The following is a 72,089-nucleotide window of genomic DNA, read 5'->3' as shown; positions in this document are numbered from 1 at the left end:
TATATATATATTTTGTTGAATATAATAAAAAGATTTAAACTGAAAAGAAATAAAAGAGTCATCTAAAAGGACATTATTTTCCTAAACATATCCACACCAAACTCTAGCACACCTAATTTCATGAAAATGATACTACTGGAATTAAAGACAATATTGACAGCAATGGGTTAATGGGAGTTGAATCAATACCATACTTTCTCAAATAGACAGTTCATCTGAACAGAGACTCATAAGAATAGAATAATTTCACACATCAAACAGACTTAATATATCTACAGAATATTCTGCCAAACAATGAGAAATATACATTTTATTCAGCAGGCTATGGAAGCTTCTTTAAAATAGAGCATATTCTGGAACAAAACCCACATCTTAACCAATGCACCAAAACTGAAACAACTCCATTTATCCTATTTTAACATAATTCAATTAAACTTAAAATTGACAATAAAACCAATCTCTTGTGAATATACAAATCCATGAAAACTAAGTAAGTCATTACTGAATGATGAATGGGTCAAAGGAGAAATTAAAAAATTAGTAACTGGAATTAAATGAAAATGAAATCACTATGCAACAAAACTTCTGCAGTACATTAAAGACAGTCCTATGAGGAAAATTTTATCTCTAAAATCCTGTATTAAAAATAAGAAAGAACGCAAATAAGTGTCTTTATGATACAACTCAAGAATTTGGAAAAACTACCAATAGAGTATATATGAAAAATAATAGAACTAAGAACAGAAATTAATAAACAAAACAATACAACAAAAGTTGGTTCTTTGAAAAGATAATTAACAAACAAAAAGTAAACCATCACCACCAACAACAAAACCAAACTGACAGACCCTTGCCCAACTAACCAAAAGAAGGAAGGGAAGGGACTAAAATTAATAGAACATAAAATAAAAGGGGAAATATTACAATAGTCTACAAAGAAATTTGTAACTTTTAAATGCAATATTTTGGAAATCTGTACTCCATGAAGCTAGAAAATTTGAAAGAAATGGATTTCAGTATTTATCCAAGTTAGCAAAGATAAATGAAGAAGAGATTGACAACCTAAATGGACTCAGAAAAAACTGAACTTGAAGAAATAATAAAATGCCTCTTGCCAAAAAACAAAACAAAACAAAACAAAACAAACAAAAACCAGACAGGTTGGTCAATGGACTCTAGTTGAAGATTCATAAATTAACCCACACACTTATGGGCACTTGATTTTTGATGAAGAATCCAAAGCCATACAGTAGAAAAGGAAAGCATCTTCAACAAATGGTGCTGGACTAATTAGATGGATGCACTTAGAATGGTGCAAATTGATCCATATTAATCACTCTGCACAAAACTCAAGTCCAAGTAGATGAAGGACTTCAACATAAAACCTGACACACTAAATCTAATAATAAAGTTGGAAATAGCCTTGAATACTTTGATACAGGCTCTAAAATCAACAACTGATAAATGATCTCAGAAACTGAAAAGCTTCTGTAAGGGAAAGAACACAATTAGACAAAACTTCAGCCTACAGATTGGGAAAAGATCTTAAGTAACCCTATATCTGACAAAGGACTAATATCTAAAAAATATAATTGAAGAAGTTAGACTCTAACAAATCAAATAACCTAATTTAAAAATGGGGTACAGTACTAAGTAGAGAATTATCAACATAAGAATCTCAAATGCCCAAGAAGCACTTACATACTCAATATCCTTAGTCATCAGAAAAATGTAAATCAAAATGCCCCTGAGATCCCACCTTATACCAATCAGAAAGGCTAAGACAAAAGATTTCAAGTAGCAGTATATATTGATGAGGATGAAGACAAAGGAGAATAGTCCTCCATTGCTGGTGGAATCACAAATTTTACAACTACTCTGGAAATCAATCTGTCATTTCCTTAAAAAGTTGGAAACAGATTTAACAGAAGATCCAGCTTTACTGCTCCTGGGCATATACCTAAAACATGCTCCACCACAGCACAAGAACACATGCTCCATTATGTTCATAGCAGATTTATTGACTCCAGGGAGTCAATACAAGTAATCTTAACTGAAATACCTAACAATGGGGACATGAAACTAGAAGAGGCCACCTCCTGTAGCCAGGCAGGACTAGCAGTGGAGGAATATGGACACTGAGTCACCCACAAATCTTTTGACCCAAAACTTTTCTTGTCTAAATGCAATGCAGGTATAAAGATGGAATAGAGAATGAAGGAATGGCCAACCAATAACATGTCCAACTTGAGACCTATCTCATGAGCAAGTAGCAATCCCTGACACTATTAATGATACTCTGTTATGCTTGCAGACAGGAACCTAGCATAACTGTCCTCTGAGAAGCTACACGAAGCACCTGTCAAAAACCGACACAGCTAACCTTTGGTCAGAGGTCAGGAACTCTTATGGAAGAATAGGAGGAAGGCCCTAAAGGAGATGGGAACTCCACAGGAAGACCAAGAGTCAACTAACCTACACACTTGGCAGTTCTCAAATACTGAGCCACCAACCAAAGAGCATATAGGGGCTAGATTGAGGCTCCAAGCACACAGGGCTGCATTGGGTGAGAATGCACCTAATCCTGCAGAGCCTTGATTTGCCAATGTTTGAGGAGATACCCTGGGGGCACCCTCTCAGAGGAGAAAGAGAGGGGTATAGGGAGAGGGACATGGAAGTGGGGACTAGGAGTAGGGATTAATTAATTAGTTCTTAAAAAGCCTAGACCTAGAAGGAATCACAGCAGATTTTTATCAGACTTGGAAAGATTTAAAGCTATTCTTGAGTAAATTATTAAATCAAACACAGGAATAGAAAGACCACTCCTGGCAACTGGGCAGGCTGTTACATCCAGGAATGCAGAGAACACCCAAGTATAAGATCGCTTGGGACTCAGACTGCCAGGGCTCCACATGCACCTAGGAGCTGGGCAGAGCCACAGCAATCTGTGCACCTACACTGCTAGGGGACATCTACACTGCAGGGAGTCCTGCTGTTAGAGGGAGTCCCAAGTTTAGAGGTGAGGCCTCCATCTTTTTTTAAAAAATTTTTTATTTTCTGTATTTTTTGTTTACATTCCAAATGATTTCCCCCTTCCTGGATCCCTCTCCCCATATGTTCCATAAACCTTCTTCTCTCTACCCATTCTCCAATCACCTCCCTCCTTTTTCTCCATCCTTATATTCCCCTCCAACGCTAGATCAATCCTTTCCAGGATCAGGACCCTTTCCATACTTCTTCATGGGAGTCATTTGTTATGCGGTTTGTGCCTTCAGTATTCAGAGCTTCTGGGCTAATTAATATCCACTTATCAGAGATTGCATTCCATGTGTATTCTTTTGTGATTGGGTTACCTCACTTAGGGTGATATTTTCCAGATCAAACCATTTGCCTAAAGATTTTGTGAATTCATTGTTTCTAACTGCTGAGTAGTATTCCACTGTGTAAATATACCACATTTTCTGTATCCATTCCTCCTTTGAGGGACATCTGGGTTCTTTCCAGTTTCTGGCTATCATAAATAAGGCTGCTATGAAAATAATGGAGCATGTGTCTTTATTGCATGCCGGGGAATCCTTTGGGTATATGCCCAGGATAGCAGGGTTCTCCGGAAGTGTCATGTCCAGTTTTTTGAGGAACCACCAGACTGATTTCCAAAGTGGTTGTACCATCTTACAGCCCCACCAGCAGTGGAGGAGTGTTCCTCTTTCTCCACTTCCTCGCCAACACCTGCTGTCTCCTGAGTTTTTGACCTTAGCCATTCTGACTGGTGTAAGGTGAAATCTCAGGAGCTGAAAACATCCAGTGAAAAAAAGATAGCCTTTTCAACAAATGGTGCTGGTTCAATTGGAGGTCAGCATGCAGAAGAATGCGAATTGATCCATTCTTATCTCCATGTACTAAACTCCACTCCAAGTGGATCAAGGACCTCCACATAAAACCAGACACACTGAAACTAATAGAAAAGAAGAAACTGGGGAAGACCCTTGAGGACATGGGCACAGGGGAAAAGTTCCTGAACAGAACACCAATAGCTTATGCTCTAAGATCAAGAATTGAGAAATGGGACCTCATAAAATTACAACATTTCTGTAAGGCAAAAGACACTGTTAAAAGGACAAAATGACAACCAACAAATTGGGAAAGGATATTCACCAACCTTACATCTGATAGAGGGCTAATATCCAATATATACAAAGAACTCAAGAAGTTAGACCCCAGGGAGCCAAATAACCCTATTAAAAATGGGGTACAGATCTAAACAAAGAATTTTCACCTAAAGAAATGTGGATGGCTGAGAGGCACCTTAAGAAGTGTTCAACATCATTAGTCATTAGGGAAATGCAAATTAAAACAACCCTGAGGCCTCCATCTTTGCTCCTGTAACTGAGCAGACAGGTGCAGACAGGTAAGCAGGGAACACCCGAGTGTAAGATGGCTTGGGACACAACCAGCTAGGGCCCCACCTGCAACCAAAGCTAGCTAGCACCACCACAGCCATCTGTGCACCTAGTCTTCTAGACGGCATCTGCTCTGCAGGGAGTCCTGCGGTTAGAGGTGAGGTCACTATCTTATTTCCTGCAACTGAGCAGGCTGTTATATCCAGGAACACAGAGAACACCCGAGTGTAATATCACTTGGGACTCAGTCTTTCAGTAACCCACATGCACCCAGGAACTGAGCAGCCCCACAGCACAATGTGACAGGGAAAGCTGGTCACCCAGGAGTCCTGAGGTATGCTTTCAGGCACACAGGAGGGACAAACACCAGCCAGTGACAGCAGGAGCAACTAACACCAGAGATAACCAGATGGCAAAAGGCAAATGTAGAAATGTTACAAACAGAAATTAAGGGAATATGGCACCATCTGAACACAATTCTCCCACAAGAGCAAGTCTTGGATATCACAACACACCAGAAAAGCAAGATTTGGATTTAAAATCACAGCTCATGATGCTGTGAAGAACATAAAAAAAAAAAAAAAAAAACTCCCTTAAAGAAATATAGGAGACCACAAATAAACAGGGAGAAGCCCTTAAAGAATTACAGGATAACAAAACAAAACAGGTGAAGGAATTGAACAAAACCATCCAGGAAACAATAAAGAAATCACAAAGGGAAACAACTCTGGACATAGAAAACCTAGGAAAGAAGTTAGGAGTCATGGATCCAAGCACCAACAACAGAATACAAGAGGTATAAGAGAGAATCTCAGATGCAGAAGATACCATAAAAACATTGACACAACAATAAAAGAAAATGCAAAAAGCTTCTGACCCAAAACATCCAGGAAATCCAGGACAAATAGAGCAGACCAAACCTAAGGATTATAGGTACAGATGTAAAGATTTCCAACTTAAAGGACCAGTAAATGTCTTCAACAAAATTATAGAGGAAAACTTCCCTAAGTGAAAGAGATTCCTATGAACATACAAGAAGCCTACAGAACTCCAAATAGATTTGACCAAAAAAGAAATTCCTCCCATCACATAATAATTAAAACACCAAATATACTAAACAAAGAATATTAAAAGCAGTAAGGGAAAAAGAACAAGTAACATATAAAGGTAGACCTATCAGAATTACACCTGACCTCTCACCAGAGACTATGAAAGCTAGAAGATCCTGGGCAGGTGTCATACAGACCCTAAGAGAACATAAATGCCAATCCAGACTGCTATATCCAGCAAAACTCTCAATTACCATAGATAAAGAAACCAAGTTATTCCATGACAAAAACAAATTTACACAGTATGTTTTCACAAATCCAGCCCTTCAAAGGATAATGAATGGAAAACACCAACAAAAGTAGGGTAACTACACACTAGAAAAAGCAAGAAATTAATCTTCTTTTAACAAACCCAAAGGAAGATAACCACACAAACATAAAAATTACATCAAATATAGCAGAGAAAAACAATCACTATTACTTAATATCTCTTATCATCAATGGACTCAATTCCCCAATAAAAAGTCATAGAATAAAAGACTGGATATGGGAGCTATGGAAGGAGAGAAGCCCCACGGCCATACTTGCTGCCTGCAGGGACATAAAAGTATCACTAGGTACTGTAACACCCTGAGCTTTAGATTTCTGGTGGTGCAAACCGCCAGAGGTCTGCCTGCACTCAGGAACTGAGCACATAGGCAGCTTTCGTCTGCCAGCCTGCCAGGCTAGGGGGCCACGTCCTGCCCAGGGAGCTGTGGAAGGAGAGAAGCCCGGCGGCCATATTTGCTGTCTTCAGGGACACAAAAGGATCACTAGGTACTGTATCACCCTGAGCTTTAGATTTCTGGTGGTGCAAACCATAAGGGGTCTGCCTGCACCCAGGAACTGAGCACATAGGCGGTTCATCTGCAAGCCAGTCCATCACAGGACCTGTGTCCTATGGGAGAATCAACAGAGGGAGTGACCCCCACCACAACTTCTTCCCTCCATAATAGAGCAGACAGAGAACACCTGGTTGACCTTGACAACCTAAGTATAGCATTGCTTGAGACAAGACTGAGAAGGGCTCCAAAGGCACAAAAGAGGAAGCCAGCATATCAGTAATCTGTGCCAGAGGAAACCCAGTCATCCAGCGTTGCAGAAATAACCTTAAAGATCCACAGTAGGTTGAAGCACCAGCCAGTGACAATAAGACCATCTAACACCTGGGAGAACTAGATGGCTAAAGGCAAACGTAGGAACATTACTAACAGAAACCAAGGCATTATGGCAGCATCTGAACCCAACTCTCCAACATTAGCAAGTCCTGGATACCCCAACACACCAGAAAAACAAGATTTGGATTTAAAATCACTGGTCATGATGCTGGTACAGGAACAGATGAGAGACATAGTTAAAGAAATTCAGGAGAAAATGGATCAAAAACTAGAAGCCCTTACAAGGGAAACACAAAAATCATTGAAAGAAATTCAGGAGAATACAAAAGCCAATAAGGAGGAAACACAAAAATCACTTAAAGAAATACAGGAGAACCTTGATCAACAGGCAGAAGTCATGAAAGAGGAAACACAAAAATCACTTAAAGAATTAGAGGAAAACACAAATAAGCAAATAACAGAAGTGAGCAAAACTTTCCAGGATCTAAAAGCAGAAGTAGAAACAACTAAGAAAGCACGAAGGGAGACAACATTGTAGATAGAAAACCTTGGGAAGAAATCAGGGACCATAGATGCAAATATCAACAACAGAATACAAGAGATAGAAGAAAGAATCTCAGATGCTGAAGATAACATAGAAACCATGGACTCAACAGTTAAAGAAAATGCAAAATGCAAAAAGCTTGTAACCCCAAATATCCAGGAAATCCAGAACACAATGAGAAAGCCAAATCTAAGGATTATAGGTATTGATGAGAGTGAAGATTTACAACTTAAAGGGCCAGCAAATATCTTCAACAAAATTATGGAAGAAAACTTCCCTAACCTAAAGAGAGAGATGCCCATGAATATACAAGAAGCCTACAGAACTCCAAACAGACTGGACCAGAACAGAAATACCTCCTGTCACATAATAATCAAAACCCCAAATGTACTAAACAAAGAAAGAATACTTAGGGCAGTAAGAGAAAAAGGGCAAGTAACATATAAAGGGAGACCTATCAGAATTACCCCAGATTTCTCACCAGAGACCATGAAAGCTAGAAGATCCTGGGCAGAGCTCATGCAGACTCTAAGAGAACACAAATGCCAGCCGAGACTGCTATACCCAGCGAAACTCTCAATTACTATAGATGGAGAAACCAAGATATTCCACGACAAAACCAAATTTACACAATATCTTTCTACAAACCCAGCCCTACAAAGGATAATAGGGGGAAAGCACCATTACAACGAGGGAAACTATACCCTGGAAAGAGCAGGATATTAAGCTTCTTTCATCAAACCCAAAGAAGATAACCACACACGTATAAAATTAAAATAAAAAATGATAGGAAGCAATAACCATTACTCCTTGATATCTCTTAACATCAATGGACTCAATTCCCCAATAAAAAGACATAGACTAACAGACTGGTTACGTAAACAGGGCCCTACATTTTGCTGCATACAGGAAACACACCTCAATGTCAAAGACAAAAACTACCTTAGAATAAAGGGCTGGAAGACAATTCTACAAGCAAATGGTCCCAGGAAACAAGCCGGAGTTGCCATTCTAATTTCAGATAAAATTGACTTTCAACCTAATGTTATCAAAAGAGACATGGAAGGTCACTACTTGCTGGTCAAAGGAAAAATCCAACAAGAAGAACTCTCAATCCTGAACATCTATGCCCCAAATACAAAGGCGCCCTCATTCATAAAAAAACTTTACTAAAGCTCAAAGTACACATTGCACCTAACACAATAATTGTGGATGACTTCAACACTCCACTTTCACCAAGGGACCGATCAGGAAAACAGAAACTAAACAGGGAGACAATGAAACTAATTGAAGCTTTGAACCAATTGGAGTTAGCATATATATATATATATAACTTTTTATCCCAAAGCAAAAGAATATACCTTTTTCTCAGCACCTCATGGTACCTTCTCCAAAATAGATCATATAGTTGGTCACAAGACAGACCTCAACAAATATAAGAAGATTTAAATAATCCCATGCCTTCTGTCAGATCACTATGGAGTAAAAGTTGTCTTTAGTAACAGTAAAAACAACAGAAAGCCCACATACACATGGAAACTGAACAATACTCTACTCAATGATACCTTGGCCAAGGAAGAAATAAAGAAAGAAATCAAATATTTCTTAGAATTTAATGAAAATGAAGGCACAACATACACAAATCTATGGGACACAATGAAAGCAGTGCTAAGAGGAAAACTCATAGCTTTGAGTGCCTCCAAAAAGAAATTCGAGAGAGCTTACATTAGAAGATTAACGGAACAACTGAAAGCCCTGGAACAAGAAGAAGCTAATTCACCCAGGAGGAGAAGAAGACAGGAAATCATCAAAATCAGGGCTGAAATCAATCAAGTAGAAACCAAGAAAACCATACAAAGAATCAACAAGAGCAAAAGCTGGTTCTTTGAAAAAATCAACAAGATAGATAAACCCTTGGCCAGACTAACCAAAGGGCACAGAGAAAGTATCCAAATTAACAAAATTAGAAATGAAAACGGAGATATTACAACAGAAACCGAGGAAATTCAAAAAATCATCAGATCCTACTACAAGAACCTGTACTCAACACAACTGGAGAATCTGGAGGAAATGGACATTTTCTTAGACAGATACCAATTACCAAAATTAAACCAGGATCAAATAGACCATTTAAACAGACCCATAACCCCTAAAGAAATAGAAGGAGTTATAGATAGGCTTCCAACCAAAAAAAAGCACAGGACCAGATGGTTTCAGTGCAGAATTATATCAGACCTTCAAAGAAGAGTTAACACCAATACTCTTCAAACTCTTCCACCAAATAGAAACAGAAGGAACACTACCCAACTCCTTCTTTGAAGCCACTATTATGCTGATACCAAAACCACACAAAGATCCAACTAAGAAAGAGAATTTCAGGCCAATTTCCCTTATGAACATCGATGCAAAAATATTAAATAAAATTCTTGCCCACCGAATCCAAGAACACATCAAAACGATCATCCACTCTGATCAAGTAGGCTTTATCCCAGGGATGCAGGGTTGGTTCAATATAAGGAAATCCATAAATGCTATCCACTACATAAACAAACTCAAAGAAAAAAACCACACGATCATCTCATTAGATGCAGAAAATCATTTGACAAAATTCAGCATCCTTTCATGCTTAAAGTCTTGGAAAGGACAGGAATTCAAGTCCCATACCTAAACATAGTAAAAGCAACATACAGCAAACCGGTAGCCAACATCAAACTAAATGGAGAGAAACTTGAAGCAATCCCACTAAAATCAGGGACTAGACAAGGCTGTACTCTCTCTCCATATCTTTTCAATATAGTTCTTGAAGTCCTAGCTAGAGCAATTAGACAACATAAGGAGGTCAAAGGGATACAAATTGGAAAGGAAGAAGTCAAACTATCACTATTTGCAGATGATATGATGTTCCTTTCTGTTCTATTCATAATAGCTAGGAAATGTAATCAACATAAATATTCTTTATATGGAAAATGGATAAGGAAAATATGGCACATATAAACTATGGAATAGTATTCAGAAGTAAAAAAAGAATAAAAATGAAATTTGCAGAAAATACATCGAATGAGGTAACCCAGATCCAGAAAGAAATGTCAAATGTATTCTCTCATCTGTGGACCTAGCTCCAAATCTTCACATGTGAACATATAGGTGGGGTCAACTTCAGAAACCAGGAAACCAAGTTAGAAAGGACCATAAGGGAGCTCTGGAGAGGACTTTCAAGCTTTAAGCCATAATTTTCTTAAACATTGACAACTTTATTTGTTTATTTTACTGAATAAATAGTATATTCAAAGAGATCAAGTTGAGTAACTCAGAAAACTTTTGTGTAACTTACTGAACTTTTATATAAATACATACATACATACATCACACACACACGCACACACACACGCACACGCACACACAGGTATGATTTGTTACTAAAAACTAGAGAAAATACATATACTCCTTTTTCTGTATTTTCTGATTAATCATGCCACAGTATTATTTATAATAGAAAACTGAGTTTGCTTAAGTATTTCCTTTTCTTTCTGTTGCCAATTATTCAGCTGTTTTAATTTGTTCCTTTTTATATTTTTTGTTATTAATTTGTTTACTTAACATACCAATTGCAGCTTATCTCCCCCCCCACCTGACTTCTTAGTCCCTCCCTCTCACCTCAGCTCCCTGTCATCCATTCTCCCTTTCTCTTCAGAAAAAGCTCAGAAAAAGGAAGGCCTCCTATGGAAGAAACAACTTGCTTTGTTTCTTCAAGTTGCAGCAGGACTAGGAATATCTCCTTATATTGTGGCGAAGCAAGGCAGTCCACTTAGAGAAAAGAGATCCAAAGGTGGGCAAGAGAGTCAAATATATCTCCTTCTCCTGGCATTAGGAGTTAAAAGTGCTATTATTATTATTATTATTATTATTATTATTAATTTTTTATTTTTATTTCTGTTCCTTATTTATTAGATATTTTCTATACTTACATTTCAATTGTTATCCCCTTTCTTGGTTTCCCCTCCGAAAACACCCTAACCCATTTTCCCTCCCCTGCTCACCAACCTACCCACTCCCACTTCCCTGTCCTGGCATTCCTCTACACTGGGGCATCAAGCCTTCTCAGGACCAAGGGCCTCCTCTCCCCTTGATATCAAACAAGGCCATCCTCTACTACATATGCATCTGGAGCCATGGGTCCCAACATGTGTACTCTTTGGTTGGTGGTTTAGTCTCTGGAAGCTCTGGGGGTACTGGTTGGTTCACATTGTTGTTCCGCCTATGGGGCTGAAAACACCTTCAGCTCCTTTAGCCCTTTTCTAGCTTCTCCATTGGGGACCAGCGTATTTTAATATTTCAAGCATACTTTTTTTCCATTTTTATTGCACATTGCCTTATATCAAGACCATCTGAGTTAGAATATAGAATAATGCAGGAAGATATATAATAGTTTCCTAGTACCCTTCACTCTCAGGTTCCTCTCAAATCCATCCTCCACACCAATAAACTGTTCAATTGGTAGCCCAGTCAGAACATATTGTTACCATGCTTTAAGTTTTTAGTGGTTATCTGTTTTCTGTGAGAGGTCTTACTTTTCTATTATGGTAAACAAGGTTCTTGTATCTATTTTCAATGTGTGTTACTATCACTTCCTCATCTACACCATGAACTCTATACATATTCAACTACTGGTGATTCCTCAAATGTACTAACATCTAATTTGGATGACCTGGCTCAATAGAGTCATTCAATATTGCTTATATGAGACTTAGGAAGAACTAAGTTTTATGTTGAGGGAAGTTTTATGAAAAAGAACATGGTGTGTATATATACACATAGACACATACTCTCTCTCTCTCACACACACGTACACATATGCATACATACAAAGCAAGAATCAGAAAAATTTGGGACACTCAGCTAGTTGAAAAAGAAACTTAAATTTAAGAAAGGAATAGAGCACAAGTTTCTGAAGTGTATCTTATGTAAAGGTTTGTCCAATTAGCATGGCTTGATTTCCAGTGCACCTGGAAATCCAAAGTCAAAGTGAAGTGTTTATTTAAGTATGTCTAGAAAACTAGCTCTACCTTCTAACCACAAAATAAATAAAATTTCATGTATTTCAATTTATATTTTTCAGCTCTCTTGTGAAGTTCTACACAATCTGTTTTTTTTTTTCTTTCAGGAAGATACATAGAAACCTTCACTTGAATGAGATAAAGTTAAACACTGCACAATACTGATGATCTTAACTATTTTAATTTTGAGCTCCACACTCACAAAACAGTAACAACAACAATTAAAATTAACAATAAATTATAGACTTATCATGGGTTCTTTTAAAACTAGAATTGTCACCACAATACTATAAAAACATATCTGTCTTAATTTTTTTTTAAAAAGTTAAAGCCCCGTCTTCAGAATACAGAGAATACAAGGAAGAATGAATTTGTTTGAAAAGCTCATCTACATTATGAATACATAGTAGCAAAATTTATTTTTGGGTGCTGTCTAGAAAAGGACAACAGTGTGTCCTTTTCCTAATTCCATACTTTGCCACATTTAAATCATATGGAAGGGGCAATTGTCACATGGGATTTTGAAGTATTTGTGGCCACAATAGAAAATAAAAGCATGGACATATAATGGGGTGAACATCTAAGAATAAACATAAAATAAACATTGTTTATGGAGCACTGTAGTTCTTTTGAAGTTATTTGCTCATATCCTCAGAAACTTCTTGGGTGTGCTTTTGTCTTTTCCATCTCAAGGTATTCTTTTCATTAATCAAAGGTGAACATTTGTCTGCTACCTGTTTGGAGTCTGAGCTGAAACAATAGGATAAAAAGAAACTAGGGATTTATAAGTGATAATAAAATAAAATATATTTCCTTACAATACTTTAGTTTATTTAACAGAAAATTTTGGATATCACAAACCTTGAAAGGTTCAAATAACTACACAAGAAACTGCTATGGTTACCTCACAATAATAGGGATAATATTTCTTAAAATACTAAGATGGACCACAGTGATGTTTACTTCATATGTAGTAACCTATGTATACACTATAGTAGATTAATTTTATGCTTACCACACTTGATTGTTAAGCAATATCATGTTACATCTAATATATAAATTAACTCTATATGCTTAATTATAGGATCTTTCATTTAAAACATGGGATATTAATTTACTACATTTCTAATTTCTCATTTAGAAAATGGGTATAATAGTAATATAAATATTCACAATTTTAAGTAGTTAGAAGTGCTTGAATAATCCAAAATTTTACTTATTTTCTCATTTCATCATTGATTTCTCAACCTTTTGTTATATAATGTCATAAACTACTAGTAATTTGTACTGGGGGATATTATGAATGAGGTATATAATGAATTTTTCTGAAACTTTGCATAAAACTCTCACAATTAGCAATATTAGACATTTTTTAGTTGAGAACCTTATATAATTATGTAGAAATTGTTATTTCAAGGACTATAACTTGATTTTTTTCTTTCTATGGGTATACATTTTAGTTAGCTTTTAAGTTTCTAATGGTAGTATATTATTAGATGAAAAATGTAGCTCTGGTGTTAACATAAAGATAGAGGTGGATGAGAGACCCTGAATAATCTGGGAAACTATGATTCTGAGTTTCCTATAGAAAGGTCATGGGCATTGATTTGTCTATACACTGGAGCAGTAACAGGTATTCCTTACTTGGAACTTGAAACAATTTGTTCAGTTTGGATTCCTCACCTATGTCTGTGTAGGTTTGTATTTCACTAAGAAAACTACAAATCATGAAAATATAGAGTGAAGTGTAAAACAAAATTTAACTATTTTTATTTTCTGACAGAGTTTTATTCTGTAACCTTAGCTAGACTATCTGGAATTTGCTATACAGACAAGGCTATGTTGAATTCACAGAGATCTGCTTGCCTCTGTCTCTAGAATACTAGAATTAAAGGGAACTTCTTTGTCATTTATAAGATTAATGATTTTTCTCCCAAATTATCCAAGAACAATTAAAAGATTTAGATTTTTGAAGGGGCACTTTTTTAAATCATTTTTTCTCTCAGAATTCTTGTATATGTCTTATATGTGTGTAATATACATATATATGTATATATACATATATATACAAATATATAAAACAGTTATATATACATATGTATACATATATGTAAGACATATATACAGGATGTATGGATATATATATATATATATATATATATATATATATATATACTATATATCTTAGAAATGTATTATTATAACATATTATGTTATATATTACATGTATCTTTAGTTACATTCAACAAGACCTGTAACTATATCAAAAGGAGAAATCAATTCAGTTTACTATATTTCAAATGAATATTTTCAAGTCCCCATCTTATAGTTAAATGGTAGATCACTTGCTAATACAACAGTGGCCCTGGTTCAATAGCTCAGCGCTATAAAAATTATAGAAGATTAAAATACTTATCTGATAAGTAATACAACATTAAGACACCTTCAAAGTACTTTAGTATTGAGAAATATATTAAATTGATATATAAAATAACTATTTTATAGGAATGTCTGCTACATTGATGGTGCTCTTAGCAAAGAAGTTGAACAATTAACAGACCTTGAGCAAGTTGCCTTTATCTCTGAACAGAATATCTGTGGTGGTATCTGAGACTGAAAATTTCTAAGAAATATATCTTCCACTGTAAGAAAATATAGCATACTTATAAAAGGCCAGGAGCAGACAAACTGATTTTTTCTACATAAATATAATAAGGAGTCTTTTAAAGGACATTGCATTCTCTGGACTATGTGTAAAATTAGCATTTATTTTAAGATTGATTAATCACATTAATTAAGCTTATAAATATCCCTCCACGGTTTTAAGTTTAGGAAGGACTTGTTATACTAGGGATAGCACTTAAAGTACAAGTCTTGCAACATTTGTCCACTGCAGACTATCTTCCTTTTACACACACACACACACACACACACACACACACACACACACACACACACACAGTCTTCCCAAAATAGAGGCTTATCTGTTGCATATCTCAAATAATAAAAAAACTTATAAATTTAAGAATATATTTACTGATTAATTTTGAAGAGTCTTTTAAAGGTATTTAGTAAACTTCAGTACAAAAAGACTCATTTGTTATGTGCAAACATTTATTAATGGAAGTGCCTAATCCATATTTATGTTTTAATGTACTATATAAGAGTATTGAATTGTTCCATGTTATCATTTTGTACTTTAACCATTATGCTGTAAATACAAAATGACTTGCTCTGAATGGTTCTAGTACGTTCTTGCAAGCCATTCAAATCTCAACACATATGGAATTATATGACTTCTGCTCTTACAATTTAACTTTTAGATAACTTATTAAGTGACATTTGTCATTTAATAATATACTTCGAGTTCTACTTCAGACAAAATTAACCATTACCATAGAAGAAATGTCTTTGGCTATTGGAATCTCATTAATTATTTTTAAAACTTGTAGCACAAAATGAAAACCTACCCATATACTTCAAACTAGCTTAAATTCATTGGCAGCATTTCCAGCCACTCTAAAAAACTTAGATGCTTTTAAATTTGTTTTTATTTACCTGCTGCTATTTCAAATGTCTACTTGTTTTTTATGAAGATTAATATACTATGAGTTCTTCAGGGGTCAGCAGCTATGTTTTTAACCTAGTCTCCGTTTTTTTAAGTTTACAGTATTGCTCAGATATTAAATGTCTATTAAATAACTGAATAAAAAAGATGCAAGTGGCTTAACCCAGGATGGAGCTGAGTTGGTTGTTTTGATTCACTTATAATTGGTAGAAAAATGTGAGTTCTTTAAGGTGAGATTCTCTCGTTTTGTTAATTGTATGAATAAAAAATCCATGTGCTCTAAATAATTGTTGTTTTCAATGGGCAAATATGAATGTGGATATATAAATCAGGTAAATATGAGACATCAAATGTCTAAAAGAAGGCAATCATTCACTCTTATGGAAAATACTTTGTTTTGGAAGGCACATAAAATGCATTGTTTTCTAAAGATATTCACAATTTATTGTGAAATCTGTTCATCTTCAATGAAACTACTATAATTGGTTGCAAGTATTTCAATAGTTTAGTTGTGGCATAATTATTAGAAAAATATTACCAGGTATAGTGTTTATTTGGATATATAGCTAATTAAAATGTCATTTTTAATTTAATTTTATTTGAGAAAAAAATCAAGGCCTTATACTTGAAATATTTATTTTCTATGTTAATGTGGTCTATTTTGTAGGTATATTTGTTCTTGTTTCCCTTAGATAGGAAACAGTCTTTAAATACCATAATTTTAATCATAAAATCCAATATGATAACTTCATTCCTCAAAACTTGTAAATGTTTTGATTTGGCTATAAATACCATAAGAATAAAACAGATTTAATTTGTTCACACTAATGAAAAGAAAGATTCACATGACAGAAATAACTGAAAAAGGAAAAACAACTTTTAATTTTAAAGATTTCATCTCAGCAACACTTTTTTATTACTTAAAACTAGTCATTATTCCCTTTAATTTTATATAAGAAAAACATAGAGACCATACTTGCTGTTTCTAGGAAGATGGTATCTCTGGGAAAAAAAAACATAAAACTGTTCTCTATTATAGGAAAAGTATGAAGGAGGTAAGTTTGTATTTCTATTTTGGCTATTTGAATCTGTACTACTCTAAATGTATAATTTTATTTACTTATTTTATGGAAAACAAATTAGAGGAAGTTAAACATTTATCCAGATACTAAAATAAAATTTAAGTTTATTTATTTACCTTGTCTAATGTGTAAAAGGGCCAAAATTCAATGTACATAAATTTAATGACAACTAATAACATTTTTGGTAGTTTTGTAAAAAATAACAGTACTTTATAATTGTTAAAAATAGGTTTCCAAATGCCATAACAATCTTAATTTGTGTAATTCAGACTACTAGAGGAACTAGTTGATAAAAAATATAGATTTACTTATTGTAAAGAAAAATAAGATTAAACAGGTTTTAAATTAAAAGTAGAAAAGCTACTGGTAGCTACTTTGCTTTCTGATATGTCATCAAAATAACTCAAATGCTATTTATTGCAAAATAATTCCGAGTTCAGAATGCCATAGCTTTTTTAGATACCCATTTTTAAAACATGTGTATTTTCAAAGTTGATTTTGGTTAAAGGGTTTCTCATTCACAATACTTAAGATGAATTTGGATCATTCTTTTCTATTATCCTCCTTCCTTCTGTCCCCTTTCCTCCATTCTTCCCTTCATATTTCCTCTATCACTGAGGAGGGATGTAACAAAACAGAGCTTACATGTGTAAAAATTTTACTAGCTTTCCTGTGACTATGTTACATTTATAAACTATTCAACAGCTGTTAAGAAAGCAGAGAAGTAGAAACATCTATTACAATTTAGTCAATGCTATTTTTTCTATTCACTAAACGTATAGAAGATGGATATTTCTATCGGAAATTATACTCCTGACATTCAGGTGTCAAATAATAATGGATAACTTATCTTCTCTATTCCATAGTTTATGTATCCAACTAAATAAAATAATTTCAAACTGTCCAATACACTAGCAGTAAAATTACAAGAAATGGAGAATGAATTTAAGATGTGTACTTAAGTAAACTTACCTCAAATAATTGATTCACAGCACCTGATGATACAGTAAACTTCACAATATCTGGCAGTTCAGCTTCCACTATAACATCGAAACTAGGGAGTGTAATATTTTGTTTGGAAAGAACCTTGAAAGGGGAAGAAGGATCCTTGATGCCAATTGTAGTCTGGATCCTAGAAATATCTTTTAAAAAGCCAGATTCTTTGGCATCAAGGGCATCTATGGACCCAGTGGCATATGTAGAATTATCAGAGTCCATGTATCCAGCAGAATCTTGGAATGGAGCACCAATATTTTGGGTATCAAAAATTTTATAAGCTCTACCAAGCTCAAGGGCTTCATAAAATTCTGAGGTTAACAAAAAATCAGGATAGTTTGTCCCAGCAATAAAATCTGGGATATTTCCATATGTGAATTTAAAAACAGGTAATATGGAATTTATTTCTAATTCAGTGGCAGGTAGATTGTTAATATTGCTGATACTGGTAGAATTATTAGCATTCTGAATATTTTTAGCATTATACTTTGGGCTGATGATAACATTGAAACTCTTAAAAAGAATGAATCTAGGAAAATGTTTAGTGTCTAGGGCAGAGGCTTTTTTAGCAGTAAACTCATAGTTAATAGCACTAGTACAGATGGTAACATTATGAGTATCAACAGCATCAATAGTGTGAAGTACAAAGCTGGGTCTAGCACCATATTTCTTTCTGTCAAAATAGTTTGAATTGACTACAAAACTTGACCTTATTTTATATGTAAACCCTGTGACATTATTAATGTCTGAGTAATAGTTTAGGGCAGTCATCTGTTTGTAAACAGCAGTGCTCATGGGTTTTGTGCCATAGTTACGGTTAACAATATTGTTAGTAGCATTACTGGGATTGATATTAGAATTAGAGTCAAGGTCTTTTGGAATCCTGTAACTGTTTGGGGGGCTTGGGTTGCTGCTTGGGTCACTCCCATTTTTAATGAAATTATTTTGATGATTGTTGGAAAGCAATCTAATATTCTCAGCATAAGCAATATTTCCTTTTATAACATTTCTAGGGCCAGTGTCCTGATTGTCAACACCAGAAATATAGTCCACTACAGTTCTGATTTTGTTTCCAGAGGCTGGGTTTGTGCTACCCTTGATGTCAGCATTATTTTGATATTTGAAATATTCTGCCAGATCTGAAGCATTGTTTAAATTGTTGGTACATTTCGCATCAGTGCTATATTTCAAGTTAACATCACTGTTGGTAGCATTATCAATGGTAGGGTCAGATTCACTCTTGTGATCAGTTACATTTTTAGAGTCACCATCATTGCTCGAATCAGGTCCACCCATAGGTCCAGAAGAACCACTAGGTTGAGACCCATTGTTGCTATCAGTATTATTTTCAGAGTTGCCATCTTTGGGATCACTGCCATCAGGGTCAGATTTGTCTTTAGGATCTTTCTTATCTTTGGTATCATCTTCATCTTCTGTATCTGTTTCATCTTCACCATCTGTTTCATCTTCAGTATTTGTCTCATCTTCATGGTCTGTCTCATCTTTGGAAAGAAGTTTATCTTCAACATTAGCCTCAGTTTTGATATTTCTAGCACTGATAAATATAGTATCACTGTCATCAGGAGTATCCTTATTTTGAGTTTGGGCAGTAAGGTTGAACTTGCTTTCACTCTGAGACAAACTCACAGGTGCTGACATTATGTCGCCATGGGTACTATGTTGGCCCATGATTTTCTTAGTGTTCTTAGAAATGGTGTGTGTAACTGAAGAGCCCTTAAGGTTTTGGAGAGCTGAACAACTTTCACAATGTAAATAAGAAGTGGAATCTATAGAATATTTAGAATCTTCCCTGTGCAGAGAGCAGCGGCTGACCACAGATTGCTGAGGATCCAGGGATTGAGATAAAGGGCGATTTCGAGAAGTCTTGACGTGTCTGATAGTTTTAGAGCGCAGAGAATATTTAGAATGTGAGGAAATCTGGCCATGCGATGGAGAGTCAGAGTCAGAATCATCAGAATTCTTGAGGCATTTATGAAAAGAAGTGTTACTGATTTCCATAAAACATCTAGTACATTTCTGAGGTCCCAATTCTGGGGAGTATGTAATACTTCTTCGGGTCTTCTTTCTTGTGACAGACTTAGGACTTTTAGAAGTTGGGCTGCCAACAAATGATGATACATTAGAGGTGCAAGTCTCAAAACTTAGAGGAATGGGACTGGTTTGATACTTCAAACTTTCACAACTATGGGAATATCTATATTCTTTGCAATGGCGCTTATAGACAGATGTTTTTCGGCTAGCTTTTCTGTGATGCTTTTCATCTGTGAATGTGTGAGAATCTGGAGAAAAGCTATAGCTGTGCTTTTCCTTTAACTTTTCTTGTGAGAGTTCCTTGTCACTGAGACTTGAAGATGGCTCTGTGAATCTCACATTTTTGTCTTCACTCTTGTATCTTGTTAGCTGAATTCTAGAAACTAAGAGAGAAGAATATAGTATGAACAAAAGTAGGCAAGTATGAGTCTAACATTAATGGTCACATTACAATAGAAATCTGTGCAAACAAAATACAATTTTCTTCAAAGTATTATAGCGAATTTTATTTGATTTTTCAAGTTGAATCAATGACCCTAAATTTTCTGCTTAATTAAATGTCATTTTAACTTTTCAAGATATAAATGAAGCATGGTCATTTACTTCAGATAGTCATTCTTTTAGGTTGATAGAGCTTATTCTCTATAAAAGATATCATTATATAAGAATTCGAAGAACAATGTGAGAAATATAAAACTATGACTTTACAAATGCTTAATACAACTAACAGACCATATGAAGCTTAACAAGAAGGAAGGCCAAAGTGTGGATGCATCAATCCCACTTAGAAGAGGGAACAAAATAATCAGAGGAGGTAGACAGAGGGAGAAATATAGGTGGTAGAGGGAAGGAGAGGGGAGGGGAAGGGGAAAAAAGGAGAGGCAGGATCAGGTATGGGGAGACATAGGAAAGAAGTCCAAAGGGTCAGAAGAATGAATATTAATATGTAGCAATGGGGGGACAAGAAAGAGGGAACCACTAGAAATTTCTAGACACCAGGAGAGGCTCTCAGTACCCAATGGAGATGACCAAAATGCCCAACAGTGGGGAGAGAGAACCTGGAGAAACTACCTACAGTAGATAGACATGGCCCCTAGTTGAGGGATGGGGTCACCCACCCATCTCAAAACTTTTAACCCAGAATTGTTCCTGTCTAAAGAAAACACAGGAACAAAAGCAGAGACTGACTGAAAGGCCATACAGAGACAGCCTCACCTTGGGATCCTACCATCCACAGACACCAAACCCTGGCACTATTGCAGATGCCAAGATGTACTTGAAGACAAGAACCTGGTATGGCTGTCCTGAGAGGCTCCACAAGCATCTAAGACATAGAAGCAGATACTCACAACCAACCATTAGACTAAGCCCAGGGAATCAAATGGAGAAGTTAGGGGAAGGACAGAAGGAGCTGAAGGGGATGGCAACCCCAAAGATAAAACAATAGTATCAAATAACCACACCCCAAAGAGCTCCCAGGGACTAAACCACCAATCAAAGAATATACATGGGGCGGTTCATGGCTCCTGCTACTTATATAGCAGAGGACTACCTTATCTGGCATCTATGGGAGGGGAGGCATTTGGTCCTATAGATGCTTGTTGACCCAGAGAAGGGAGATTATAGAGGGCTACGGTTGGAGTGTGTGGGAGGGTAGGGAAGCACCCTCTTAGAGGCAAAGGGGAAGGGGATGGTGTAAGAATTTATGAAGGGGAAACCTGACAGGGGGACAACATTTGAAATGTAAACAAATACAATAATTAATAAAAAATAAAATCTTATTTTGTGTGTAAATGAAGCACACATGCATGTGTACACATATCCATACATTTATTTATTTGTATGAGGGCGCATGCTACGTCTTGTTTGAAACAGTGGTTCTCTCTATTTGCTACTATATATGACAGCCAAACTTGCCTTCCAGTCTCTTGTAACTTTACTCTTTCTACCTGCCTTCTTTTGGGAGTAGTAGGATTAGAAATAAGTATCCCCATTTGTGGCTTTCACTGGGTTCTTGGGATAGGAACTTACGTTTGCTAGGCTTTTATGGCAAATGATATACTACTCCACAAAAATGTATCTTAATGTATGAGAAGTTAATCTCTTAGTGAGGACTAGTATATTATAGGTGTGTGTGGGTTACTGGGAGTTAAAGCAAGCTACTAAGTGTGGATACTCTCTTGAATATAGTCATTTGTATCAAGTTTTGGAGAGATGACTATTTTTTTAATGTGCTGGTGATAGTGCAAAATGTCAAGGAAAATGTTCAATAAAAGAAAAAAGAAAAGTCAAACAGAACAATAAAATATAGAAATGTGTTCATAATAAATAAAAGAACTAGATACACACTTAGAAATTGATTCTAATGAAATTGAGATATATGATTTACTTAAAACACAAATAAAAATAATAGTTGTAAATATGATCAGAAGTATAAGAAAAAAGCCATCAACAAAGTGAGTTTCAAAGATAACATGTTAAAATGTATCAAATAGAAAACAATGAGTTAATAATACAATAATTAAATGAAAAACTTCACTAAAGTAGATCAGTAGCAAACCAATCATGAAGAAGAAAAATCAAATAATTTGAAGACAGTTAATTGAAAATTATCTACTTGGGAGCCAAAAAAGATAAAAGGATTGATGAAATTATAAGGAAGGTGTAAGACAACAACAAGAATACACATTTTAGAAAACTCAAGAAGGACAAAGTGAGGACAAGGAAAAATAATTATTTGAACACATATGGATAAAAATATCCCCAAATCTAAGGAAGAAAGTGTTCCATGAAGTCATACAAACCTAATATAAACTATAAAATAAAATGAAACAAAGTTGTGTTAACCATAAATAAGCTTACAAAGTCTAATTCTGAATTGCCCTATAGAAAATAAAAACCATTTTCAAATTCAATAAAAATGTTAAATATGAAAGGATGAAATTATAAACATACTAACAAGCATAAATGTATGAACTAATACAGGCAATTGTAATAGTATATCTGCATTCAGTAAGACTTTTAATCCTAGTATAAAAATTCAAACCTTTTAGCCAACATCAAACTAAATGGAGAGAAACTTGAAGCAATCCCACTAAAATCAGGGACTAGACAAGGCTGTCCCCTCTCTCCATATCTTTTCGATATTGTTCTTGAAGTCCTAGCTAGAGCAATTAGACAGCATAAGGAGGTCAAAGGGATACAAATTGGAAAGGAAGAAGTCAAAGTATCACTATTTGCAGATGATATGATAGTATACTTAAGTGACCCCAAAAACTCTACTAGAGAACTCTTACAGCTGATAAACAACTTCAGCAAAATGGCTGGCTACAAAATCAACGCAAGCTAATCAGTAGCCTTTATATATTCAAAGGATAAGCAGACTGAGAAAGAAATTAGGGAAATGACACCCTTCACAATAGCCACAAACAGCATAAAGTATCTTGGGGTGACTCTAACCACACAAGTGAAAGACCTATATGACAAGAACTTCAGATCTCTGAAGAAGGAAATCTAAGAAGATCTCAAAAAATGGAAAAATCTTCCATGCTCGTGGATTGGCAGGATTAATATAGTTAAAATGGCCATCTTGCCAAAGGCAATCTACAGATTCAATGCTATTCCCATAAAAATCCCAACCCAGTTCTTCATAGAGCTAGAAAGCGCAATTCTCAAATTTATCTGGAATAAAAACAAACAAACAAACAAACAAAAAACCTAGGATAGCTAAAACTATTCTCAACAGTAAAAGAACTTCTGGGGGAATCAGTATCCCAGACCTCAAGCTTTACTACAGAGCAATAGTGATAAAAACTGCATGGTATTGGTACAATGTCAGGCTAGCGGATCAATGGAATAGGATTGAAGACCCAGAAATGAACCAACACACCTATGGTCACTTGATCTTCGACAAAGGATCTGAAAGCATCCAGTGGATAGTCTTTTCAACAAATGGTGCTGGTTCAATTGGAGGTCAGCATGCAGAAGAATGTGAATCGATCCATTCTTATCTCCTTGTACCAAGCTCAACTCCAAATGGATCAAGGACCTCCACATAAAACCTGACACACCGAAACTAATAGAAAAGAAACTGGGGAAGACCCTTGAGGACATGGGCACAGGGGAAAAGTTCCTGAATAGAACACCAATAGCTTATGCTCTAAGATCAAGAATTGGCAAGTGGGACCTCATAAAACTACAAAGTTTCTGTAAGGCAAAGGACACTGTCAAAAGGACAAAACGTCAACCAACAGATTGGGAAAGGATCTTCACCAACCCTAAATCTGACAGAGGGCTAATATCTAATATATAAAAGAACTCAAGAAGGTGGAACCCAGAGAACCAAATAACCCCATTAAAAAGTGGGGTACAGAACTAAACAAAGATTTTTCACATGAGGAACTTTGGAGGGCTGGGAAGCACCTTAAGAAATGTTCAACATCATTAATCATTAGGTAAATGCAAATCAAAACAACCCTGAGATTTCACCTCACACCACTTAGAATGGCTAAGGTCAAAAACTCAGGAGACATCAGGTGTTGGCGAGGATGTGGAGAAAGAGGAACACTCCTCCACTGCTGGTGGGATTGCAAGATGGTGCAACCACTTTGGAAATCAATCTGGCGGTTCCTCAGAAAACTGGGCATGATACTTCCTGAGGAAGTGCTATACTACTCCCGGGCATATATCCAGAGGATTCTTCAGCATGCAATAAGGATACATGCTCCACTATGTTCATAGCAGCCCTATTTGTAGTAGCCAGAAGCTGGAAAGAACCCAGGTGTCCCTCAGTGGAGGAATGGATACAAAAAATGTGGTATATTTACACAGTGGAGTACTATTCAGTCATTAGAAACAATGAATTCATGAAATTCTTAGACAAATGGATGGAGCTGGAGAATATCATACTAAGTGAGGTAACACAGTCTCAAAAGATCAATCATGGTATGCACTCACTGATAAGTGGATATTAGCCTAGAAACTTGGAATATCCAAGACATAATCCACATATTAAATATGGTCCAAAAAGAATGGAGGAGTGGCCCCTGGTTCTGGAAAGACTCAGTGCAACAGTATAGGGGAATACCAGAACAGGGAAGTGGGAAGGGGTAGATGGAGGAACAGGGGAGGAAGAGGGCTTATGGGACTTGCAGGGAGTGGGGACCCAGAAAAGGGGAAATCATTTGAAATGTAAATAAAAAATATATCAATAAAGGAAAAAATTAAAAAAAGAAAAGAAAACAAGGGGCAACAAACAGATGAGGTGAGGAGCCCATCTACATTACCCAGTGAAATGCAAATGGATGTAGTCAACTTGCAAATCAGCATGGCAGCTCCTGAGAACCAGGGAAGACCCTGAGGACATTGGTACAGGGGGAAAGTTCCTGAACAGAACACCAATAGCTTATACTCTAAGATCAAGAATTGACAAATGGGACCAATTAAAATTACAAAGTTTCTGTAAGGCAAAGGACACATTCAAAAGGACAAATCAGCAACCAACAAATTGGAAAAGATCTTCACCAACCCTACATCCAACAGAGGGCTGATATCCAATATATACAAAGAACTGAAGAAGTTAGACCCCAGAAAACTAAATAACCCTATTAAAAATGGGGTACAGAGCTAAACAAAGAATTTTCACCTGAACAACTTCTGATGGCTGAGAAGCATCTTAAAAAATGCTCAACATCATTAGTCATTAGGGAAATGCAAATCAAAACAACCCTGAGATTTCACTTCACACCAGTCAGAATGGCTAAGATTAAAAACTCAGGAGACAGCAGGTGTTGGCAAGGATGTGGAGAAAGAGGAACACTCCTCCACTGCTGGTGGGGTTGCAAATTGGTACAACCACTCTGGAAATCAGTCTGGTGGTTCCTCAAAAAACTGGGCAAGTCACTTCCAGAGGACCCTGCTCCACCACTCCTGGGCATATACCCAGAGGATTTCCCAGCATGCAATAAGGATACATGCTCTACTATGTTCATAGCAGCCCTATTTATAACAGCCAGAAGCTGGAAAGAACACAGGTGTCCCTAAACGGAGGAATGGATGCAAAAAATGTGGTGTATGTACACAATGGAGTACTATTCAGCCATTAGAAAAAATGAATTCATGAAATTTTTAGACAAATGGATGGAGCTAGAAAACATCATACTAAGTAAGGTAACCCAGTCTCAAAAGATCAATCATGGGACTGCGGCAGTGGCGGCAGCAGCAGCAGCAGCAGCAGCAGCTGGTCCAGAGGAAGGGCCATCAGCAGTAGAACCAAGCGGACAGGGTCCAGGCAGACCCTGTGCCCATGACTACTGGCCATCGCTGGCCAGCCAGGCTGCAAGCAGCGGCGGATTTAAGATGCCTTTCACCACACAGAAGCCACATCAGAACTCTGCCTCCCGCCAGTCAGTTACGAGGCCTCCATATTGGTTCTCGGTCGCCAGAGAAATCAGACTGAGGTACGCAAATATAACCCGAGACCAACATCTCGGGGGTCTAAGCCCGATGGGCTTTGGCCTGCACCCAGGCCCTGGGCTGATCGGGGGACCACCGGGGTGCAAACCCGGCCAGGAGGTTTTTTTCCCCCCGGGCCTGCGCGCACACCACCGCCATTTTGCCTAAGGGAAGCCAGAGAGACCTAGCAGGCAAAACCAAACCAGCTAACAGGCATAGCCCGAAGCGGACATAGCAGGGGTCTCAGACGGTCAGGCCCTGGACTGCCCCCAGGTCCTGGACTGCTCGGTGGGCCATCTGTGTGCCGACCCAGCCAGGAGCTTGTTTGCCCTGGCTGGCGCACTCCGCCGCCATTTTGCCTACGGGAAGCTAAAGAGACTAGCAGACAAAACCAAACCAGCTAACAGGCATAGCCCGAGGCAGACATAGCAGGGGTCTCAGACGGTCAGGCCCTGGACTGCCCCCAGGCCCTGGGCTACTCGGTGGGCCATCTGTGTGCCGACCCGGCCAGGAGGTTGTTTATCCAGCCGGTTTGCACACCACCGCCATTTTGCCTACAGGAAGCCAGAGAGACCTAGCAAGCAAAACCAAACCAACTAACAGGCATAGCCCGAGGCGGACATAGCAGGGGTCTCAGACGGTCAGGCCCTGGACTGCCCCCAGGCCCTGGGCTGCTCAGTGGTCCATCTGTGTGCCGACCCGGCCAGGAGATTGTTAGCCCAGCAGACTCTCCTAGCACTCTCAGGGAGCGTGCACACGCCACCATCCTAGCCACCTGACAGACCCAATTAACACTCACAGCTGAGGGGAACTTTGCTCAGACATTGGCCTGCCAGGCTTTTGCCTAGACTCAGGGCCTGAGCAGCTAGGCTAGCCTTGTGTGCACCAACCCGGATGGGAGTTCTGCTGTCCAGCAGAGAGATCAGCACACAGAAAAGGTCCCTGCAGCATACAGCCTCAGCACTCCCTGAAGGAGCAAACGGGTACCTTCTGGCTCACAGACACAATCTGGGGCAAAGAACACTAGGGCTGCAAGGGCACCCAAGAGGAGGAAAGGACATCAGCAATCTGCAACAGGGGAAACCCAGCCATCCAGTGTTGCAGAAATAGCCCTAGAGCCTCTCAGGAGGCTGAAACACCAGCCGGAGACAAGACCAACTAGCTCCAGAGAACAAGATGGCAAAGGGCAAATGCAGGAACGCTACTAACAGAAATCTAGGCAATATGGCAGCATCTGAACCAAACTCTCCAACATCAGCAAGTCCTGGTTATGCCAACACACCAGAGAAACAAGATATGGATTTAAAATCACTGTTCATGATGCTGCTAGAAGAACACAAAAAGGACATAAATGAATCTCTTAAAGAAATACAAGGGAACATGAATAAGCTAGAAACCCGTATAATGGAAACACAAAAAACACTTAAAGAAATGCAGGAGAATAAGGCCCAAGAGATAGAAGCCAATAAAGAAGAAAGGCAAAAAAAAAAAAAAAACAAAAACAAAAACAAAAAAAAAAACAAAAAAAAACTTAAAGAAATGCAGGAGAACTTGAGTCAACAGGCAGAGTCATGAAAGAGGAAACACAAAAATCTCTTAAAGAATTACAGGAAAACACAGACAAACAAATGATGGAACTGAGCAAAACCATCCTGGACCTAAAAACAGAAGTAGAAACAACTAAGAAATCACAAAGGGAGACAACTTTGGAGATAGAAAACCTTGAGAAGAAATCAGGGGCCATAGATGCAAATATAAACAACAGAATACAAGAGATGGAAGAAAGAATCTCAGATGCTGAAGATACCATAGAAACCATTGACTTAACGGTCAAAGAAAATGCAAAATGCAAAAAGCTTGTATTCCAGAACATCCAGGAAATCCAGGATAAAATGAGAAGACCAAACCTAAGGATTATAGGTATAGATGAGAGTGAAGATTTACAACTGAAAGGGCCAGCAAATATCTTCAACAAAATTATGGAAGAAAACTTCCCTAACTTAAAGAGACAGATGCCTATGAATATACAAGAAGCCTACAGAACTCCAAACAGACTGGACCTGAGCAGAAATACCTCCTGTCACATAATAATCAATACCCCAAATGCACTAAACAAAGAAAGAATATTAAAGGCAGTAAGAGAAAAAGGCCAAGTAACATATAAAGGAAGACCTATCAGAATCACACCAGACTTCTCACCAGAGACCATGAAAGCTAGAAGATCCTGGGCAGATCTCATGCAGACTCTAAGAGAACACAAATGTCAGCCAAGACTACTATACCCAGCAAAACTCTCATTCACCATAGATGGAGAAACCAAGATATTCCATGACAAAACCAAATTCACACAATATCTTTCCACAAAACCAGCTCTGCAAAGAATAATAGGAGGAAAACTCCAATACAAGGAGGGAAACTACACCCTGGAAAAAGCAAAATAGTTACCTTCCTTCATCAAACCCAAAAGAAGATAACCACTCAAATATAAAAAGAACATCAAAAATGACAGGAAGTAATAATCAATATTCCCTAATATCTCTTAACATCAATGGTCTCAATTCCCCAATAAAAAGACATAGACTAACAGACTGGATAAGGAAACAGGACCCTACAATTTGCTGTATACAGGAGACACACCTCAGTGTCAAAGATAAAAACTACCTTAGAGTAAAAGGCTGGAAGACAATCTTACAAGCCAATGGTCACAGGAAACGAGCAGGAGTAGCCATTCTAATATCAGATAAAATTGACTTTCAACCTAAAGTCATCAAAAGAGACACAGAAGGACATTTCTTGCTGGTCAAAGGAAAAATCCACCAAGAAGAACTTTCAATTCTGAACATCTATGCGCCAAATGCAAGGGCACCCTCATTCGTAAAAGAAACCTTACTAAAGCTCAAAGCACACATTGCACCTAACACAATAATTGTGGGGGACTTCAACACTCCACTTTCCTCAATGGACCGATCGGGAAAACAGAAACTAAACAGGGACACAGTAAAACTAAGTGAAGCTTTGGACCAATTGGATTTGACTGATATTTATAGAACATTTCACCCTAAAGCAAAAGAATATACCTTTTTCTCAGCACCTCATGGTACCTTCTCCAAAATCGACCATATAATTGGACACAAGGCAGACTTCAACAAATATAAGAAGATCGAACTAATCCCATGCCTCCTATCAGATCACTATGGAGTAAAAGTGATCTTCAATAGCAACAAAAACAACAGAAAACCCACATACACGTGGAAACTGAACAATATTCTACTCAATGATACCTTGGTCAAGGAAGAAATAAAGAAAGAAATTAAAGACTTTTTAGAACACAATGAAAATGAAAATACAACATACCCAAATCTATGGGACACAATGAAAGCAGTGCTAAGAGGAAAACTCATAGCCCTGAGTGCCTCCAAAAAGAAAATGGAGAGAGCATACATTACCAGCTTAATGACACACCTGAAAGCCCTGGAACAAAAAGAAGCTATTTCACCCAGGAGGAGTAGAAGATAGGAAATCATCAAACTCAGGGCCGAAATCAATCAAGTACAAACAAAGAGAACCATACAAAAAATCAACAAAACCAGGAGCTGGTTCTTTGAGAAAATCAACAAGATAGATAAACCCTTAGCCTGACTGACCAAAGGGCACAGAGAAAGTATCCAAATTAACAAACTTAGAAATGAAAAGGGAGATATAACAACGGAAACTGAGGAAATCCAAAAAATCATCAGATCCTACTACAAGAGACTGTACTCAACACAACTGGAGAATCTGGAGGAAATGGACAATTTCCTTGACAGATACCAAATACCAAAATTAAATCAGGACCAACTAGACCATGTAAACCGTCCCATAAAGCCTAAAGAAATAGAAGGAGTCATAGAAAGTCTTCCAACCAAAAAAAGCACAGGACCAGATGGCTTCAGTGCAGAATTCTACCAGACCTTCAAAGAAGAGTTAACACCAATACTCTTCAAACTATTCCACAAAATAGAAACAGAAGGAACACTACCCAATTCCTTCTACGAAGCCACAATTACGCTGATACCAAAGCCACAAAAAGATCCAACAAAGAAAGAGAACTTCAGACCAATTTCCCTTATGAACATCGATGCAAAAATACTCAATAAAATTCTTGCTCAACTTCATTAGTCATTAGGGAAATACAAATCAAAACAACCCTGAGATTTCATCTTACACCAGTCAGAATGGCTAAGATTAAAAATTCAGGAGACAGCAGGTGTTGGAGAGGGTGTGGAGAAAGAGGAACACTCCTCCACTGCTGGTGGGGTTGCAAATTGGTACAACCATTCTGGAAATCAGTCTGGCAGTTCCTCCGAAAACTGGGCACCTCACTTCCAGAAGATCCTGCTATACCACTCCTGGGCATATACCCAGAGGATTCCCCACCATGTAATAAGGATACAAGCTCTACTATGTTCATAGCAGCCCTATTTATAATTGCCAGATGCTGGAAAGAACCCAGGTATCCCTCAACAGAAGAGTGGATGCAAAAAAATGTGGTATATCTACACAATGGAGTACTATTCAGCCATTAGAAACAATGAATTCATGAAATTCTTAGGCAAATGGATGGAGCTAGAGAACATCATACTAAGTGAGGTAACCCAGACTGACAAGGTGAATCATTGTATGCACTCACTAATAAGTGAATATTAACCTAGAAAACTGGAATACCCAAAACATAATCCACACATCAAATGAGGTACAAGAAGAAAGGAGGAGTGGCCCCTGGTTCTGGAAAGGCTCAGTGAAGCAGTATTCGACAAAACCAGAACGGGGAAGTGGGAAGGGGTGGGTGGGAGGACAGGGGAAGAGAAGGGGGCTTACTGGACTTTCAGGGAGTGGGGGGTAGAAAAGGGGAAATCATTTGAAATGTAAATAAATTATATCGAATTAAAAAATTAAAAAAAATAAAAAAAATAAAAAGAAATTAATTGTTATGGTAAAAAAAAATCAATCATGGTATGCACTCACTGATAAATGGATATTAGCCTAGAAACTTTGAATACCCAAGACATAATCCACATATTAAATGATGTCCAAGAAGAACTGAGGAGTAGCCCCTGGTTCTGGAATGGCTCAGTGCAGCAGTATAGGGCAATACCAGAACAGGGAAGTGGGAATGGTTGGATGGGGGATCAGGGGGAATGAAGAGGGCTCATGGGACTTTCGAGGAGTGGGGAGCCAGAAAAGGGGAAATATTTGAAATGTAAATAAAAAATATATTGAATAAAAAAACTACTGTAAAAATCCAAACCTTTAAAAGTATTAAAATAATTATTAAAAATTCTAAAATATAGTATTAAATATGTAAACTGACCTCAATACCCAAGTGTATAAGAGGAAATGTGACTTATATGCAATGGATGTTAAGATTTTATTCACCTTAAGCTGGCCTTTTTATGTAAGAACTGTTTTACTTAAGCGCTTAACTGTATATTTAAGTACTTATCATTACTTTTACTAATAGTAACCTCAAATAAAGTGTATTATATATGTGATATATAGATGAAAGATTTTACAGCACATTCTCTCTCTCTCCCTCTCCCTCTCTCTCTCTCTCTCTCTCTCTCTCTCTCTCTCTCTCTCTCTCACACACACACACACACACACACACACACACACACACACACACACAAAGGTTGGGGAGGGTTAGGGAAGAAATAAAACATAAAGGAAGAAAGTAACATAGGAAAAGAACAAAAGAATGAATTGTAACACTATCACCACAAAAGAAAATGGCAATTTTGACTCCTTCTCTATTATCTATTGTTTTAAATTTAAAGATACTCAACAAATGATGTTAAGTAGCGTCTTAAACACATTTACAAGATTCCTATTTTAGTTTTTATGTACATTGTAGTTGAAGACATGATAAATGAAAATGCATTCAAATACTAATCAAAATAAATAAGAAATACTCAAAAGCAAAAATAAATAGTTTTAAAGATCATGGTCATAGAATCATAAAGGTATCAACTCACCAAGAAATATAGCTATGTACATTATATATATACACATATACATTATATATATACATATATATATATATATATATATATGTATATGTATAAAACATAGCACTTGAAAGCATAGAAAACTCAGGAAAGAAAATATTAATATTTAACAGTACATTTTTTGTACTGAATGGAACAAGACAGAGAGTCAGTATGAAAGAGTAAACTTGAACACAACAAATTCCATGTAACACAGGCCCACAAAGGCTCTACAGGGTACAATGCAGAGAACTCAATAAGGTCAACAGAGTGAAGTACCCAAGTGAGGACTCCTCAATCCCAATTTGGAGGGAGAAGAAAGCAATCACAGAGGGCAAAGGGAGGGAGGGAAATAGGAGAGAGCCCTAGAAATACCAACAGTCTCAACTAACCTGAATCCCTGAAATCTCTCAGACACTGAGCCACCAACCAGGCAGCATACACTAGCTGGTCCAAGGCCCCTACACATATAAAGCAGAGGACTGCCTGGTCTGGCCTCACTGAGAGAGGATGTGCCTAATCCTAGAGAGACTTGAGGCCCCAGGGACTGGGGAAGCCTGGTAGAGTGTATGTGTGTGTGGCCATTCTCTTGGAGATGGAGAGGGAGGAATGGGATGAAAAATAAATCAGGAAGGCAAAACAGGAGTGGGATAACAACTGGACTATAAGAAAAGATTAAAGATAATTCAAAATAAATAAATAATGAATAAATGCATGCTAGATGATCATAGATGACTGTTTAGAGAATATTTTGGGTGCTTTGCATAAATTTATATGTTAAAGATCTAGGAACAGTCCAAAACATTTTGAGCCCATGGATATCTGTCATTCAATATAGTTGAAATTTGAATTTATCATTGAATCAACCGTTTTGGATATTTCTGTATTTATTTGCAAATTTGGTCTATCTTTACCATATATGAAGACCAAGGCTGAGAAGACTATGAAAGAAAAAAGTGCTATTGAACACATATTTGTAAAAATCTATAGTTAGGGAGTTAATATTTATATGTTTAGTACACATACATATATAAAACATAATATATTATACATACACATACATATACAGATACTATGTAATACCAATTAACAAAAAAGGACACCCTTTTTTTTAATTTAAATTCTGAATTTAAAAGAGAACAAAATGGGGTATATGAGAGGGTTTCAGGGGAGGAAGTAAAGGGGAAATGATATAATCATAATTCTCCAATATAAAAGAATAATTTTTAAAAACTACATTTTCCTTTTCTAATCACCAATAAGAATGTCTAAGATCAAAAACTTAGGTGATAGCACATGTTGGAGAGAATGTGGAGAAAGAGGAGCATGCCTTCTCTGCTGGTGGGATTGCAAAATGGTATAAAAACTTTGGAAATCAATCTCGAGGTTCCTCAGAAAATTGGAAATAGATCTACCTGAAGACACAGACAGGAGTGGCTTTATTTTTGATAGCCAGAAGCTGGAAACAATCCAGATATCCCACAATGGAAGAATGGGTATAGAAAATGTGACATCATTTACACAATGGGAATGAGGACATCATGAGTTTTGCAGATAAATGGATGGAACCAGAAAATATCATCCTGAGTGAAGTAACTCAGACCCAATAGGACATGCATGATATGAATTCACTAATAAGTGGATTATTAGCCAAAAATTTACAGAATATCCAGGATACAATCCGCAGAACTCAGGGTTAACTAGCTGAAGGATCTTGACCAAGTATGCTTCAATAACACTGGGGAGGGATTACAAACCAATCACAGAGGGCGGGGAGGGGAGGTACATGGATGGGAAATGGGGGGAGTGGTAAAAGGGGGACATGATCAGGTATGGAGGAGGGGAGACTGGAGTAAAGCCCTAAGAATGAATGGAAACAGGCAACCTTGGGAGGTGGGAGGTGGGGAGACCCTCTAGAATGTACCAGAGACCTGGGAGGCAAGAGACTCTCAGCACTCAAATGGAGGGACCTTAGATTAAAAAGCCCAACAGTGGTGAGAGGAAATTTGTAGAGTCTTCTTCCAGTAGAAACACAGTGAGGGCATCAAGTGGATGGTGTTGCTATTCCACAGTAAAAAGCTCTGACCCAGAATTGTTCCTGTATAAATGAACTGCTGTGACAAAAATGGAAAAGAGACTGAGGGAAAGGAGAGCAGGATAAATTGGGATCCATCTCAAGGGGCCCCAAGATGTGACACTATTACTGATGCTATGATGTAATTACAGACAGGAGCTTAGAAAGACTGTCCTCTGAGAGGTCCAACAAGAAGATAAGACAGATGCAGATACGTATACACAACCATTGGACCAAAGTCAGGGACTCCTGTGGTTGAATTAGGGAAAGGAAGGAAGAAGTTGTGGAGGAAGGCAACCCCATGGGAAGACCAGCAGTCTCAACTAACCCAGACCCCTGAGATCTCTCAGACACTGAGCAACCAACCAGGCCCCTGACAAATATACAGCAGAAGACTGCCTGGTCTGGCCTCAGTGAGAGAAGATTCACTTGACCTTGGAGAAACTTGAGGCCCCAGGGGTGGGGGCCTGGGTGGGGTGGGGTAGGAGGTAGGTTGGTGTTGGGGAAAGAGGAATGAGATAAGGAACTGTCAGAGGGTAGACCACAAGGGAGATGAAGATTGGACAGTAAAAATGCTTAAAGATATTTAAAAAAATAAACAAGATATACAGAAAAATAAAATCAAACAGGTAGTAGACTTTAGAGAGGAAAAAAATCTCTCAAAAATATAGGAAAATACAATTATACAGGTTAAGGATTAAAACTTTTCAATACCTGAAAATGGGAATATAATCAATAAAGAAAACACAGAGGGAATTGTGGAGATATAAACCCTAGGGAAGAGAACAGAAACAAATACAAGCATCAGCAAGAGAATACAATATAAGGAAGGCAGAATCTTAGGCATAGAGGATACAATAAAAGAAATGGATACATCAGTGAAAGATAAATTTCCTAAAAATTTCCTGATACAAAACATCTAGGAAGTTTGGGATACCATGAAAAGACCTAACCTAAGAATAATGAGAATAGAAGAAGGTGAAAAGTCTCAGCTCCAAGGACCAGAAAATCTCAACAAAATCAAAGAAGAAAACTTTCCCAGTCTAAAGACAAAGATGCCTATAAACATACAAGAATCTTATAGAATACTAACCCACATTCATAAAAGAAACTACTAAATCTCAAAACACATCGCACCCCACACAATAATAGTGGGATACTTCTATACCCCACTCTCATCAATGGACAGATCATGGAAACAAAAAATAAACATATATATAGCTGATGGGTCCTCAACAACTGGAGCTAGCACTCTTCCTAAAGCTGTTGTTTGTCTGTGTAATATGTCCTCCCAACTTGCCTACCTTGTTTGGCCTCAGTGGAATAGAATGCGCCTAGCCTTACAGGGACGTGATATGACAGGGTAGGGGGATACCTGGGTGGCCTCTACCTTTTCATGAGAGAAGTGGATGCTATGGGGGAGCAATTCTATGAGGGGTGACCTGGAGTGGGGACAGTGATAATGATGTAAAACGAATTAATAAATGAATTATAATTGAAAAATACGAAAACCACCATCTATAAATATGCAGGTCAATGGATACAACCAGAAAATATTTTCCTGAGTGAGGTAACCCAGACTCAGAGAGACAAAGATATTATGTATACACTTACAATGGATGCTAGCCGTTAGTCATTGACAAGCAAGAGATAATCTATATTACTACAGAGGGCTTAGTACAAAATAATGGCCAGGGTGTTGAAATATGTTTACCTAGAAAGGAGAAACAGAATAGATAGTGATGGATTGTCAAGGTGAGGGTGTGGCTGGTACAGGAGGATCAAACAAGGATGGGAGGAAAGAGGGAAAAAAGAGAATACAGGAAGGAACTGCTAAACTAAAGGCCATTTGAGGGGTCATATTTATATTTAGTATAGTAAAAGCTTCATAAAATATATGCATAAATGAAGACAATCTACATGAAATTGCCAAATAGTGAGACAAAGACCCAATTGGACACCTCATAATCACATTAAGCTTCCAGTACCAGGAATTGGGTATATCTAATAGAGCTGTTAGCCAAAGAAGTCCCTTGGAAACCTCAAACAATCCAGACTATTGCCAAGGATTTAAGATTGTTTTCCACAAACTGATGGTAAGGTCCTATTGCTGAAGAGAATGCATAAATGGCTGAATTGAGTATGGAGAAGTTAAGCTGGTACTTAACTAGAGCCCTCACCCCTATGAACTAATGTCATGGTACTGGAAGGTACTCTGCTTGCCACTATAGGAGAACGGTAAACACCAATCCAGCTACAAACCCTTCAATCTATAATGGTGACCTGCTTGTAAGACACAATGTGTATAATAATGTCCTAAAGTTTGTGGAAACTACCAGTCAATATCTGATTTGATTTAAGGCCCACTCCATGAAATTCAAACCAAACCCAATGCTGCTAGGGTAGCTAAAAACCAAAGACAAGTGAACTAGGGACAAAACAAATATTAGTGTTCTGCTAAAGAATATAGCAATTATATTATTCCTAACAATATTCTGCTATAATCACAGACCAGTGCCTTTCTCAGCCATCATCAGAGAAGCTTCCTCCTATAGCACATGAGAGTTAAGTACAGAAACCAACAGCCAGAAAATATGCAGAAAGAGACAGACCTTGGAGCACTCAGTCCTAAATAAGATATCTCCATCAAGTCCCTCCCTTTGGAGCTCAGAGAACTCTGCAAAAAGAGGTGGTGGGTTGAAGTAAAGAGCTACATGTGATTAATTCTTTCTAAAGTACTATGGAACTGAGAAAAAATTCTCAAAACAAGAAATATAAATTTCTAGTTGATTATTTACAAAAGTGTGTCAGGCCATTTGCACTGGGGAGCCAGGAAACTCCACACCCTTCTGTGCATAGCCCACCAGGAGAGAGATCTCCCAGCAGCACTTTCACTTCCAAGCACAGAGGTGAAATCTCCAACTTCTCTCTGGAGGGGACCAGCTAGGAGCACACAGGGCATGAGATTAGTGGAGCAGCTAGGATGGAAGTCTTCCCTATGCCCTTGGCACCAGGGAGCCGGGGAAACTCTACAGCCTTCTGTGCACAGCCCACAAGGAGAGTGCGATTTCCCAGTAGTGCTTTCATTTCTGAGCTCAGAGGAGTAAGGACACAGGCTTACAGGCCTACAGGAGGAACAAACTCCAGCCAGAGACAACAAACCAACTAGCACCAGAGATAAACAGATGGTGGAAGGCAAGCACAAGAACCCTACCAACAGAAACCAAGGCCACATGGCAACGTCAGAACCCAGCTCTCCCACCACAGCAAGTACCGGATACTCTAACACACTGGAAAAGCAAGAGTTGGATTTAAAATCGTTATCTCATGGTGATTGATGATAGAGGGCTTAAAGAAAGACTTAAATAACTTCCTTAAAGAAATACAGGAGAACATCAGTCACCAGGTAAAAGCCCTTAAAGAGGAAACACAAAAATCCCTTAAAGAAATACAGATAATCTTGGGTCAACAGGCAGAAGCCCTTAAAGAAGAAACATAAAAATCCCTTAAAGGATTACAGGAAAACACAACCAAGTGAAGGAACTGAACAAAACTATCCAGGATCTAAAAGTAGAAGTAGAAACAAAGAAATCACAACGCGAGACATCTCTGGAGATAGAGAACCTTGTAAAGAATTCAGGAGTCGTAGATGCATCAACAACAGAATACGAGAGAAAGAACAAAGACCCTCAGGTGCTGAAGATACCATAGAAAACATTGACTCAACAGTCAAAGAAAATGCAAAGTGCATAAAGCTTGTAACGCAAAACATCCAGGAACTCCAGGACACAATGAGAAGACCAAACCTAAGGATTTTAGGTATAGACAAGAGCAAGGATTTACAACTTAAAGGCCCAGTAAATATCTTCAACAAGAAAACTTCCCTAACCTAGAGAAAGAGATGCCCATAAACATACAAGAAACCTTCAGAACTCCAAACAGACTGGACTAGAACAGAAAATCCTCCTGTCACATAATAATCAAAACACCAAATTCACTAAACAGAGAAAGGATATTAAAAGCAGTAAGGGAAAAAGCGCAAGTAACTTATAAAGGCAGACCTATCAGAATCACACCAGACTTCTCAACAGAGACCATGAAAGCTAGAAGATCCTGGGCAGATCTCATGTAGTCTCTAAGAGAACACAAATGTCAGCCCAGGCTACTATACCCAGCAAAACTCTCAATCATCACAGATGGAGAAACCAAGATATTCCATGATAAAATCAAATTTACACAATATCTGTCCACAAATCCAGCCGTACAAAGAATAATTGATGGAAAATGCCAGCACATGGAGGGAAACTACACTCTAGAAAAAGCAAGAAAGTAATCTTCTTCCAACAAACCTAAGATACCCATATAAACATAAAAATAACATCAAAAATAACAGGAAGCAACAATCACTATTCCTTAATATCTCTTAACAACAATGGACTCAACTCCTCAATAAAAAGACATAGACTGAGGAAATATTTCCTCATGTAAAACTTCAATTTTATCAGAAAATGTTTATAATTCCCCTTTTAATTAATTTAGTAGTGTTTTCATGTCTACCATTTTATCTGCATTATTTTTCATGATAATCTTCAATTTTAATGTCTTTCTATATATTTCCTCTATTTTATCAGAAATGTTTTCTATGTAAATCTTTGATTTTATCACAAATGTTTCTAATTCCACCTTCAATTAATTTAGAAAGAATTTTTATATCTACAACTTTGTATGTAAATTTTCTATGAAATAGTCAATTCAAATGTTTGTCTACATATTTCTTGAATTTTACCATAAATACATTCCATGTAAATCTTCAATTTTATCTGAAAATGTTTATAATTCCACCTTCAATTAACTTAGAATTATCTTTATGCCTATCATTTTATCTGTATAATTTCCATGATAATTCTTAATTTTAACATGGTTTTCTATGTATATCTCTTCAATTTTATCAGAAATATTTTCCATGTAAATCTTCAAGTTTATCAGAAAATCTTTATAATTCCACTTTCAATCAACTTAGAAATACTTTTGTGCTTACCATTATTATATCTATATAAAACTTTCCATGATAGTCTTCAATTATAACACGTTTTTCTACATTTTTCTACAATTGAAGACCCAGAAATAAACCCACACACTTATGGTCACTCGATCTTTGACAAAGGAGCTAAAATCATCCAGTGGAAAAAAGACAGTATTTTCAACAAATGATGCTGGTTTACCTGGTAGTTAGCATGTAGAAGAATGCATATAGATTCATTCTTATCTCCCAGTACAAAGCTAAAGTCCAAGTGGATCTAGGGCCTCCACATAAAACCAAATATACAGATTCTAATAGAAAAGAAAGTCAGGTAGACCCTCAAGCACATGGGCATATAGGGAAAGTTCCTGAGCAGAAAACCAATAGCTTATGCTCTAAGATCAAGAATTGACAAATGGGACCTCATAAAATTGCAAAGCTTATCTAAGGCAAAGGACACTATCAATAGGACAAAACATCAACCAACAGATTGAAAAAAGATCTTTACCAATCCTATATCCAATATAGGGCTAATATCCAACATATACAAAGAACACAAGAAGTTAGACTCCAGAGAAACAAATGATTCTATTAAAAATGGGGTACAGAGCTAAACAAAGAATTCTCAACTGAGGAATACTAAATGGATGAGAAGCATCTAAAGAAATGTTCAACATCCTTCGACACGGAAATGCAAATCAAAACAACCCTGATAATCCACTTCACACCAGTCAGAATGGCTAAGATGAAAAACTAAGTGGACAGCAGATGCTGGCAAGGATGTGGAGAAAGAAGAACACTTCTCCATTGCTGGTGGGATTGCAAGCTGGTGAAACCACTCTGGAAATCACTTTGAAGGTTCCTCAGAAAATTAGACATATTACTATCTGAAGACCCAGCTATACCACTCCTGGGCATATACTCAGAAGATGCTCCAACAGGTAATAAGGACACATGCTCCACTATGTACATAGCATCCTTATTTCTAATAGCCAGAAGCTGGAAAGAACCCAGATGTCCTTCAACAGAGGAATGGATACAGAAATTGTGGTATATATTCACAATGGTGGACTACTCAGCTATTGAATACAATGAATTCATTAAATTCTTAGGCAAATGGATGGAACTAGAAGGTGTTATCCAGAGCAAGGAAACCCAATCCCAAAAGAACACACATGGTATGCACTCACTGATAAGTGTATGGTAGCCCAAAAGCTCAAAATAAACAAGTTACAATTCACAGACCACAGGAAGCTCAAGAAGGAAGACCAAAGTGGGGGTGTTTTGGTTTTTCTGAGAAAGGGAACAAAATCCTCACCAGAGCAATTATGGAGACAAAGTATGGATCAGAGACTGAAGAAAAGGACACCCAGAGACTATCCTACCTGGGGATTCATCCTATAAACAGTTACCAAACTCTGAAACTACTGTGGATGGAAGAAGTGTGTACTGAAAGAAACCTGTTATGGTTGTCTCCTGAGGGACCCTGCCAGAGCCTTACGAGATACAGAGGCAGATGCTAGCAGCCAACCATTGTACTGAGTGCAGGGTTCCCAATGGAAGAGTTGGAGGGAGGACTGGAGGAGATGAAGGGGTTTACAGCCCCATGGGCAGAATGACTATGTAGGCCAACCAGATGCCACCATGGCTCCCAGGGACAAAGCCATCAACCAAGGAATACACATGGTTCAAGCCAATAATGCCTTGCTGGGCATCAGTGGGAGGAGAGGTCCTTGGTCCTATGAAGGCTCAATAGATGCCCCAAAGTGGGGAAATTGAGAGGGGGTAGGTAGGAGTGGGCTGGGCAGAGGGACATATTCTTGGAGGCAGGGGATGGGAGGATGGTTTGGAGGTTTTTGAGGAGGGGAAAAGTCGGAAAGGGTATAACAGCTGACATGTAAATGGATATATTCAATAAAAAAATAAAAGAAAGGACTTATAAGATTAAACAATGAATTAGTGACATATTGTACCAAAATTTTACAAGTAATATTTGTTAAACATATGCTTCTTATTAATAATTATTATATTTAATATTCATACATAGGTATAATTTATTTATAAACTTAAGTATTACTATGTATTATATCAAGTGAATACTCCTACAGCATCACTGTATTTGAGTATTATCTTGGAATACCACCACAGTTAAGATTCTGAATTAATTTTTCCAAATATTAACAAATAACATGGTTAAACATTTAGACAATTTCTGCTGAATATACTCACCTCTGTTATCTTTTTGCTTAACAGACTTTTGCTCTTCAGTTTTCTTTTCCTGCGCAAGCTTAGGAGGCAGGGTAATGGGCCTCCAAAACCCTAGAATCATATTAAATGGACTCAGTCAATTTTGAATTACTGCTAAAATAATATTGTGCAAAAGAATGCTTACTGTATAATTCTACAATAAAAATCTTGTTTGAGACTGTAACATTAATTTCATGATATACTTATCTATAGTGGTGCTCCTATTACCAAATTTCACAAAATGCACTAAAATCATATTAAAAATGAAGTTTAATTTGTTACGGCATTCATAACTCTAGGTATTAATTAAAACATAGTCATCTCTAAAAACTTTGCAGGAAGTTTATTTTTTTATTTTTTATTTACATTTCAAATGATTTCCCCCTTTTCTAGCCCCCCACTCCCCGAAAGTCGCATAAGCCCCCTTCTCTCCCCCTGTCCTCCCACCCACCCCTTCCCACTTCCCCATTCTGGTTTTGCCGAATACTGCTTCATTGAGTCTTTCCAGAACAAGGGGCCACTCCTCCTTTCTTCTTGTACCTCATTTGATGTGTGGATTATGTTTTGGGTATTCCAATTTTCTAGGTGAGTGCATACCATGATTCACCTTTTGAGTCTGGGTTACCTCACTTAGTATGATGTTCTCTAGCTCCATCCATTTGCCTAAGAATTTCATGAATTCATTGTTTCTAATGGCTGAATAGTACTCCATTGTGAGATATACCACATTTTTTTGCATCCACTCTTCTGTTGAGGGATACCTGGGTTCTTTCCAGCATCTGGCAATTATAAATAGGGCTGCTACGAACATAGTAGAGCATGTATCCTTATTACATGGTGGGGAATCCTCTGGGTATATGCCCAGGAGTTGCAGGAAGTTTATAATAATAGACTAATTAGCTAAAAAATAACAATCTAGTGCACACTGTCATAGAAGGTAAGTAACTTTAGTTTTAGCTGTTGGAGATAAGCAAACCCTTTTCATTATATCTCTTTGATGTTAAAAATGAGAATGGCTACATGTGGTGAAGGCCTCCTTTAAGAATTATTGCTCATTTTGAAATGAATTGATGTCTAGCACAAAGAACAGGTTTTTGTTGGTGATGTAAACATATTTTACCTATTAATAAAAAGGGAAATGTCAGATATATAAACAGAAAATTTATCAACAGATATTTTGTTAAAACATGCAAGTGAGTAAGAACACTTTCCTTATACTTAGAAATTTCTATTTTAATTGCAGGTTTAAAAACCCATGGTTCCAACCATATATGTAGCAGATGGCATTATGGGACATCAATGGGAGTAGAGGCCTTGGTCCTGTGAAGGCTCAATGCCCCAATGTAGGGTAATTCGAGGGCAGGGAGGCAGGAGTGGGTGGATAGGTAAAGGAACACCCTCATAGATGCAGGAGCAGGGGTACAGGATAGGGGTTTCCGGAAGGGAAACCAGAAAATGGGAGAACATTTGAAATGTAAATGAAGAAGATATCTAATAAGAATAATTTTAAAAAATCACATTTGCAACATCAATTTATATTTTAAATATATTATAGGTAAACATGAGTGAGGAATCCCAGATACTCCTCCCCCAAAATGTCTTTTGACTATTTTTTTAACTTTTGACTGCATGGTATCTTAAACAAGTAAACTGAAAAGCCTATTATTATCAAAATAAGTTGAGAAATAAGATATTGTGATTAAGCATTTTAGTGGCAACATATATGGTATTTGTAAAATCAAACAACATTTTTCTAAAATTCCAAAAATGACATAGATTACTATACCATAAGACTTGAATGTTTTTGAAAGTTTGTAAAGTGTTTATATATAAAGCAAAGCAGAAAAGAATATTGAGAAAGGATTATGTTAAAAGAAGAAAGGACTTTAAGATATCACATTTCCTAAATGTAAGTATATATTTTAGTTTTAAAAAACTGTTAATATATTGCTGTTAATATGATTATTTACACAAAACTGTTTTTGAAATAAAAATAATAAAGGTGATTAACAAGTGTTAGAAACATTTAATTTAGTATTTGAACGTTTCTATCTTCTGATAGGACATATACTGCCAACATGTGCTTCATGTTAATTATTAAGAAATTTGACAAGTATATTTTCTTTTAGTTTGATCCAAGCAAACTGAGAGAAGATGTACTTAAGTGATCAGTTTCAGAGCAAATAATATTTTCTCGGTGTGGTGCTTTGAATGAGAATGGCCTCTGTAGGCTCATATGTTTGAGTGCTTGGTTCCCAGTAAGAGGAACTGTTTGAGAAGGATTAAGAAATATGGTCTTGTTGGAGTAAATTTGAACTTTTTGGAGGATGTGTATCTCTGGGGATATACTTTGAGCTTTCAAAAACCCATGCCAGGCCAATTTCATTCTTCCTTTCACTCTACAAACTTTGGATCAGATGTGAGCTCTCAGCTAGTGATTGATCACCATGCTTGCCTGCCTGACTGTTGTCATGCTCCCCATCATAATAGACAATGTTAAGTAAGCTTAGATTAAATGATTCCTATTATAAGCTACCTTAGTAATGGTGTTTTGTCACAGCAATAGTAATAAGCCTAACTAAGACACTCAATTGTAAATAAGCTTCCTAAATTCACAGATGTACTTGAGAAATCACTAGACTAGGAATATCTGTACTCAACCTGGCTTGGTCACTAATTACCAATATGACAATTTAAGGAAGATGTCTGTCTATTTTGAGCTGCAATTCTCCCATGTTTGTAGAACACACATATGTACTATATTACTATTGCTCTTTATTTTGTGCACATTTATGTGTGCTTGCTCACAGCTATAAGTGCACATATATGTGCACATAGACATGCATTTGTGTATGCATGTTGGTAGAGGTCAGAGGTCAACATCAAGTGTCTTACCTCAGAAGGTTTTCATCTTTATGTTTTTTAAACAGAGCATCTCAATGAGAATTGGAGAATTCTGATTAACCTAGGCTAGCTGGCTGGCCATGGAGCCTTGGCAATTTTTCCATCTCTGTCCCTCCACCACTAGGATTAGAAGCATGTGGTAACATTCAGAATTTTTTTTAGGTGTCACGTTTCCTTTTTTCTTTTTGTAATTTATTCTTTAATCTTTTTTTATAGTCCGTTCAGATTTTTAAAATCTGTTTTTCAGGATCAGAGACCTCTCCTTCCTTCTTCTTGGGAGTCATTTGATACGTGAAGTATGTCTCGGGTATTCAGAGTTTCTGAGCTAAAGTCCACTTATCAGTGACTGTATTCCATGTGTGTTTTTTTATGATTGGGTGACCTTACATAGGACGATATTTTCCAGATCCAAATATTTGCCTAAGAATTTCATGAATTCATTGTTTTTAATTGCTGAGTAGAAGAATGGGTGGAGGGAAGAGGGCTTAGAGAACTTATGGGGAGGGGGGAACCGGGAAAGGAAAATCATTTGGAATGTAAACATAGAATATAGAAAAAAAAATAAAAAAGAACCAGAAGGGCAGCAGCAGCAACAGCAGCAGCAGCTGGTCCAGAGGAAGGGCCATCAGCAGTGGAACCAAGCTGACAGGGTCCAGGCAGATCCTGTGCCCACGACCACTGGCCATTGCTGGCCAGCCAGGCTGCAAGAAGCAGCGGATTTACAGCGCGTTTCACCATGCAGAAGCCACTACAGAACTCTGCCTCCTGCCAGTCAGTTACGAGAGACTGGCCTCCATCTTGGTTCTCGGACTCCAGAGAGATCAGACAAACTCAGGTACTGCAAATACAACCCAAGGCCAACATCGAGGGGGTCTAAGCCCGAAGGGCTTTGGCCTGCACCTAGGCCCTGGGCTGGTCGTGGGTGGGGGGGGCCACCGGTGTGCAAACCCAGCCAGGAAATTGTTTCCCCAGGCGGGCTCACGCATGTGCGGGCGCCGCCGCCATTTTTGCCTATGGGAAGCCAGAGAGTCCTAGCAGGCAAAACCCTCTAACAGGCTAGCCCGAGGTTTACATAGCTGGGGTCTAAGACTGTCAGGCCCTGGACTGCCCCCAGGCCCTGGGCTGCTCGGTGGGCCATCTGTGTGCCGACCTGGCCAGGAGGTTGTTAGCCCAGCAGACTCTCCCAGCACTCTCAGGGAGTGCGCACAAGCTGCCATCCTGGCCACCTGACAGACCCAATTAACACTCACAGCTGAGGGGAACTTTGCTCTGACATTGGCCTCCCAGGCCTTTGCCTAGACTCAGGGCCTGAGCAGCTAGGCTAGCCTTGTGTGCACCAACCCAGTTGGGAGTTCCGCTGGCCAGCAGAGTGATCAGCATGCAGAAAAGGTCCCCACAGCATACACCCCTCAGCACTCCCTGAAGGAGCAAACAGGCACCATCTGGTTCACAGACACAATCTGGGGCAAAGCACACTAGGGCTGCAAGGGCACCCAAGAGGAGGACAGCACATCAGCAATCTGCAACAGGGGAAACCCTGCCATCCAGTGTTGCAGAAATAGCCCTAGAGCCTCTCAGGAGGCTGAAACACCAGCAAGAGACAAGACCAACTAGCTCCAGAGAACAAGATGACAAAGGGCAAACACAGGAATGCTACTCGCAGAAATCTAGGCAATATGGCAGCAACGGAACCAAACTCTCCAACATCAGCACGTCCTGGTTATGCCAACACACCAGAGAAACAAGATATGGATTTAAAATCACTGTTCTTGATGCTGCTAGAAGAACACAAAAAGGACATAAATGAATCTCTTAAAGAAATACAGGGGAACATGAATAAGCTAGAAACCCGTATAATGGAAACACAAAAATCACTTAAAGAAATGCAGGAGAATAAGGCCCAAGAGATAGAAGCCAATAAAGAAGAAAGGCAAAAAAAAAAAAAAAAAAAAAAAAAAAAAACCTTAAAGAAATGCAGGAGAACTTGCATCAACAGGCAGAAGTCATGAAAGAGGAAACACAAAAATCTCTTAAAGAATTACAGGAAAACACAAACAAACAAATGATGGAACTGAGCAAAAATATCCTGGATCTAAAAACAGAAGTAGAAACAACTAAGAAATCACAAAGGGAGAAAACTTTGGAGATAGAAAACCTTGAGAAGAAATCAGGGGCCATAGATGCAAATATAAACAACAGAATACAAGAGATGAAAGAAAGAATCTCAGATGCTGAAGATACCATAGAAACCATTGACTCAACTGTCAAAGAAAATGCAAAATGCAAAAAGCTTGTGTCCCAGAACATCCAGGAAATCCAGGATACAATGAGAAGACCAAACCTAAGGATTATAGGTATAGATGAGAGTGAAGATTTACAACTGAAAGGGCCAGCAAATATCTTCAACAAAATTATGGAAGAAAACTTTCCCAAATTAAAGAGAGAGATGCCTATGAATATACAAGAAGCCTACAGAACTCCAAACAGACTGGACCTGAGCAGAAATACCTCCTGTCAAATAATAATCAAAACCCCAAATGCACTAAACAAAGAAAGAATATTAAAGGCAGTAAGAGAAAAAGGCCAAGTAACATATAAAGGAAGACCTATCAGAATCACACCAGACTTCTCACCAGAGACCATGAAAGCTAGAAGATCCTGGGCAGATCTCATGCAGACTCTAAGAGAACACAAATGTCAGCCAAGACTACTATACCCAGCAAAACTCTCATTCACCATAGATGGAGAAACCAAGATATTCCATGACAAAACCAAATTCACACAATATCTTTCCACAAAACCAGCTCTGCAAAGAATAATAGGAGGAAAACTCCAATACAAGGAGGAAAACTACACCCTGGAAAAAGCAAAATAGTTACCTTCCTTCATCAAACCCAAAAGAAGATAACCACTCAAATATAAAAAGAACATCAAAAATGACAGGAAGTAATAATCAATATTCCCTAATATCTCTTAACATCAATGGTCTCAATTCCCCAATAAAAAGACATAGACTAAGAGACTGGATAAGGAAATAGGACACTACAATTTGCTGCATACAGGAGACACACCTCAGTGTCAAAGATAAAAACTACCTTAGAGTAAAAGGCTGGAAGACAATCTTACAAGCCAATGGTCACAGGAAACGAGCAGGAGTAGCCATTCTAATATCAGATAAAATTGACTTTCAACCTAAAGTCATCAAAAGAGACACAGAAGGACACTTCTTGCTGGTCAAAGGAAAAATCCACCAAAAAGAACTTTCAATTCTGAACATCTATGCGCCAAATGCAAGGGCACCCTCATTCATAAAAGAAACTTTACTAAAGCACAAAGCACACATTGCACCTAACACAATAATTGTGGGGGACTTCATCACTCCACTCTCACCAATGAACCGATTGGGAAAACAGAAACTAAACAGGGACACAATAAAAGTAATTGAAGCTTTGGACTAATTGGATTTGACTGATATTTATAGAACATTTCACCCTAAAGCAAAAGAATATACCTTTTTCTCAGCACCTCATGGTACCTTCTCCAAAATCGACCATATAATTGGACACAAGGCAGACCTCAACAAATATAAGATGATGGAACTAATCGAATGCCTCCTATCAGATCACTATGGTGTAAGAGTGATTATACTATTCAGCCATTAGAAACAATGAATTCATGAAATTCTTGGGCAAATGGATGGAGCTAGAGAACATCATACTAAGTGAGGTAACCCAGACTCAAAAGATGAATCATGGTATGCACTCACTAATAAGTGGATATTAACCTAGAAAACTGGAATACCCAAAACATAATCCACACATCAAATGAGGTACAAGAAGAACGGAGGAGTGGCCCCTTGTTCTGGAAAGACTCATTGAAGCAGTATAGGGCAAAACCAGAACGGGGAATTGGGAAGGGGTGGGTGGGAGGACAGGGGGAGAGAGGGGGCCTTATGGGACTTTCGGGGATTAGGGGGCTAGAAAAGGGGAAACCATTGGAAATGAAAATAAAAAATATATCAAATAAAAAAATAAAAAATAGAATAAATCTGTATAATCTTATTTTTTTTAAAAAAATTTTATAAATTTGAAAATCCTAAGTATAAAAATGTGAAGATACATTTATAATGATGCTTATATACAAACCACTATATTCAGATAAGCCTAAGTACTGAATATAAGACAAATAACTTGTATTTAGTATTAGCATGGTTCTCAATTTGAAATACCTCTTAGAGTTGCCTGACAGTGTATCTTCATGGTCAATAACATAAAGACTGATTATGATTTCACACTCTATTATTTACTGTGTTACTTTAGCTACTTATATGTGCCTCAATTTCTCCAAAGTTAAATAAAAATGACAATAGTAACCTATTTTATAGTATTGAGAGGAGTTAATAAATTTGTATATATATAATCTGTGAGAATTAACTAGTAATGCTGAATCAATACTACTCAGTACATATATATAAAATGTTTAGAGTAGTTCATAGTATCTTTATGGAAAGCATATACATTTGTATTAAAGAGTTAATTAAATTGTCTAGGGTTGTGTTTCTCAGCCCTTCTAATGCTGTGAACCTTTAGTACATTCCTCTTGTTGTAGTGACTCATAATCATAAATTTACTTTCCTTGCTAATTCATAACTGTAACTTTGCTACTGTTATGAATATTAATGTAGGTATTTGATATGCAAAATATCTGATATGTGATCTTTGTGAAATGTCATTTGACCCCAAAAAGGGTCACAACCCATAAGATGAGGACCACTGGTCTAGAGAATTGAGAATTATAATAATATATTATGATAGAATAAAAATGAATAACAAATAAATGATAACTATCCATTAATGATTATGGAACTTGAGGAAAACCTTTACGAGAAATTAAAGATATTTTGAAAGCTGATGTACTTAGGCTTCTATATTTAAATCTTCTTACAATAAATAGAAAAACTCTTTTATTTGTTCCAAAATGATGTGAGCTAAATTTATTATTTCATAGACCACTATAAGTATTGTTTATATAAGCACTTTAACCTCACTCCTTTAAAATGAAAAGATAAAAAAAAAATCACCTAAAGCAAGATGATATTCCTAATTTTAAAAGTGAAATAAAAATCTGGGATTAAGATATTTAGTCTCTGAATCACTTAATGGTTTTCTTAAGTGGTTTCATTCCCAAATCTGTCAATGCTACTGCCATTTTTGGAAATGTTATAATATTATTAATAAAATGTATAACTTATTTTTGGAGGCTACATACATTTTACCTTACCTGGAGGACGATTCTCCTTTCTACGAGCACCAAGCCGGTGTGCTTCTAGAAGGTGTGCCTCATTTTCTGAATCACGACTGTCAGACTCCACGAGATATCCTTCTCTTTCCTCGTCCATTTGAAACCCCTCATTGTCTAATCCCTTCTCTGTCTTGATGAGTTGTCTTTTACTTTCAGGTTCATTTTGATCTCTTTCGTATCCAAATTGTGTCTGATGTTTATCAGAACTGGAGCCTACTTCATTTTTTTCAGTTATACGCTGAAACTTTTGAAGGTCACCCTGACACTTTCCAAAACTCTGTTGAGGCACTATAGACTTAAACTGATATTTTCCGGAGCTATCCCAGTATCCAGCATTATCAGATTCTAATTGTTTTCTTTTAGCATCTAACCAGTCCTGTAGAGACTCAGTCTTGTGAGCCACCTTGAGTCTTTCCAAATTACAGGTACTTTTGCATGTTTCAGCTTTCTTCATGTATTTCATAGAATCAGGAGACATCACAGGGCTTTCAGAGTCTGAGTTTATTGTTCTACTTTCAGACCATGAATCCTTTGGGAACTGGTTGCTAGTACTGCTCTCGTGAAATGTTTTTGTATCCATGAAATATTTCACAGCTGCTGAGGCTAACTCACATCTTTCTGAATCTGAGTCTGTCTCACTTGGTTCAGAATCAGAGTCCATCATATATCTCTTAATTCTTGGTTTTTCTCTTTCATCAACCTGTATCAGATGTACTTTAGATATCGATGTTCTACCTTTTTCTGTGTGTGAGTCCACTGAATAACTCTCAGAATCAGGGATCATCCACAAATTTTCATTCTCCATCTTTGTTTTTTCAGATTCCATCAGACATTGTATAGAAGCTGAAGTCATTTGGAATTCTTCTTCTTTTTGTCTTTCATTGTCAGAATCAGAGAATCTTTCAGAGTTGGAATCTTCCAGGGACTTTTCTGAGCCTGAGGGCATCCAACGTTTCAGAGATCCAGATTCCATCTGGCACTGTTCAATTCTCACCAGGTGTTTCCCAGTCTTGGTCAAGTCTTCAACAGAGACTGAATCCAGCTGATAAGTTTCTGCTTTAAACAAGGGTTTTCTAGAGTCTGAATCCCTTGGAGACTTTTCTGAGTCAGAGTCCAATCCCCATATTACTGATCCAGAGTCTTTAGATTGTTCTTCTAACTCAAAATCTGAGACAACACCTCTGTCAGAGTCAGAATCAATCATACACTTCTCAGAACCAGAGTCCATAAGAGGAGTATCACTTTCAATTATTGTTAGGTCTTGGAGAGTTTTATAATAAAAAGAACCTCCTAAAGTTTCAAATGCATCTGTATCCTGAATTTCTGTTTCAGATCTGTATCCTTTGTTACATTCCAGTGTAAATGCTCCTTCATCACTTAAATAAAAAAAAACATGAATATATGTTTAAATATTTACCAGTTGGTATTACTATAGCTCTATTTAATTCTTCTAAAATACCATACCATGGAGCACATGGTCTTTCTTTTCATGATACAAACCAAAAGAAGACACTACGCTTTACTTCAAAAATTATGAATACTAATGTGTTGATCATACAGTCACTATCATCTTTCCCTCAGATTAACTATTTTTCAATATGCCTGAAATTATTTCCCTGAATAGAAATAATACTTCCTTGTTAATATGTGATTTTTCTTCTATCTAGTCAATATATAAACATTTAGGGAGCAAGGATTATGTTTAAAGTATAGTTTAAAATGAAAGTAGATATATTTTTACTTTCAAATCTAGGTGAAAATGGTACATATGTAGACCTAATTATTATTACTGAAATTTACCTTGGAGATTCAACTCTCGGTGAAGATGAATAACTCTCCGATACTCTTTGATTTTGAACAGATGTATATTGCACAGGAGGTTCATATGATAAAGTAGTTGTGGTCATTGGCTGAAAAACAAATAAATCATAAAATAATAGTTTTAAAGAATCATGGTATGCACTCACTAATAAGTGGATATTGACCTAGAAAACTGGAAAACCCAAAACAAGATCCACACATCAAATGAGGTACAAGAAAAACGGAGGAGTGGCCCCTGGTTCTGGAAAGACTCAGTGAAGCAGTATAGGGCAAAACCGGAACAGGGAAGTGGGAAGGGTTTGGGTGGGAGAATGGGGGAGGGAAGGGGGCTGATGGGACTTTCGGGGAGTGGAGGTCTAGAAAAGGGGAAATCATTTGAAATGTAAATAAAAATATATCGAATAAAAAAGAAAGCAACACAAAATACAGCAAATTTAAGCACTTAGACTAGAGAGGATATTAACTTGGTTAACTACATACTTGTGCTTGGTAGGCTTTGTAGAATGTTTCTGGGTAAAACCACAGCATTAATATTTAAACATAAAGGTAGAGAAGGTAGACATATTATGAGATGTTTGTTCACCATCTATATTCCTATAAATTAGATTCCACTCCTAAATACAAGAAGAGTCATATGAAACTCTGTCTTGGGATTACATGTAAGTAGCATTTGATTCAAAAGAGAGTAACCAGATTCTGGGTATTAGATATTTAGCTAGTATTCAAACAAATTTCCCTGCTGGTTGTGTGTATGTGGACAGACAATCTCAGTCTCCATACAAAAGCTAATTCTGTCATGTGCTTAGAGAAATATATCACACAACATTTAGAGAAGAATAAAACAGCCATAAATAAAGGATGAGGCCATAAATAAAGGATCACTTGCATGTAAGTGATTATATGATTCTAGAAAAACAGAGAAGGAAATAATTTATATCAAGTTTTGACAATTTATCAGTTCCTAATTCAAGTTTCTTCTTTAATAACTCAAGTTTCTTCTCCTTAAATATTTTGAGGTGATAAGAGATTGCTGAATTAAGTCAATACAACCTATTTATTTCCTCTTCCTCAAGGTTAAGTACATTTTTGGTCAAAAACAATTACTTTGGTTAAGAATGTATATGTAAACAAGATCCATTATTTTGCTGCATACAAAAACCACACTTAACCAAAAATGACACCTACTGACTCATAATGGTCACATGAAACAAGCTGGAGTAGCAATTCTGGTATCCAATAAAATAGACTTTCAACCAAAATTTATCAAAAAATACAGGGAAGGACACTACATATACATCAAATGAAAAGTACACTGAGAGGAACTCTCAATTCTGAACATGTATGCCCCAAATGCAAGGGAACTCACATTTGTAAATGAAACATTACTGAAGCTCAAAGCTTACACTGAAATTCACAAAATAATAGTAGGAGACTTTAACACCCTAATATCAATAAAGGACAGATCATGGAACTAGAAACGAAATAGAGACACAGAAGTTATGGCCCAAATGGATTTACACAGATGTGCATACAATATTTCACCCTAAAACAAAAGAATATAATTGTAAGATGGTGCAACCATTTTGGAAATCAGTCTGGCTGTTCCTCAGAAAACTTGGCATGACACTTCTGGAGGACCCTGCTATACCACTCCTGAGCATATACCCAGAGGATTCCCCAGGATGTAATAAGGACACATGCTCCACTATGTTCATAGCAGACCTATTTGTAGTAGCCAGAAGCTGGAAACAACCCAGGTGCCCCTCAACAGAGGAATGGATGCAAAAAAATGTGGTATATATACACAATGGAGTACTACTATTCAGCCATTTAAAAAATGAATTCATGAAATTCTTAGGCAAATGGATAGAGCTGGAGAACATCATACTAAGTGAGGTAACCCTGACTCAAAAGGTGAATCATGGTATGCACTCACTAATAAGTGGATATTAGCCTGGAAAACTGGAATATCCAAAACATAATCCACACATCAAATGAGGTACAAGAAGAACGGAGGAGTGGCCCCTGGTTCTGGAAAGACTCAGTGTAACAGTATAAGGTAAAACCAGAACAGGGAAGTGAGAAGGAGTTAATGGAGGAACAGGGGTAGTGAAGAGGGCTTATGGGACTTTTGGGGAGTGGGGACCCAGAAAATGGGAAATCATTTGAAATGTAAATAAAGAATACATCTAATAAAAAAAGAATATGACTTATTCTTTTCTTTCTTTTTATTAGATATTCTTTATTTACATTTTAAATGTTGTCCCCTTTTCTGGTTCCCCCCTCCCCTGAAAATTCCATAAGACATCTCCCCTTCCCCAATCAATACTCTCCTGCTTCCCTGTCTTGGTATTCCTCTATACTAGCACTCCATAGAACCTTCTAAAAAATTGACCTTACCAAAACCACACCAAGATCCAAGAAAGAGAACTTCAGACCAATTTAGCTTATGAATATCAGTGCAGAAATACTCAATAAAATTCTTGTCACACAAATCCATGAATGTAATCCACTACATAAACAAACTCAAAGAAAAAAACACATGTTCATTTCATTAGATGCTGAAAACACGTTTGACATAATTCAGCATCCTTTCATGTTAAAACTCTTGGAAAGATCAGGAATTCAAGTCCCAAACCTAAACATTGTAATAGCAATATACCGCAAACCAGAAGCCAACATCAAACTAAATGGAGAGAAACTTGAAGCAATTCCACTAAAATCAGGGACTAAACAAGGCTGCCCTCTCTCTCCATATCTATTCAATATAGTACTTGAAGTTCTAGCTAGAGCAATTAGACAACAAAAGGAGGTCAAAGGGATACAAATTGGAAAGGAAGGAGTCAAATTATCACTATTTGCAGATGATATGATAGAATACTTAAGTGACCCAAAAACTCCTCCTCAGATCTTCTACAGCTGATAAAGATCTTCAGCAAAGGGGCTGGATGTAAAACTAACTCAAACCAGTAACCTTCATGCACTCAAAGGATAAAAAGTCTGAGAAAGAAATTAGGGAAACAACACCCTTCACAATATTCACAAATAGTATAAAGTATCTTGGTGTGACTCTAACCATACAAGTGAAAGATTTGTATGACAAGAACTTCAAGTCTCTGAAGAAAGAACTCAAGTCAAGAAGACCTCAAAAGATGGAAAAATCTCCAATTCTATTGGATTGGCAAGATTAGTACAGTAAAAATGGCCATCTTGACAAAAGCAATCTACACGTTCAGTGCAATCCCCATCAATATTCTAACTCAATTCTTCATAGAGTTAGAAAGAGCAATTCTCAAATTCATACGGAATAACAAAAAACCCAGGATAGCTAAAACTATTCTCAAGAGCAAAAGTACTTCTTGGGTAATCAGTATCCAGGACCTCAAGCAGTACTACAGAGCAATAAAACAGCATGGTATTGGTACAGTGACAGGCAGGTAGATGAATGGAATGGAACTGAAGAACCAGAAATGAACCCACACACCTATGATCACTTGATTTTTGACAAAGGAGGTAAAACCATCTATTTGAAAAATGAGAGCCTTTTCAACAAATGGTGCTGGTTCATCTGGCAGCTAGCATACAGAAGAATGCAAATTGATCCATTCTTATCTCCTTGTACTAAGCTCAACTCCAAGTGCATCAAGGACCTCCACATAAAACCAGACACACTGAAACTAATAGAAAAGAAACTGGGGAAGAGCCTTGAGCACATGGGCACAGGGGAAATTTTCCTGAATAGAACATCAATAGCTTATGCGCTAAGATCAACAATTGACAAATGGGACCTCATAAAATTACAAATTTTCTGGAGGCAAAGGACACTGTCAAAGGGACAAAATGGCAACTAACAAATTGGGAAAAAAATCTTTACGAACCGTACATCCAACAGAGAGCTAAAATCCAATATATACAAAGAACTCAAGAAGTTAGACTCCAGAGAGCCAAATAACCCTATTAAAAAATGGGGTACAGAGCTAAACAAAGAATTTTCAACTGAGGAATCTCAAATGGCTGAGAAGCACCTAAAAAAATGTTCAACATCCTTAGTCATCAGGGAAATCAAATCAAAACAACCCTGAGATTTCACCTCACACCAGTCAGAATGGCTAAGATGAAAAACTCAGGGAACAGCAGATGCTGGAGAGGATGTGGAGAAAGAGGAACACTCCTCCATTGCTGGTTGGACTGCAAGCTGGGACAACCACTCTGGAAACCAGTTTGGTGGTTCCTCAGAAAAGTAGACATAGCACTACCTTAGGACCCAGCTATACCACTCCTGAGCATAGACCCAGAAGATGTTCTAACATGAAATAAAAACATATGCTCCACTATGTTCATAGCAGCCATAGTTATAATAGCCAGAAGCTGGAAAGAACCCAGATGTCCTTCAACAGAGGAATGGATACAGAAATTGTGGTATATATACACAGTGGTGTACTACTCAGCTATTGAAAACAATGAATTCATGAAATTTTTAGGCAAAGGGATGGAACTAAAAAGGGTCATCCTGAGTGAGGTAACCCAAACATAAAAGAACACATATGGTATGCATTCACTGCTAAGTGTATATTAACCCCAATGCTCAAAATAAACAAGTTAAAATTCACAGACCACAGGAAGCTCAAGAAGAAGGAAGACCAAAGTAAGGGTGCTTTGGTTTTTCTGAAAAAAAGAACAAAATTCTCACCGGAGCAATTATGGAGACAAAGTGTGGATCAGAGACTGAAGAAAAAGCCACCCAAAGACTGTCCTACCTGGGAATTCATCCTATAAACAATCACCAAAGCCCAACACTATTATAGACGAAAAGAAGTCTGTATCAAAAGGAACCTGTTTCAGTTTTCTCCGGAGGGGCCCTGCCAGAGCTTTACAGATACAGAGGCAGATGATAGCAGCCAACCATTGGACTGAGTGTGGAATCCCCAATGGAGGAGTTTGAGGGAGGACTGGAGGAGCTGAAGGGGTTTGCATCCCCATAGGATGAATGACTATGTAGGCCAAACAGAGCCCCCAGGACTCCCAGGAACTAAGCCATCAAACAAGGGTACACATGGTTCCAGCCAAAAGTGTGGCAGAGGAATGCCTTGTAGGACATCAGTGTGAGAAGAGGTCCTTGGTTCTATGAAGGCTCGATAGATGCCCTAGCATGGGGTAATTGGGGGGGGGGGGGTGTGGGTGGGAGTGGTTTGTGTGGAGGGGTATCTTCTTGGAGGCAGGGGTGGGAAGATGGGATGGGGGTTATCTGGGAGGGGGAAAACTGGGAAAGGGTATAACATTTGAAAAGTATGTGAAGAATATATTCAATACATTTTTTTAAAAAAAAAAAGAAAAAATATCAAAGGAAGAAATTTCTGTAACAAAATGGAAATAAAAACACAACATCACAAAAATCTCTTGGACATAATGAAAGCAGTTCTGTGTGAGAAATTTATAGCTCTAAGTGCCTACAATAAAAAAAATTCAGAAAGAGTACAAATAAATGGCTCAATGCTGCATCATATTTAGTAGATGACAAGAAATGATAAAAAATCAGAGTAGAGGTTATTGAAACACACAAAACAATGCAAAGAATTAATAGATCAAAGAGCTAGTTCTTTGAGAAGACAAATGATACTGACAGACCCATGACCGAACTAACCAAATGAAGGAGGATACCCAGATTAAGTGAATATGAAATGATCATGAAACATTATAATGGACATCAAAGAAATTCAGAAAGCTATAAGGAAATATCAAAACCTGTACTGAATGACTGAAAAATACAAAATAAATGGATGATTTCCTAAATCAGTCCAAAGACCCAATATTAAATCAAGTCAACAATCCAGCAGACTATTTCCAAATAAGGCACCTGAAATATCATTAAAAAGCCTTCTTGCCAAAAATTTAATGAAATAAAATTATCAAGTCCAGATAGATTGGATTTACAGTGGAATTCTTCCAAGAGGAGAGGAAGAAAAAATGATGATGATTATGATGATCATGATGATGATTATGATGATTACTGGAGCAATCAAGGCAATATAAAAAATTAAAGGGATATAATTAGTAAAAGAAGCAAAACTATGCATACTCGTAGATGACATTACTAGAGATCATGCATTAGAGATCCCAAAATTCTACCAGAAAACTTTTAGAAATGATAATTTATCAATGTAGCAGGTTGCAGAATCAACATGCACAGCTCAATTGGTTTCCTACACACCAGTAACAAACACATATTAAAGTAGATTAAGGACACACTCTCATTTTAGATTCAGAGAAAATATATCTAGGAATGAATCTACCAAGCAAGTGAATGACCTCTATAAAGAAAACTTTAAACATCTTAAGAAAGGGATAAAGAAAAATACAAGAAAATAGAAAGAATTTACCATGATAATTGATCGGTAGAATTAATATCATGAAAATGACCACTATACCAAAAGCTATAAACAGATTCAATGCAATTCAAGTCAAAACTCCCACCTCATTCTTCACAGAAATAGAAAAAAACGCTGCCCTAAAATTTATATGAAACCACAAAATTCCAGATTAGGCACCACAGTCCTGAGCAATAGTAACCCTAACTTAGACAATTTGGTACCAGAATTGGGATATTGCTGTGACAGACCTGATCACATTGTTTTGAGGAGGGTTGTGTGAAAGTTCTTTGAAACTTGGGCAGGGAGTCATTGAGTGTGGGTTGGCTGTGTTGGGACTTGGAAGATAAGAATGTTGAGAGCAGTGCAGACAATAGAGGTTCCCAGGGATTAAACCACCAACCAAAGTGTACAAATGGGGGGACCCATGGCTCCAGCCACATATGTAGCAGAGGATAGCCTTTTTGGGCATCAATGGGAGGAGAAGCCCTTGGTCCTGTGACGGCTTGATTCCCCAGTGTAAGGGAATGCCAGGATGTTGAATTGTGAGGGGGTGAGTGGGAGACTGAGCACCATCCCAGGAGCAGGGACAGGGGGTATAGGATAGGGGGTTTCAGAGGGGAAACTGGAAAAGGAGATAACATTTGAAATGTAAATACAGAAAATATCCAATAAAAAAGTTCACATGCAGACAAAATAAAAGAAATACTTTTAAAATGCTCTACATCCTTGGATAGCATTGAATTCAAATTAAAACTACTGTAAGATTCCATCTCACCCAATTTAGAACGGTCATAATCAGGAATAAGTGAGAGCAAATGCTGGCCTAGATGTTGCAAAAGGGGAGATATTACCCACTATTATTAGGAATTTTAAACTCTTGTAGCCACTTTAGAAATTTCGGAGGCTTCTCAATCTAGCCATACCACTTATGGGCATACAACTAAAGAACTTGATGTTCTACTGCAGAAGGCACTTGCACATTCATGTTCACAGGAACTCTGTTGACATATTAGAGAATGCTGTCAAGGTAAATGCCAATCAATAGATGAATGGGTGAGAAAAATGGCATATGTATATATAATATTACTCAGATAAAAATTAAATTATCAGGTAGATGTATGGAACTGGAAAAAAAGAAAAAGTGAGGTAACTAGTGTCCATAAATACATGTCATATGTTTTCTTATATGTATATCTTACCATCAAATTGCTTACTCTGTGTGTTTAACTTGGAATACAACTAAAAAGGAAACTTTAGTATAGCACATTAAAAGAAGGGCATAGTAGATGTAGATTATAAATAAAAGGAAAGTATAGAGTTGCAAAACTGGGCATGGCAAAAAACGAAGGGAGGGGAAGAAGAAAATATAGGAAATTAGGTTAGGAGGGTGAATTTAAGGAAAGGTATATAGAAACCTACTTAAAACATATTTGCTAAAAAGTACATACAATACATACATATATGAATATATACACACAGAATAAATAAAATTATACTACCTGGGTGATAATACCCAAGAGCCATAACTATCTAACAAAATTCTAATACAAGACATGAGAAATATCCATTTGAGCTATTGAACAGAGCAGTCCAAGAAACTGTTTCTGCCCTTGGTTGCCTCCCAGTAATTGAATATAAGTCCCTATTGCTGAACTCTCCACAAACTTGGACTTGGAACCTGGGAGATATGAGTTAAAACTGACTTAAAGACCTCTATGAAAGACTAGCTTTCATGGAACTGGAAGTTGATATGCAAACTGTTTTTTAAATAAGGTATATTCTTTATTTACACTTCAAATGTTGTCCCCTTTCCTGGTTTCCCCCTCCCCTGAAAATCCCATACTGGGGTCATGGGTAACTTCATGTGTACTCTCTGGTTGATGGTTTTGTCCCTGGAAGTTCTGGGAGTATTGGGTGACTCATATTGTTGTTCCTCCTGTGGTGCTTCAAACCCCTCTGACTCCTTGGGTCCTTTCTCTAGCTCCCCCATTGGGGACCCTGTGCTCAGTTCAATGACTGGCTGAGAGTGTCCCCCTCTGTATTTGTCATGCACTAGCAAAGCATCCCGGGTGATAGGTATTTCCGGTCAGCAAACACTTGTGAGCACTGATAATAGTGTCTGGGTTTTGTAACTGTATATAGGATGGATCCCTGGGTGGGGGTAGTCTCTGGATGGCCTTTCCTTCAGACTCTGCTCAACCTTTTGTCTTTGTATTTCCTTCTGTGGGTATTTTGTTCCCCTTTCTACAAAGGATCTAAGGATCCATACTTTGTTCTTCCTCCTTCTTGGGCATCATTTGATATGTAAATTGAGTCTTGGGTAGTACAAGCTTCTAGGCTAATATCCACTTATCAGTGAGTGCATACCCTTCTTTTGTGACTGTGTTACCTCATCAGTTCTTTTGTGATTGGGTTACCTCACTCAGGATGATATTCTCCAGTTCCATCCATTTGTCTAAAAAAAATTCATGAATTCATTGTTTTTAATTGCTGAATAGTACTCCATTGTGTATATATACCACATTTTCTGTATCCATTCCTCCATTGAGGGACATCTGGATTCTTTCCAGCTTCTGGCTATTATAAATAAGGCTGCTATGAACATAGTGGAGCATGTGTCCTTATTACATGCTGGTGAACCCTCTGGGTATATGCCCAGGAGTGGTATAGCAGGGTCCTCTAGTAGTATTATGCCCAGTTTTCTGAGGAACCACCAGACTGATTTCCAGAGTGGTTGTACCAGCTTGCAATCCCACCAGCAGTAGAGGAGTGTTCCTCTTTCTCTCCACATTCTCTCCAGCACCTGCTGTTGCCTCAGTTCTTTATCTTAGCCATTTTGACTGGTATGAGGTGAAATCTCAGGGTTGTTTTGATTTTCATTTCCCTGATGACTAAGGATGTTGAGATATGCAAACTGTTAAGGGAAGGAAGCAAACAGTTCTACCTAGTTGTCATGCCTGTGATTATCTAATTGCATGCAATGATTATAAACATAGCCAACTACTTGTGGCTGGAGAGTTTAGAACGTGAAAAGAGAACCTCTACTTTCCTAAACCAGTGTAATTTTTGGTTCTGTTTTCTCAATATGTATACCAACAGATAAGTGTAAGTCAAAGAAGCTTCTTTCTGTATCACCAGGAATATAAAAAGACATGAATTAAAAATATATAATTGAAGGAAGAATAGAGTACATGTAGTAAGGAAAAAGATAAAGAAAATGCTTGGAGTTAAAAGACTGAATGAGGATAAGTTTCAGGAGATAGAACATGTCCATTGCTGCTGTGGATTCCTTGGTGGGATGTGGAACTCTCTTAGTATCAATAGCCATTACCTGTGGTTTAGAATTAGATTATACCCTGGGTCATCAATTTTCTATTCAATATAGTGCTTGAAGTCTTAGCTAGAGAAGTAAGACAAGAGATGAGGGGAATGCCAATTGGAAATGAAAAAGTCAAATATCCTTATTTGCAGATAATGTGTTTTTCTACATAACAGATCCTAAAGACTCCCAAAACTCAGACTTCTAAAGCTCCTATAAGTTGAAAATCACATTCATCAAAGTAGCAAAATACAAAATTAACAAACAAAAATCCATAGCCTTCCTAACATATCAGTGAGAAGCATACCAACAAGGGGAGAAACAACTGTTATTCTATTACAGATACTTGCTCAGCCATGTTTGTTGGTAGTATATTAGCAATAGTTAGAATGTAAAATCAATCTAAATATCCTTCAACTGAGAGATAATGAAAATGTTGTTCATACACAAAATGAAATAATATTTCAGTGTAAGATAAATGAAACTATGAATTTCACAGGAACTGATAATTGTTCCGTGTGAGTTATTCCCAGATGCAGTAAAGCAAAAGTTGCATTTCCTTCATCACCTATAGTAACTAGCTTTGAATCTTTAGATATCTGTGAATAAACTGGGATACCAATAAATCTGAGAAATTAGTAAGTTGCGCACTGATTTTCTTCAAGGATGCGGCCCTTAGAAGACTTCCCCTTTTTTGTTGGTTGCTAAAATCCATGCACATAGTAGGAAGCTTAACTAAATAGGATATGAATTAAAAAGGGGGAATGGAGGTCATGATAGCAATTGGATAGAAGAGAATGTGCTGGATTTGATCAAAGCATAGTGGTCGCTTATATGAAATTCTCAAACACTAAAAACTACAAGAATAATAAAAGGGTCATTAACATAGAAACAATGTCCTCTGGTGGTAATTACCCATTATAGAAATTTTAAGTAAATTGTGCTAATTTTGATTAATATAAAGATGCATCATAAAAAGTTTTGGGTGCTTTACAAACCAGTTAGATGTCACAGAACATTTGTGAATTTCAATCATATAATGTACCACGTAAATTAATTTATACTTGGTCAAAATTTTAGATTTAAAGTCTTCATGCAATAGATCAGAGTGGAAAAAAATGAAAGTAATGAACCATTGTACTAAGCCTTTCTTAATAGTGTAAAATACTCTATAAATTATCTATTAGTATAAGAATGATATTTTTGCTATGCGGAGAGTATTGATTCTTCAGTTGATCACACTAATGTAGCTTAATAGGAACATTGTTCTAGTGATGAGATACTTAGGTGAGGGATGCTGAGGTAATACATCAATGTACATATCAAACAGGCTTTATTCTCATTTAAATACCCAAATATGTGGGATAAGTATTTACTAGTCTGCTTATGTACATAGCAAAACAAATAAGATTGTGGCAAATTATGGTATATGGTACAGGAGTGTTTTGTTAATAATAATGATGTTAATATGTGGCATGAATGCATGTGCCTCATCTCATTTCCTAAATATATTTTATTTATAAAGCAAAGCAGAAGTAACTTTTGGAAAATAATTTAAATAATCACAATCTGTTTCAGATAAAAAATGTTTTGAAGCATATTATTATCACATAATTTGCATATGATTTATAAACTGAAAGAAAATTTCTAATTCTGTTTAGTTTTTAACATAAAAAGTTCTCAAAAAATATCTATGTTCTCAAAAACAATCAATTTTTACAATTTTTACAACGCTGTAAAAATTCTTGGCTAAAATTTCTTAGATGTTTCTTAAGGAAGACATTCCCAAGGATAACCAGCTAATTATAACTATTATATTTCTTTTATATTCTATTAATGATTTTGATCTAACATGTTCTAAAAGTAAAACTAGTGCTTGTCATATTTAGGATTTTATATTACATATGTATTTCATGCCAATATTTTTTTAAAGTTCTATGTAAGAATACATTATACTAATAATTTGCAATTATGGAAAATATCTCATTTAAAAGTAAGTTTACACAATTTTAAACAAATTAATAGATTATTTTGTTTTTACAGAGAAAATTTTTGCATATAACACCACTTGGATTTTATACATGATTTCTGTAAAGAGTAAGTCATAAATTTAAAAGTTTATAAATCCTTAAAATGTATATTAATGAAATTAAAAAATTTCAAACTATATTACTAGAAATTACTATGCTTAAAAATATTCATGAAAAAATTTTAAAGTGTCCTTAGAGAGAAATATTGCATTTTATTTATTATGAATTACTGTACTAAAATGTCATTTAGTAATAAGAATAAATCCTATGTTTACAAAGCTAACATATTAAGCTATGTCAGTTAAATGTAGCTTCTAGTTACTGTGTTTCATACTTTTCAAGACTTCTAATCCAATTCCTCTTTCTTTTAAGTGCCCATTTTTAAAGTTAGTTTGTGCAGTATAAAGGTACTTCTCTAAGGATAGAAATGTTAAGATCATCATAAAACAGTTATGATCACTATAGATAATTTACAATCTGCCTATGATAGTGAACTTCAGGTTAAAAAGTTTTAATAAATACATAATACTGTATAAAGATGGCATTTCACATTAACTATTAGTAGAAAGGGAGTTTTGAAGTCTTTTCTCACAAACTGGTTTATTTTTCTTGTGAAATCTTTATTTTTAACTGCTGCTTTTGAAGACAATTGAAAATATTTAAATATTGAACAATCTGTTGTGATTATATAAAGTGAAGGAACCTGGCTCACATAGGAAAGAATGTATGAAATTTTCACTGTATTAATATTTTCCTTTCTTTTCAGTTTTAGTTTAAAATAACTTGAGGAATGCTAAAACAAAGGTCTACCTTTGGTCACTAAATAGGTGCAGACAGGCATGCCACTCTGAGAAGAGACAACCACCAACAAACAAGAGACAAGAAGTATTACTTCATTTAGAATAAATTTTGGTCACATTATCATTGATGTCATCTAAAATAAAACAAATTCTCCTGTTTTGCTTGGTTGTACAGGCCAACAAGACTAGCAAGGAAGCTTGTTGACTCAATGCATATATGTTCTTTCTACTCCTCCTCTGTCTCTTCCCACACCTTTCTCTCCATTCTCTCCGCTCATTTCAGGTCTTTCCCACTGCCTGTCCCATTAGGATCTATTCCTTTTCTGTCCCTCATTAGAAAAGCATAAGCTTCTAAAAGATAGTAATAAAATATAACAAAACAAAATATAAGATAAAATAAAAATTATCACATTGAATTTGTACCAGACAAACTGACATAGGGAAATGATTTCAAGAGAATGCTCAAGAATCAGAATCCCAACTTCTTTTCACAATCAATCAAGAATACCATGAAATAGGAAAGCATTACACATACATAGAGGACCTGGAACCTAAAATCTTCCTTTCTTCCATCAAGTTATTTGTATATAAATGTGGATACCTGTATGATACAATGTGTGTGTGTGTGTGTGTGTGTGTGTATGTGTGTGTGTGTGTGTGTGTGTGTGTGTGTGTGTGTGTGTAGGTCTAATACTGGGCTTTCTCCTTTCACCATGTGGGATCCAGGGATTGAACTCAGGTCATCAGGCTTGGTGGCAAGTGTCTGTACCCTGATTTATGTAGCAGACTCATCATCAAACTTTTTGACAGGGATCACCAAATGTTTTCATTAAAAATAAAATATTTTTAAATATATACCTGTTTACAGTTTTAGATTTAGTTCCAGTTAATATACATCTAAGCTCCATTAATTTAAAATTTGGTTAAAATGTCTCTCTTGCTTGGGATTACACTGTAGAAAACAGTGCAATTGATCTCTCATGTATAAAACCATCTCATTTGGTCCAGGAGTTTTCATGTTTACTCATCATTCTACATGAAATTTTATATAAGACTAGTGGGTTTGAAACAAATACAAAGTAAAAAAGTAGTTTCTGCTATATCTACTTAGGTTTTCATTAAAGTCAGCCCTTCCCCACTACTGAAGGACTCAAAAAAGACAACTATACTTGGTATAAACGAGCTTACATAAATTTATTGCACAATAATAATAAAAAGTAGTTTCAATAGAAATCTTCATTTTTGCAGTCAGGTATGCCTGGAACAGACTCAGAAGAGAGAGGAGCCTAGTATACTGTCCTCTGTGAGGTTCCATTCAGCAGCTGACTGAAACAGAGACAGAGACCCACAGCCAAACATTAAATGGAGCTCAAGTCATCTTGTAGAAGAGTTGGGGGAAGAATTGAGAGGCCAAAACAGGATAGAAACTGCACAGAAGACCAACAGTGTCAATTAAACTGGACCCTTGAGGGTTCCCAGAGACTGAATCACCAAGCAACAGGCATATATGGGTTGGACTTAGATTCCACACCACATATATGTACTAAATGTACATATGAAGACTCTCTGTCTTCATGTGGGATCCCCTAATAACTGGAGCAGGGCTTACCCTGATTGTTGCCTGCCTGTGGATCCTATACCTCTAACTGGGCTATCTTGTCTGGACTCAGTGGGAGAAAGATATACCTAGTCCTGCAGTGACTTGAGGTGCCAGAGTGGGTTTGTACCCAGTGAGGACCTCCCCTTCTTAGAGGTGAAGGGGAGGGGTTATGGGAGAAAGGCCATGTGAGGCAGGGACATAGAGGAGAGAAGCAAGAATTAGGATGTAAGGAAAAAAATAATTAATGGAGAAAAAAATTGAAATTCACAAGATAAAACATGCTTCAACTGAGAAACTAAAGACTAACTGAAAAATACATTAAGATTTTCAAAATATTCACTTTGAAGAAATAAAACACCTATTAAAATACACGTTTCTCTATATTAAGATTTTTTAATTGAATATTTTATGTATTTACATTTCAAATGTAAATACATAAAATATTCAATGCAAATACCTTTCCTGATTTCCCCTCTGGTACTCCCCTCTACCATTCCCCTTTCCCCTCTTTCGATGAGGATGCTCCCACTTGCACCCACTCCTTCCCACCTCACCACCCTGGCATTCCCCTACACTGGGGTACCAAGCCTTCACAGGAACGAGGACTTCTCCTTCTATTGATGCCACACAATGACATCCTCTGCTACATATGTGGCTGGAGCCATGGGTCCCTCCATGTGTACTGTTTGGTTGGTGGTTTAGTCCCTAGGAGCTCTGGGGGGGGTCTGATTGTTCGATATTGTTGTTCTTCCTATGGGACTGATAACCCCTCCTTACCTGCTTATTTGCTTCTTTGTGTTATAAAGTTTTCAGGTGTGTTGTCATGGTGCTTGTATATGTTCTCTCCAGTTTCTTTTGGAGGCACTCAGAGCTATGAGATTTCCTCTTAGCACTACTTTAATTGTGTCCCATAAGTTTTAGTATCAGCTCCTTCAGTTCTTTCAACAACTTCTCCATTGGGGGACCCTGTCCAAACTCCAATGGTTGGCTGGAAGCATGCATCTCTGTATTTGTCAGGTTCTGGCAGAGCTGCCTGGGAGACAGCTATAAAGTTGTAACAGGCTCCCATACACATTTTTATCTTTGAGTTTGTTTATATAGTGGATTACAGTGATGTATTTTCTTATATTAAATCACCTCTGCATCCCTCTGAAAAAGCATACTTGATCATGGAGAATAATCTTGTGATGTGTTCTTGGATTTGGTTTGCAAGAATTTTATTGCATATTTCTGCATTGATATTCTTAAGAGAAATTGGTCTGACTTTCTCTTTCTTTGTAAGGTCTTTGTGTGGTTTATGTATAAGCATAATTGAGGATTCATAGAATGAATTGTGTAGTTTCTATTTTGAAGAATAGTTTGAAGAGAATAGGTATTAGGTCTTCTTTGAAGGTCTGATAGAATTCTGTACTAAACCTATTTGGTCCTGGAGTTTTCCTGTTGGGAGACTTTTAATGACTGCTTCTATTTCTTTATGGATTATGGGACTGATTAGATGGTTTATCTGACCATGATTTAACTTCAGTACCTGGTATCTGTCTAGAAAATTGTCCATTTCATCCTGATTTTCCAGTTTTGTTGAGTATAGACTTTTGTAGTATGATCTGATGGATTTTTAAATTTCCTTCATTTCTGTTATTATATTTCCCTTTTCATTTCTGTTTTTGTTGATTTTGATAATCTCTCTGTGCCCTCTAGTCAGTCTGGCTAAGGATTTATCTATCTTGTTGATTTTCTCAAAGAACTCCTGGTTTTGCTGATTCTTTCTATAGTTCTTTTTGTTTCTACTTGGTTGATTTCAGCCCTGACTTTGATTATTTCCTGATGTCTTCTCTTGGGTATATTTGCTTCTTTGTGTTATAAAGTTTTCAGGTGTGTTGTCATGGTGCTTGTATATGTTCTCTCCAGTTTCTTTTGGAGGCACTCAGAGCTATGAGATTTCCTCTTAGCACTACTTTAATTGTGTCCCATAAGTTTTAGTATGTTTTGTTTTCATTTTCATTTAATTCTAAAAGTATTTAATTTTCTTCTTTATTTCTTCCTTGGCCAATTTATCATTGAACAGAGTTTTTCAGCTTCCATGTATATGTGGTCTTTCGGTTATTTTTGTTGTTATTGAAGACCACCCATAGTCTGCGGTGATCTGATAGGATGCGTGGGACCATTTAAATCTTCTTGTATCTGTCAAGGCCTATTTTGTGACTGATCATATGTTCGGTTTTGGAGAAGGTACCATGAGGTGCTGAGAAGTTATATTCTTTTGTATTAGGATGAAGTGTTCTATAGTTATCTGTTAAATTCATTTGGTTCATAACTTCAGCTAGTTTCACTGTGTCTCTGTTTAGTCTCTGTTTCCATGATCTGTCCATTGTTGAGAGTGGGGTGTTGAAATCTCCCACTACTGTTGTGGAGGTGTAATGTGTGCTTTGAGCTTTAGTAATGTTTCTTTTATGAATGTGGGTGCCCTTGCATTTGGTGCATAGATGTTCAGAATTGACAGTTCATTTTGATAAATTTTTCCTTTGATGAGTATGAAGTGTCCTTCCTTACCTATTTTGATAACAGAATACCTGGATTGATCATATTTGTAAAGTGTGAATCAGACCTGTTATATTCATAAAACCTTTAATAAGGATACAGATGAGCCAATTGTCATAATTCCAGGTCTTTTTCAGAGGACTGATTTAGCCAAAATGAGGCTGACTTCATGACATGCAGCATACCAACCGTTTGGGTGACTATATCTAAGCTTCTGTTTCCCGGAAGTGAGAACATGGATCACCAGGATACAGGAAACTATGGTCAGCCAACTTTAGCCATGAGCAGCCAATACGAGGACACCTTGTCATCTGGTCTGAAGTACTAATGGGTAACTAGAATGAGTAAGTAAACACCTGGGTAGTCTCCAGAGCCTGGTCAATTATAGAATCAGTCAGGCCCCTAGAGATAAAGATAACCAATCAAGGTAAAAGTGCACCCCTCCCTGGAATTCCCCTAACTGACAGTAAAGGTAGGGCCTGCAAGTCAATCAGAGGAGATCCCTAAATGCAGAAAATTCAGCTGAATAAACTATTTGCTTTTGCATACTATTTTTGTCTAGGGTATCATTCTTTGGTGGTTTTTGGACCCTAACATTGGGAGACTAAGGAAGGCAAAATAATCATAAGTCTCAGGTCACCCTATGTTATAAAGAGAGTTCCTGCTTATTATAACATATACACATACATACATATATTATATATACATACTACACACACACACACACACACACAAACACACACATAATATTTATATACACATGCAAGCCAAAGGATGGAAAACTACAACAAAATAGATGACAGGCATGTTAACAAGAACATACATTATCATGCCTGAACTAATTCCAGTATAATGAGGATTTATGAAAGTTTAGATTATGACTTATGTTGAGATCTTCAAGTATAATACTATCCATTGCCTGGATGAGGAAAATAAAAATAGCAATCCTAGATTATCCTAGTTACTGCATGCTTTTTATAAGGACTGAAAATATGTCTTCAGGCTCTTTATAATATGTTGATAAAATTGCAGTCTAATTCATAAGTAATCTATTATGAGTTTTATAACTCCATGTACTTCACAATATAGTTTTAAAGTGCTCAAAAGCACATCTGGTAAGATGGCTTACTGAGTAAGACACTTTCCTTCAATTTTGACCACTTCAGTTTGATTCTCAGGACAAGGACAGTCCCAAGTATCTACCAGTTGCCATTTAACTCCACATGTACACAGTGGTACTTATATATGAATTGAACATATACACATAAATTAATAAATAAGCAAATAAATAACACATGTAATAAAAATTTGAAGAATGAACAGGAGGGGTAACAACTGGAGCAATTAAAGTAATTTTAAAAGAGACAAAAAGTATCATAACACACACACACACACACAAACACATATATATATATACATACATACATATTATCGTTTTTCCAGCAAAAAATCTTTTCTCTACCATTTCTATACATTTTCTAAATGTATAATTATCTTAATGTTTTAAAACATGTAGTTTATTGTATGACAAGAACTTCAAGACTCTGAAGAAGGAAATGGAAGAAGACCTCAAAAAATGGGAAAACCTCCCATGCTCATGGATCGGTAGAATCAATATAGTTAAAATGGCCATTTTGCCTAAAGCACTATACAGATTCAATGCAATACCCATCAAAATCCCAACTCAATTCTTCACAGAGTTAGAAAGAGCAATTATCAAATTCATCTGGAACAACAAAAAACCCAGGATAGCTAAAACTATTCTCAGCAACAAAAGGAAATCTGGGGGAATCAGTATCCCTGACCTCAAGCAATACTACAGAGCAATAGTGTTAAAAACTGCATGGTATTGGTACAGTGACAGGCAGGAGGATCAATGGAACAGGATTGAAGATCCAGAAATGAACCCACACACCTATGGCCACTTGATCCTCGACAAAGAGGCTGAAAACATCCAATGGAAAAAAGATAGCCTTTTCAACAAATGGTGCTGGTTCAACTGGAGGTCAGCATGCAGAAGAATGCGAATTGATCCATCCTTGTCTCCTTGTACTAAGCTCAAATCCAAATGGATCAAGGACCTCCACATAAAGCCAGACACTCTGAAGCTAATAGAAAAGAAACTGGGGAAGACCCTTGAGGACATCGGTACAGGGAGAAAGTTTCTGAACAGAACACCAATAGGGTATGCTCTAAGAGCAAGAATTGACAAATGGGACCTCATAAAATTACAAAGTTTCTGTAAGGCAAAGGACACCATCAAGAGGACAGATCGGCAACCAACAAATTGGGAAAAGATCTTCACCAATCCTACATCAGATAGAGGGCTAATATCCAATATATATAAAGAACTCAAGAAGTTAGACTCCAGAAAACCAAACAACCCTATTAAAAAATGGGGTACAGAGTTAAACAAAGAATTCTCACCTGAAGAACTTCGGATGGAGGAGAAGCATCTTAAAAAATGCTCAACTTCATTAGTCATTAGGGAAATGCAAATCAAAACAACCCTAAGATTTCATCTTACACCAGTCGGAATGGCTAAGATTAAAAATTCAGGAGACAGCAGGTGTTGGAGAGGGTGTGGAGAAAGAGGAACACTCCTCCACTGCTGGTGGGGTTGCAAATTGGTACAACCACTCTGGAAATCAGTCTGGCGGTTCCTCCGAAAACTGGGCACCTCACTTCCAGAAGATCCTGCTATACCACTCCTGGGCATATACCCAGAGGATTCCCAACCATGTAATAAGGATACATGTTCTACTATGTTCATAGCAGCCCTATTTGTAATTGCCAGATGCTGGAAAGAACCCAGGTATCCCTCAACAGAAGAGTGGATGCAAAAAATGTGGTATATCTACACAATGGAGTACTATTCAGTCATTAGAAACAATGAATTCATGAAATTCTTAGGCAAATGGATGGAGCTAGAGAACATCATACTAAGTGAGGTAACCCAGACTCAAAAGGTGAATCATGGTATGCACTCACTAATAAGTGGATATTAACGTAGAAAACTGGAATACCCAAAACATAATCCACACATCAAATGAGGTACAAGAAGAAAGGAGGAGTGGCCCCTGGTTCTGGAAAGACTCAGTGAAACAGTATTCAGCAAAACCAGAACGGGGAAGTGGGAAGGGGTGGGTGGGAGGTCAGGGGAAGAGAAGGGGGCTTGCGGGACTTTCGGGGAGTGGGGGGGCTAGAAAAGGGGAAATCATTTGAAATGTAAATAAATTATATCGAATAATAAAAAAAAATGTAGTTTATTAACCTGTGGCCTGGGACAATGAAAAAAAGAAGAAAGTGAAAGTAGATTAGCACAAAGGAGAAAAGAAAAAGAGACACAGATAGAATGGGAGAGACTGTTATTTGGTTCTGGGTCATTCTAAATTTTTGGATCCTAAACTAGTGATATGTATCTCATGATTTCAGATTTTAACTATAATGCTAAATGTACCTTTATGTACCATTTTGGATATATGTACATGATCAGTAGAGCGAGCAATATCGTAATATACATATATGTTACTAAGGTTGTCCAATGTCTCTGTAAAGGTAGCAAACTTAAATATTGTCAGCCAATATAAAAAATCATGAATCACAGGAAACCTCTACAAATAATTTAACAAATTCTCAATGGGGGAAATATGCTTCAGTTCATTCAACCTTAATTTTTAAAACTG

At 37.1% G+C, this 72,089-nt stretch overlaps 1 protein-coding gene across 1 annotated transcript; it reads right to left on the bottom strand.

Moving 5' to 3' along the window:
- Window positions 1–12,909: 12,909 nt before the first annotated feature.
- LOC127674543 (putative uncharacterized protein DDB_G0277255) lies at window positions 12,910–50,753 on the bottom strand. Its single transcript, XM_052170274.1, has 4 exons — window positions 49,907–50,753; window positions 41,705–41,794; window positions 17,827–20,285; window positions 12,910–12,954 (listed from the first exon to the last, which is right to left on the bottom strand). Exons 1-4 carry the CDS (start codon window positions 50,751–50,753, stop codon window positions 12,910–12,912), a joined length of 3,441 nt encoding a protein of 1,146 aa, XP_052026234.1.
- Window positions 50,754–72,089: the final 21,336 nt, after the last annotated feature.

This window comes from Apodemus sylvaticus, chromosome X (assembly GCF_947179515.1).
Source record: "Apodemus sylvaticus chromosome X, mApoSyl1.1, whole genome shotgun sequence".
NCBI lineage: Eukaryota > Metazoa > Chordata > Mammalia > Rodentia > Muridae > Apodemus > Apodemus sylvaticus.
The sequence above is the reverse complement of the archived record's forward strand: the minus strand, read 5'-3'. Positions and strand labels throughout refer to the sequence as shown.

Coding starts and splice junctions, on each gene's coding strand:
- LOC127674543 (XM_052170274.1), bottom strand. CDS start 50,753: ATGGAATCTGAAAAAACAAAGATGGAGAATGAAAATTTGTGGATGATC. Junction 41,795..49,906: donor AAAGGAGAATCGTCCTCCAG/GTAAGGTAAAAT, acceptor ATATGATTCTAG/GGTTTTGGAGGCCCATTACC. Junction 20,286..41,704: donor TAAGCAAAAAGATAACAGAG/GTGAGTATATTC, acceptor CTTCTCTCTTAG/TTTCTAGAATTCAGCTAACA.